At 40.0% G+C, this 72,089-nt stretch overlaps 2 protein-coding genes and 1 long non-coding RNA gene across 7 annotated transcripts; all 3 read left to right on the top strand.

Annotated features, from left to right (window-relative positions):
* The first annotated feature begins 37,662 nt into the window (after positions 1-37,662).
* Positions 37,663-44,748, top strand: LOC144898316 (uncharacterized). The gene is made up of 3 exons (XR_013627215.1): positions 37,663-37,786; positions 37,861-38,010; positions 44,471-44,748. It is a non-coding gene; the product is annotated as an uncharacterized LOC144898316 (long non-coding RNA).
* Positions 44,749-57,552: 12,804 nt separating this feature from the next.
* On the top strand, positions 57,553-59,858 carry LOC131129867 (regulator of G-protein signaling 21-like). 2 transcript variants are annotated; one of them, XM_058073792.2, is made up of 5 exons: positions 57,553-57,723; positions 58,044-58,127; positions 58,196-58,251; positions 58,887-59,053; positions 59,590-59,858. In XM_058073792.2, the coding sequence occupies exons 1-5, from the start codon at positions 57,647-57,649 to the stop codon at positions 59,764-59,766; spliced, it is 561 nt and encodes a 186-aa protein (XP_057929775.2). In that variant the 5' UTR covers positions 57,553-57,646; the 3' UTR covers positions 59,767-59,858. The 2 variants fall into 2 exon arrangements, with proteins under 2 accessions (XP_057929775.2, XP_078646001.1); XM_078789875.1 differs by having other exon boundaries at positions 57,571-57,949.
* Positions 59,859-64,416: 4,558 nt separating this feature from the next.
* On the top strand, positions 64,417-68,727 carry LOC131129476 (regulator of G-protein signaling 21-like). Of its 4 annotated transcripts, none has more exons than XM_058073092.2 (5): positions 64,417-64,548; positions 64,817-64,876; positions 65,174-65,235; positions 65,354-65,520; positions 66,885-68,727. In XM_058073092.2, the coding sequence occupies exons 1-5, from the start codon at positions 64,472-64,474 to the stop codon at positions 67,071-67,073; spliced, it is 555 nt and encodes a 184-aa protein (XP_057929075.1). In that variant the 5' UTR covers positions 64,417-64,471; the 3' UTR covers positions 67,074-68,727. The 4 variants fall into 4 exon arrangements, with proteins under 4 accessions (XP_057929075.1, XP_057929074.1, XP_057929076.1 ...); XM_058073091.2 differs by having other exon boundaries at positions 65,171-65,235; positions 66,885-68,726; XM_058073093.2 differs by lacking the exon at positions 64,817-64,876 and having other exon boundaries at positions 64,424-64,548; positions 65,171-65,235; positions 66,885-68,726.
* The last annotated feature ends 3,362 nt before the right edge of the window (positions 68,728-72,089 follow it).

The following is a 72,089-nucleotide window of genomic DNA, read 5'->3' as shown; positions in this document are numbered from 1 at the left end:
CGAGAAGACCTTGAGCATCTCTGTGTGGAGTTTGCATGTCCTCCCCATGCGTGCGTGTTTTTTTTCCAGGTACTCCGGCTTCCTCCCACATTCCAAAAACATGCTAGGTTAATTGGTGACTCCAAATCGTCCATAGGTATGAATGTGAGTGGGAATGGTTGTTTGTCTATACAGTGCATCCGGAAAGTATTCACAGCGCTTCACTTTTTCTACATTTTGTCATGTTACAGCCTCATTCCAAACTGAATTAAATTAATCTCTTACCTGTCTGGCCTTGGTCACCTCCCTGACTAAGGCCCTTCTTCCCCGATCGCTCAGTTTAGAAGGCCGGCCAGCTCTAGGAAGAGTCCTGGTGGTTCCAAACGTCTTCCATTTACGAATAATGGAGGCCACTGTGCTCATTGGGACCTTCAAAGCAGCAGAAATTTTTCTGTATCCTTCCCCAGATTTGTGCCTCAAGACAATCCTGTCTCGCAGGTCTACAGACAGTTCTTTTGACTCCATGCTTGGTGTTTGTGCTCTGACATGCACAGTCAACTGTGGGACCTTATATAGACAGTTATTATATTTCCAAATCATGTCCAATCAACTGAATTTACTGCAGGTGGACTCCAATTAAGCTGTAGAAAGATCTCAAGGATGATCAGTGGAAAAAAGATGCACCTGAGCTCAATTTTGAGCTTCATGGCAAAGGCTGTGAATACTTATGTAAATGGGATTTTTTTGTTTTCTATTTTTAATAAATTCAAAACATGTAAAAAAAAAAACCTTTTTCACATTGTCATAATGGAGTGTTTTGTGTAGACTTTTGAGGTAAGAGATTAATTTAATTCAGTTTGGAATGAGGCTGTAACATGACAAAATGTAGAAAAAGTGAAGCGCTGTGAATACTTTCCGGATGCACTGTATGTGCATGTACGACATGTATGACATTGGGGCATGGCCTCACTGTGGCCTCTTGATTTGCATATACGGTATAACCATCTAGACATGTTGTTTTCTCAAAAAAATGTGCAGAATATTAGTGTCAATATGGTAATTTATTTGTACATTATCCCATGGAGCTAGGTTAAAACAAGAGATCATTGATCATTTTGATCAGTGACTTGCATGAAAAGCATATTTTGCTGTCAAATAAAACTGTCATAATCTTTTTCATGTGTCATGCAGTGAGATAAACTATGTTTATTCCTTTCACCTACATTAAATTATGTCTGTGTTCCCCAGGTGTTTTCAAAATATAAATTGAAGTGAAAAACTAAAAGTGAATTATGAGACAGTCTTTCACAGTTTCATTTATGCATTATTAATGATGACACTGGAAGAAGCATCAAATTTAAGAAATTTATGTGTTAAAAGATACACATATTTTTTCTGAAGTTTATATGGGTAGGAGAGGAGAGCTGATTGGCTCCCTCCCCTTTGGTCTTGAGTGTGTGGAAGCTTTGGAGTATACATTTTCTTAACACTAACTCATTCATCCATGTATTTTCTATCGCTTAATTTTCTACTTTTTTTTGTCAAAATCAGGCGTTTTTGCTGAAAATGGCTGGCAGTTAATGAGTTAATTGCTAATAGTCATTCATTCATTTTCTACCGCTTATCCTCACGAGGGTCGCGGGGGTGCTGGAGCCTATCCCAGCTGTCTTCGGGCGAGAGGCGGGGTACACCCTGGACTCACAGGGCACATATAGACAAACAACCATTCACACTCACATTCATACCTATGGACAATTTGGAGTCGCAAATTAACATCAGTCACCATTTTGTTTGAATTTGCTTCTCTGCAAAAAAGCTAATTTTCTAGGGTTTTTTTGGTCAAAATCGGGCGTTTTGCTGAAAATGGCTGGCAGTTAATGAGTTAATTGCTAATACTAAATAACAATATTTAGTACAATGGCATTCCTTACCTCTCTCACAAGTAATGGTTCCATTTTGGATAGTTCATTCATTTTTTCCAAAAGAAATGACATGTTCAAGTTAGTTCCAATGTTTCACCATTTTACAACAGTGGAACCTCAGTTTGTGTGTGTCTTTGACCTGCAGTTTGAGCATCGGGTCAATTGACTATTCCGCGTGGACCTCTTACCTGCTAGCTTTGTCTGATGTCCTCTATGAGTCTCCCGGCAAATGCTAGTTCCATCGCTTTTCTGCCAGTGGAGTAGCTCATCTGTCAGGTTGCCATAGTTACCCTTTAGCTATTCTTTTAGCGCCTTACCCGCGGTGCCTCCTGAGTTCTTTTTGTCAGCAAGGTAGATTTTTGTTCTCATTACGATTGTGTTGAACTAATGTAGCTCCCCTCTTGTGGTCTACATTAGAAGAGTTTATTGTTCAGTGCGTCTGCATCACTGGATAATGGGATACACCCTAGCAGTATTAAACTAAACCGTAACAACAAATTGGCTGCTAATGAGGTCCTCCTCTTCTCATGAAAAACACTTCTGACTTCAGGAGCCTAACCTTTGCTTAAAAGTGAAGCAATGACATGCAAATTTTAAATAGCCACTTCTAGGATCATTACCAAAATGGAACAATTGGTTGGCCTATTTTGACATGTTCAAGCCATGTTCATGCTGGTTTGTGTTGAGATGCATTATTTGATTATAAATATGCTTAAAAACATTTTAGAGTTTGGGAAACTGGTGTTTAAAACAACCAGTGTTCCCTCTGTTTAGCCTGCTATTTTGCTAATGTGATGTTTGCTAACGCTGTAGTATAGCAAAAGTAACAAGCAAAGTATGGCAAAGTAACAAGCTAGTTTTCAGAGTTAAAAGTGTGGCGTAACTGTGTATGCTTTTACTTTAATGCCCGGATGTACTGGGTACAGGAAGTGTTACACAGAATTTGTGTTGCTGAAGGGACGGGAAGGTTGGTTGAGAGTTCATTTGATTGTTTTTTTTTTTTTTTTTTTAATGAGATGAAATACATCTCTGTGTGGAGTTTGCATGTTCTCCCCGTGCATGCGTGGTTTTTCTCCGGGTACTCCGGTTTCCTCCCACATTCCAAAAACATGCTAGGTTAATTGGTGACTCCAAATTGTCCATAGGTATTAATGTGAGTGTGAATGGTTGTTTGTCTATATGTGCCCTGTGATTGGCTGGCGACCAGTCCAGGGTGTACCCCGCCTCTCGCCGAAGACAGCTGGGATAGGCTCCAGCACCCCCGCAACCCTTGTGAGGATAAGCGGTAGAAAATGAATGAATTAGATGAAATATATGGCAAAAAACAAATTTGGCATGAGTGCACTGAGCTGGTTCTACTTCTTGTTGATACAGCAATTGGAATCCAAGGATCCTTGGACGAAATTGGAGCACCCCGCATGCACAAGGAGAACATGCATGTGTGGCCAACATGGTAACTACTTGGCCACCGTGCCCCCCCACTGAATATGGTCCTCAGCAAACTACTACTACTCCTTACCATTCCATTTTCCAAAGGTTTGAATAAATAATTGTATGCACCTATTGCATGCAGCATATGCCATTTGCCATTAAAATCAATATTGGCCTTGGGTCTCTGGTGGTGAAACTAATAGGCTTGCACCAAACACACATTAAAAACTCATTTGTGTTTGTTTTATTGTATTTTTTTAATACAAAATTAATTAACTTACACACATGGCGAAGGATTTGGAGTTGTTCCACACGACCAAGCTCTGTTTCTGTTAATTCTACGTGTGTACTGTATGTTGGTGGACCTTTCGTCCTTCTAGAGGTCTGCCAAAAAGAGGTTGACTTTCATTTATCAAGCAGCTGTCCACACAGGCTGCATAGACTTTGTAAAAGAGCCTTGTTGTAACACAAATATGCCCCTGTCGTCACTACATAATGGCTTGAATTTTATGCCTTATATTAATAAGTGAATCAAGTTGCTTTGTAGTTGAATACAGCCTATTATTAGTCCAAATTATATTATATTTAAGTACATTTTATGTATTATTATTATTATTGTTATACTACAAGTGTGTGTAGTGTCAATAATGTTATTATAACGGTCTCAATTTACAATAAGATTTGCGGTGTCAATTGATTAAATTAGTTCATCTTGATTAATAGGTTTTTGTCCACAATTAACTCGGAATTAATCACATTTAATCTCAGATAGAAATAAGGTTTTACAATCAGTGTGAGCCCTGGGTCAATTCAGTTAGCCGATTTGGTTAGCATTCCTGATTCTATTTTTGCCAACAATCAAACAATGCATAGTTAAGCATACAGTTGTGACTCAGTTGGGCCACATCTAACGCCTCAATGTCTCGCAGTACTTCAAACAGAAAGTAGTACTGCTATTTGTGGTGAGTGATCTGACTTTTACAGTCGGCCCTTAGAAGTGACAGCTCTTTTTTTGCCATTTGTTTTTCTCTTAAATTACTCAAAATGTGTGGGGCTGTATTGAGTCAACACTGAGCTGAAGATGGGAGGGATGCGTTATGGACACATCACAGCCATGAACGCATGAAACGGGGGTGAGGAGTTGGTGCGGTGCAGAGGCGGGGGGTTAAGGGACAAGAGCGAAAGTGACAGAATTTGAGATTACACGCTGGAAAGGTGAGCAACAGGAAACAAAAGTTGATTCCCTATGTGTTTCTGAATGCTAATCTTAGCTAAATACCAGCAAAAACTGGATGCTGCTTTTTCAATTAGTTTTGCACATTTTAATTTACATTTTGTTGTGTAATATTTGGTTGATGTTGTGTTGTTCCGAATACTACACACATTCAGGCTGGACCTTTTTGTCTAATTACATTACAAATTACTGTAATTTTACTAACTCAATTTAAGTGACAAAAACATATTAGGAGCCTTTGGGATACTGAAAGAGAGCAGAGCCAGTTGAAATTCCCACCACTACTTTCTATGGTGGAATTTTGATGACATTAATATGTGGTCAGAGATACTATATTTAACTGAGGCTGCATGGAGAGGAGTGGTTAGAGCGCAGACCACACAGCTAGGAGACCCGGGTTCAATTTCCCCCTCGGGCATCATGTGTGTAGTTTGCATGCTCTCCCCGTGCATGTGTGGATTTTCTCCGGTTTCCTCCGACATTCCATAAACATGCATGTTAGGTTACCATGCATGTGCCCTGTGATTGGCTGGCGACCAGTTCTCTGGGATAATATTTAAAATTAATATTTTTTTGAAAAAGAGAATGGCCTGTTTTATTTTAGCGGCTATTTTATAATATGCATCTTGCATGAAGTTCCTCAATTTATTTCAGTGAAAAAAGTTGACACACATATTTGGCTTTGACATTGTCTAAACTCACTTTGCAGAGAAAATATCAGGATAATCGTCATATATCAATATTCAGACAAAATATATTGGGATGAGTTTTGTTCACATCGTCCAGCCACAATACAGCTTCATACACACACAAAAAAAAGCAAAGCTTGAGTTCTCTGGCTGGATGCTGTCCAAATATGAATCTGTACCCCTGGAGCAATTATCGTGATCTATAAAAGGTGATATGACTGCAAGGAAATGAACTCAAGATCAATCTGAGCATTTATCAGGCTATAAGGGAGTCAGCCCAGGTTCAAGGAGACTTCACTCATCTGTTTGTCACTGAATGCAAAGCAGCTTCAGGAAGTAGAAGCAGTCCATCACATGCCGACCAGTAGGGATGAGTGAATACACCAATATTTCTATCTGTATCTGTTCACCCATCTAAAATACACCTGTAATCGGAGTGGGAGGGGTATAAACCGGAAGTGGGGGTGGTTTAACCAAAAATGGGCAGGGCTTAAATCTGTACATTATTTTAAATAATGAAATTGACATGGATTGATCAGAAGTTGCGATATGTATGTCACGCTCTGTGTGGGTTTGCACGTGACAGTTTATGTTTGAGTTCCCCGTTTGGGCTTTGGTTTCCATTTTGAACTTTTTGTATTGGACTTCCTCTTTTGCCTCCTTTTCCTTAGTTGCCATGGTTACCCACACCTGTGCCTAATTTGTCCCATTATTTAGTTCAGGTGTGCGCTTCTCCCTTCGTGGGATTATTATCGTTTGTCCGCCAGCAAGTCAAGTTGCCTTTTCTGCCGCTGCTATTACAGCAAGAATAAATATTATTTACCTGCTATTTGGTCCTGCTCTCTGCATCCTGGGGTCGCACCGCAACATAGACATGCACAGCCGTGACAGAATAATCCCACCATTTGACGACGACCCCGCGGAGAGCGATTACTGGACCTGGCAGCTCCTCAAGGCCATGGAGGACGAGGAGATGGCGATACCGCCATGGGAGATGGAGGACTTGGTGTGCGGTCCGGACGACACGTTTGTCTCAACGGCGTGGCTGTATCCCGGACCCGCCGAGGACACTCCACACCCTCCGCGACGCCGACGCAAGCCGCGGCGCCAAAGAGCGACGCCACGCTCGTTCTCCGCTCCGCGCCGAGCTAAGGTGGACCAGCCCTCACGCCCGGCCGGCCTCGACGAACCCGATGACGATCTCGCGGAGCTCGACGAGTGGACCCGACAGTTCTTCGAGGCTATGGAGCAGGAATGTGCCAGGTACACGCCGGAGGAACTGGATACCATGGTGTGGGGGCCGGACGGCATCCTAGTGCCCATGGCGTCGGTGTTCCCGGTACCCGCTGCACACCCTCCGACGCGGCGGCGGCGCCGACGCACGGCACGTCGCCAAGAGGTGTGGCCGCCCTCTTCCGCCTCGCCATGTCACGCCACTGCACAGCACTACCCTCTCGCTGTTGCCGAGTCACAGCCCGTCGGGCGCTCCCTGACGGCTCCCGTGGCAAGTGGCGAGGCTCCCCGGATTCCTCCAGTTCCTAAGCCACGCAGCCCCAGGTGTCCCCAAGACCCGGCTCCCGTGCCAAGCTGCGTGGCCTCACAGTTTCCTCCAGTTCCCAAGCCACGCAGCCCCAGATGTTCGCTAGACCCGGCTCCCGTGCCAAGCTGCGTGGCTTCACAGATTCCTCCAGTTCCCAAGCCACGCAGCCCCAGGGGGTTCCAAGACCCGGCTCCCGTGCCAAGCTGCGTGGCCTCACAGATTCTGCCAGTTCCCAAGCCACGCAGCCCCAGGGGTGTCCAAGACCCGGCTCCCGTGCCAAGCTGCGTGGCCTCTTGGATTCCTCCAGTTCCTAAGCCACGCAGTCCCAGGTGTCCCCAAGACCTGGCGCCCGTGCCCAAGCCGCGCAGCCCGAGGGGTTCTCAAGACCCGGCTCCCATGCCAAGCTGCGTGGCGTCCCTGATCCCGCCCAAGCCGCGCAGCTTCAGGACCAAACAAGTGGCTGTGGCCGGGACTGCTGACCTGGAGGAGCCAGTGACCCTCCTCCAAGCCTCCCTCCTCCCTGCCCTGGGTTCGGCCCCCTCGGATTACGGCGTCTGGGATCCGCCTTCGAGAGGGGGGGCTGGTACCACCTGCTGGGCTACGGTGGAAGCACAGCCCATCCCGCCGATGGAAGGGGAGGATGGCGCCACCGGCTGGGGGAGTGAGGAGGCACAGCCCTCTCCACCTGCAGGACGAGCAGCAGGGCTTGCGGGAGCAGATGGACAGGCTCTGGCAGGGACCACGCCTGCTGCTTCGCCGTCGCCGCGTCAGGGTCGGACGCCTGCTTCTTCGCGTCGGGATCGGACGCCTGCTTCTTCGCGTCGGGATCGGACGCCTGCTTCTTCGCGTCGGGATCGGACGCCTGCTTCTTCGCGTCGGGATCGGACGCCTGCTTCTTCGCGTCGGGATCGGACGCCTGCTTCTTCGCGTCGGGATCGGACGCCTGCTTCTTCGCGTCGGGATCGGACGCCTGCTTCTTCGCGTCGGGATCGGACGCCTGCTTCTTCGCGTCGGGACCGGACGCCTGCTTCTTCGCGTCGGGACCGGACGCCTGCTTCTTCGCGTCGGGACCGGACGCCTGCTTCTTCGCGTCGGGACCGGACGCCTGCTTCTTCGCGTCGGGACCGGACGCCTGCTTCTTCGCGTCGGACGCCTGCTTCATCGCCTGCTTCTTCGCGTCGGACGCCTGCTTCATCGCCTGCTTCTTCGCGTCGGACGCCTGCTTCATCGCCTGCTTCTTCGCGTCGGACGCCTGCTTCATCGCCTGCTTCTTCGCGTCGGACGCCTGCTTCATCGCCTGCTTCTTCGCGTCGGACGCCTGCTTCATCGCCTGCTTCTTCGCGTCGGACGCCTGCTTCTTTGCCGTCTCCGCGTCGGGGCCGGATGGCCTCTAGACTTTCGGCCGGAGCCCTGGTTTTGCACCCAGGGCGCCCCCCTGAGGACACCTACCTTGCGTTTGGTCGAGGGCGCCCCCCGGAGGGTGTTTACCGTCCCAACCATTCCCTCCATCACGTGGAGGGGTCTTGTTGGCTCCGCCGGGCCTGCCGCCCCGGCCGGCCCCCTGAAGGGTCCCGTCGGCGACCCACCTCCGGTCCCCCCACCACCCTTCCCTCTGAACTGTTTCGGACGTCTGGGATCCGTCCTTGAGGGGGGTGTACTGTCACGCTCTGTGTGGGTTTGCACGTGACAGTTTATGTTTGAGTTCCCCGTTTGGGCTTTGGTTTCCATTTTGAACTTTTTGTATTGGACTTCCTCTTTTGCCTCCTTTTCCTTAGTTGCCATGGTTACCCACACCTGTGCCTAATTTGTCCCATTATTTAGTTCAGGTGTGCGCTTCTCCCTTCGTGGGATTATTATCGTTTGTCCGCCAGCAAGTCAAGTTGCCTTTTCTGCCGCTGCTATTACAGCAAGAATAAATATTATTTACCTGCTATTTGGTCCTGCTCTCTGCATCCTGGGGTCGCACCGCAACATAGACATGCACAGCCGTGACAATGTATTGTTTATTATTCAGCTATATGTGTACTGTGTGTGTAAGTGCTAATATTAATATTAGTGCTGCTACCTCTGTAGAAATGTTCAAGTGCCCACTGGGACTAGGAACTGGACTATTATATGAGGCTACGTATGTGATTTTTGTGTTTATACTTAATTGTGTCATATGTTGCCCTCTCGACATTCATTGCAGCCTGGTCATCCTAGAAGGGGGATGGGATCCTAGAATGGGTTTTGACTTTTTCCTTGGGAGTTCGGATCAGGGGATGTCGTCTATCATCTACTGTTGTCTGCTTTTTAAGCCCTTTGAGGCTCCTTTGTGATTAAGGGCTATATAAATAAACCTGACTTGACTTTACTTGACAAGTGATTCTTAAGACTTTATCTTTTAGTTATGTTTAATGAGCTATGTGAAGTTGGTGATTCATGCAAACATGGTAAAAAGAGAAATAATCTGTCAGCCTTGTCGACTGTATTTTTCTCAAAAAAAGCACCATGTTCAGTACTACAAGTTTTCCGACTGACATTATATCACAAGCAAGCAAGCAGATGAAGAAAAAAAAACACACACACACTGATGTACGATCGTGCCTGCTGTCATGTTAAAAATATTGTGTATTTTATGAAAAAGGTTTAAGACTGCAAGGTGCATACCGCAACATATTGAGAGGAGTGTAATATTTTATGCCAGCCATAAATGCAGAATGCAAGTGTACCTAATGTGGCCAGTCAATGCAGACACCACTGAGGTCCTCTGTACAAAATGGGTACTGGATGGGTTGTCTTGCTGGGATAATGAGTAAATTATTTTAAGCAGATAAACAAGCCTACAACACAGCTTCTCTGTCATTTCACTATTTAACAAATCAAGACACACTTTAACAAGCTGACACATGTACATGTTATTATGTCATACATAATATCGTGGTTAAAGTAAGGTGAGCATGATACCAAAATACTTGTTTGTAAAACTGCAGGTGTATATTATGCATATTTTTAATACATAAATTGCAAAACATCTAAACTTCATGATGGAATTCTGAGCTCAGCTCATGATTTAACAAGTGGACATTTGGAAGTTTAAGTCGGTTTAACAAAACATAGACCTTTTTTCATGCTTTCATTGGCCCAAGCTGAAGAAAGGAATTTAGGCCTCTATAAAAAGTCACAATAGCTGTCAACGAATGTTTCCCATTCCTCTCGCAGCTTAACCATTTGAACACTTGCTCAATAAAGGGTTTTGTTAACAGTAATGTGTTACATGACTAGAGTCTCTGCCTTTTAGCCCGAGCAAAAAAGCAAATCATTATCATTCCACGTAACATGTGGCACTTTAAATAATTCTATGTATGCCACAAATGAATATGAATTGTGTCAATGCTTGTAAAGCTCAGTGTTCAGCTAATCATCCTGAGAGTCATGGTGGTTTTGAGCAGTTTCACCAACCGCTCAAGTCATTATTGCACACTTGTTGGGTCATGATTACGCTAATGGCCAATGTTATCACCTGATGAGTTAACAAGAGAAAGTATGGGGTTTTATTGTGATCTTGTTTTCTCATGATGTCCCATTTGCTGTATTGCATGCCGATTATATATAAAACGATTGCACATGTGGTGTATGAATACTTTAAAAACACATTTGCATGAGGCATACAAAACAACCAAAGCAAATGGCGCTACATCAAGTTAAATGTAAGACCAGAAGGCAAATTACTTGTTGTCAAAGACATCAAGGAAGTGGACGAATATTATAGACCACATCTCCTCAACCACAAGGAATATAAAAGGCAAGACAGACAAACAAAGAGTGATGCAGTCTGATGGAATAAACTCATTAACATTCGAGAATAACAACAACAGCATACAAAGGATAAAAAGAAAGATGATGGAATTGAAATTGGAAACATTTCATCACACTGACCACAAAAGACTGGATATGAAGGAGTAATAGAGACAAGCTACGTTCACACCGCAGGGTATTTGTTAACATGTTTTGTCGTTCATATTACCAAAAAAATGTGACATATATTATAACGCAATACATTTGGGAAGTGACACACATGCAGATGAAGCACAGACGTCATATAAATGTGCTTTGCTGGGAATTTGCTGAGACGTCTTTTCCGAGGAGCATGTGGATGAATGTTGGAGGAAGGTGTGGTTGGACATTGACGAATAGTTTACAGATGTCAAGAACAAACTTTGCCCGCATCTTTTAGTATCTTTCACACATGAAAACACGCTTTTCAATGATGTATAGGTCGGATACAGGAGACCCAAATGTTCAGACTAGAAGTCGCATTGGATACATATTGGGTTTATACCTACATGATGAAGGGAAAAAATAAACACACCCACACTTGATAAAATGAATATATTGATTTTTACTACCATATTTCTGTATGCTAACTATACAACATTTTACATTGCCTAACTTATATAACTTACATTATAAAAAGGATATGACTGTCAATGGTCAGGTGTGAAGTATCACACCCAATACAGTCAATGTCACCTCGGATGTTATGAGGTATTTATGAGAATGGAACCAGGATTAACCAGAACAGGATGTGTTGCCATGGCAACCCCAAACCAAATGGATATATCAAAGAACCCTTCTTCTCCTTCTGGGATCACAGTATAGCTACATTTGGTTGCAGGAAAAGGTCCAGAATTGTATTGGTGTTGCTTCAATCAATAACTATAAGATGGTGAATGTAAAAATGACAGCCACTTGGTGAGTTATTTATTTTTTTTTTTTAGATGATGAAAGGTCTGGTGCATTAACTAATTATTCATTTCAGCAGAAGAATCATGTATGCCAGTTTCAACAATGATGTATGAGTGATGTACGATGAAGAGGTCCATATTTCACTTCCTCAATTAGTCATAGTGATAACAACTGATAACACAAACATCAAAAGGATTTTATTGAATTAGTTTCACATTTATAGCGGACAATGTGAAGCATGGGTTTTCATCACATTACATTTCATCACAAAGACTGCCCTTAATCAATCAAATTCTTGTAACTTCAGTGCTGATGATCAGGAACCCGATCTCCTAGTGATAGATAGATGTGAGTGCTGCTGTAACTGCAGTCCAGATGCTCCCATCCTCCAAATTGTTATGGTCATCTGGGTCACCACCCAGTATCATTGACTCCTACTATACAACATGACCACTTTGACCCCAGTGTTCTCCCCCTATTGGTGCAAAATTGTAAAAAAAAAACACCCTCAAGATGCTCCAATCTGTTTCTTGCTGCCATTGTATGTACACTCCAATTTCCTTCTATCCTGAGACACTCTGCATAGCAGGCACCTTTAAATCTTTAATTGATTCTTAGAATGTTTTTTCTCAACAGGCACTGGACTCTGTGCAATGGATTTCCTGCATGGTTCCACAATACATGTACACCAACATTTAACTACCTTCCTTCTGGGGTTGTTTATACGAAATTGATGCAGAGTTACCAGTTTAGGTCAGTGCTGTGCTACTTGAAATCATTCTTTAGATCTGTCTGTTCGAGACATCGGTGATTACATGTTCGATTCTGTGTCCTGAAGTAGGATTAATTAATCAGTGACCTGCTGTGAAGTTCATGGCTGGTGAGGCACTGGCTCCTTTGGATTTTTTTTTTTTTATGTTAATACAAGTAAAAGGATGGCAAGAAAAATAAGAGAATACTTCACCTGAGTTGAAAAATGTTTTCAAAATGAAATACTCATCTTTATTTATTTATTTTTACAAACTGAAAACCATTTGTGGGCTGAATAGCAGCCAAGTGGTTGGCTCACAGGCCTTACAGTTAGGAGACCCGAGTTCAATTCCACCCTCGGCCATCTCTGTGAGGAGTTTGCATGTTCTCTCCGTGCATGTGTGGGTTTTCTCCGGGTACTCCGCCTTCCTCCCACATTCCAAAAACATGCTAGGTTAATTGGCAACTCCAAATTGTCCAAAGGTATGAATGTGAGTGTGAATGGTTGTTTGTCTATATGTGCCCTGTGATTGGCTGGCGACCAGTCCAGGGTGTACCCCGCCTCTCGGCCCAAAATCAGCTGGGATGGCTCCAACATCCCCTGCGACCCTCATGAGGATAAGTGGTAGAAAATAAATTAATGAATGATGAAAACCATTTTTGACCTTACCGTTTATTATTTATCGTTTATATTTATATTTATTTATATGATACTTAGTTGTGAAAGTCTAATTCCCGTCTGTGCTGCGGTATATAATCCTCTATCTTGGCAGTCCAATTCATTCATTCAATCAAAACAGCTAAACAGCTGGTGTTGCTGTAAAAAAAAAAAAAAAAAAAAAACCTCTGGCTTTTCGTCTATGTGGAAAGATGGCAATGGCAAGCACATTCTAGCTCATGCCTGCCCCCACCCTTTCAGGATGAAGCAGGTACTGCAAGCACCTCCCATATTTTAATGTCCATCCATCCATTTTCTACCGCTTATCCTGACAAGGGCTGCAGGGATGCTGGAGCCTATCCCAGCTGTTTTCGGGCGAGAGGCGTGGTACACCCTGGACTGGTCGCCAGCCAATCACAGGGCACATATAGACAAACAACCATTCACACTCACACGCACTACATCAATAAAGTGTATAGTGTGGTGCCTTGCTGTGATATGGCTCTCAGCCAATCACGACTTGGTTTCACCCTAAAAGGAAGCAGTCCTAGTTTATTTTTTTTCTTGCTCATCTGTGCTGAGGTAGGCCTATTTTCTGGTCACTGTCGTCCTTCTCTTGGGGCTGTCTGGAAGCTGTCTAGCAGTACTTGCTTCAGTCGTGTGTGTCAAAGTAGACGTGCAATGTCTTGTAGATGGGTCCTTCTCTTGTGTTTTGATGTAGAGGTCTGCTTGCTTTAGGGTCATCTCACACCATCCCCTTGTTGCTGTCTGGTACATAGCAGTGCCTGTTTGTTCGTGTGTGGCCAAGCCAACGTCTTAAGTCTTTGTTATGTCTGTTTGTTTCCCCATCCGCACCCTGTGCCTGAATCCTCCCCATTTTCCACTGGTTCAACTGACAGATTTGGTCAGTGATTGTGTGCTGCTAAGATGCGTCCCTCTCCCACTGGTGTTTATATGCACTGCACCGCCATTAACACTTAGAAGTAACCCTCTACTGCTGGCCTGGAGGCTCTGGCTTTGCCACAGTGGTTTTCAGAGCCGCGGAAGTCCCCTTTGTTTTGGTTTTGCCCCTAGCCCTATAGGCCCTGTTTGCTGTGTGGAAATATTGGTGTGTGTTTGGTTATTTTGAGTTTATTTCTGTGTGTTTACACTAATTGTCTTCTGTTATTGAATTTACTGCTTATTGGGATTCTGATTTATTTTGACTTCCTCTTGTGGGAGCTTTAATGTTGTAATGTGAGTGTCTTAAAATAAAGTGGTTTTGTACATTTGAAACTATGGTGGTATTCTGGGAAGCGAGTTTAGTGGATTCACAAGATATGTTGACTTGCGTGTTCAGGAAAAGTCGCTCTCTTTTAAAGCAGCTGTATCACCATGGTAACTTAGGTTACGCTCATAGCCTGGTCGTGACCAGGTTATGTCCAGGCTTTCAGCTTAAAGTTGGCTTTGAAAGTGCCACTATTTCAATAATTCAGAGATGGCGTCACCTTTTATTGACAACCTATGAGGTACCTGAGGGCACATGGAGAAAATAAATGGAAAAAAGAGCATTCTCTGATGATATCATCCATCTTTAGGTGAAATAGATTTTCAGGCAAGGGAATACGCTGCACGTGCACATATGAACATCCGGAATAAAATGCAATAAGAAATATGAATAATTATGCTAATGTTATCAGATGTAAATGTCACAGGAGTCCTCGCGTGAGTACTCAGCCTGTTAGTCCTCATATCACAATACTGTATTTATTGGAGGAATACGCATTCTGAGGCATCAATCAACTGCAATAATGTTTTAATACAACAAGGAAAAAAATAAACAACGGTCTCCACTAGAGGCGTCACACATAAAACACTGTCACCCAGTGGTCACAACGAGACACAGCAATAATTGTTTATTATTCAGCTACAGATCTATGTGTGTAAGTGATCCTTGAGACCTTATTCTCTAAATATTTATATACATATAAATTAGAATTATTTCATATATATGAGATGTGTGAAATTGGTGAATAAACAAAACAACATTGTTGATTGTATTTTTCTCAGTTCAGTACGACAAGCAGTTTTCCAACTGACTTTATATTACGATGTCGGTAACAAGTTACTAAGTAGCGCGTTACTCTTGCATAATCTTTTTTCCCATTAACGAGTAATCTAACTTGATACTATTTCAAAACAAGTAATCTGATTAAAGTTACTTATCCACAGTCACTCTGTGTTGCTATTGTAGCGGTGGCTGAGTAATGGTTGTCAGGATGGCGGTATTCAGTTGGCCGTTTATTTTCAAAAACAACATAAGGAACTCACTGTCCTGCCGGCGGACCTAGCTACCCGTGTGAACACACAGCAGTACTTCCTTAGAACTCTTATTCTACTCCCTTTTCTTCCAAATGCCCGCTCCAACCCGCAAGCTGAACCTGACTGCCCTCCAGTGTCCACACACGAAACAGCAGCTTGGACAACACACCCAACGCTACACTATTTTTCAGCAAATAGAAAGCCAATTTTCAACTTCAACTTTAAAAAATTACTGATGTTGCACCAATAAAATAGTTTATTTAATATAAAATATTTTATATAATAGACTGGTTGTTGTTCTGTGGTGAAAGGATGTTCCAGACAGCCGCTGTTCAGTAACTGAAAAAGTAGCTAGTAATGTAACTTTGTTACTTTCAAAATAAAGTAAAGTAACTATGTTACTTTTTCATTCAGTAATCAGATTACTTTTTCTTAGTAACTGTGACATCACTGCTGATGCACGATCGTGCCTGGTGTCCGTGCAGTAATAAGTCTACTCTCTACTGTGTATTACCCACTGCAATATGATTTCATGTACCTCCACTGTGTGTTGCCACATTATAGAGACATTGTATCATATTGCTTTTTGATTGCTTACATACATTTCACAGTCAGTTTACAATACCTATGAAGCCAATTAGTCATCTTAACATGTTTGTACAATGCACAAAGTAATTATGAACCACGTACATAAATAACAAGTTGTTGACAAAAACACAGATAAATATTTCAGATCGGTCCTCTAATCTGGTGGGTATGTCACTTCATTCTCCGGAGGTTAACAAGACTGAAGGAGAGACATATTGGATCCCAGATTAAAAAGAGTGCAATCTCAAATGGTATTTAAAAGATAATGGTGAGGCAAAAACCAATTAGCTTTGTGCTCTGTGTTGTCATTGCAATTACAGGGTCAGTCCTGGAGTCAGGTATAAGACTGTATCACCACATCAGCCAAGGTAATTTTTCTTGCAAGCTAATTATTGAGATGATTACTGTTTGGATGTGAAGAACGTCATTCCACATTTGTCACATTTCAAAAAGGAGCCTGGTAAATTATGATTTTTAAAATATAGCTTTCACCAAGTCCATGAGTCATTTTAATAGAAAGAGAGGCAGTTGGCTGCAGTACTGACACGGCTGACTTTCATTCTTTCTCATGTCATCTAAACAATCTAAAACACTTGGAAGTTGGAACCTACATTTTTGTGTGCCCACTAAGGCAAAACCCACTTTTATTATTATTATTATTTTATTTGTCATCCTTTTCAATTACAAGATGCCGCTCGCTACATCGTGGTGCGAATATAGCTCCCTGCCTCTCTCGCGTGGTCTACATTAATTATTAAATTATGCTCTTTTGTGGTTGATTACGGCCTTTTGTTGGTAAAAAAAAAGCATAATTAAGCAAATTGCTCATATTTTTTTCCCAAAATTAAACTTTTCCAAGCATAAAAATGGCTAAATGAACCACTGTGATTGGATCAGGGCGAAATGAGGCAAAAACTAAAAAGAAAACGGTCTGATATTAAGGCACGCATTTCCATTTGTAGTGAGCATGTTTCTATATTTTTCCAAATTGATACCAAATTTTAGATAAATATAAGCTTAGTAACATATGTTTATTTTTAAGGTGGACACATGAAGTTATGTCAAAAATAAGGTTTTCTAAATTTCCCTTTCCATCATCCTCAAATGTTCTCAATAAGATTTAGATCAGGGGAACACACCAAATGGTCCAAAAGATGGACGTTATTCGTCTGGAAAAAAAAATCCTTTGTCATGTGGTCATTGTGAACTGCAGCATTGTCTTGTTGAAAAAAAAACAGTCATTACCACACAGTCGATGGTCTTCTGTTATGAGGGATGCTCCCTGGAACACCTCCACATAGCTCGCTGCCATTCAACGCCCCTGCACAACTTGAAGTTCCATTGTTCCATTGAAGGAAAAAGCACCTCAGATTATGGCACTGCCTCCACTGTGCCGTATGGAAACTATCTCAGGACGGATCTCTTTGTCATGCCAGTAACATTAGAAGCTATCAGAACTGCCAAGGTTTCATTTTTCTTTCTTCCATCTTTCAATGCCCCATGTATGGTGCTTTTCCTGCAAATTACAAGCAGGCAATTGAGACAAAGCCTTTAAAGACGTTTTTTCTTTGTAAACGCTTCTCTCACAGAGGCTGTGTGATGGTTATTGGGATGCACTCAGCACCAGCAACAACCTTCATTTGGGCCGTTGATTGTCCTGTGTCTTGAAGAAATTTAATATAACTGTCTACTGTGTCCATCCTCTGCAGCAATGTCGCTCTGCAAGTTTATGCAGCTAAACAAAGCCCTACTTAGAACTTCCTTAACATCCAACAGTGTAAATTCTTTCAGAGTCTCCATCAGACTGACAGATGCCAATATTGTGCCATTAAGTAGAGCTGGACTGTCGAGGCATTTCACCTGTTAAGTGCACCCCCTGTTGTGAGGCACTGCTTCTACAACGTATACAAACAATAATAACCAGGCAATCTTGTTATTTAATCCATCACTCAGTAGTTTGACCACACCCACTGAGCTTTTTGAACAATTGCATGCTTCCACATTTGTTGGAACAGTTTTGTCACAACATTACTGTCGTACTGCTAGGCGTGTAAAGACTTGTTGATTAAATGATACATCAATTAATATTCTTCGGGTCCAACTGCCTCGACATAACCTCTATAAGTTATTCCACACAGGGAGACATATATTGACATATTTTAAGTACAAGGTGATTAATCATGCATTAATTGTACAGTATTGGTATTCATAATTTCTGAACTATTAAGCACAGCAATACACATTTAAATGTACTTTTTAGGTTGTTTTATAGTGAACAGCTACCATCAAACAGCAACAAAGTGCTTAGAAGATTGGCGGTTCAGTGGTTAGCATACTATGTGTGTCAAAATCAGTTTTGGAACGTCTGTGTGGAGTATGAATCTACTCCTTATTCTTGTGTGGATTTTCTAAATGCTCGCTTCCACTAGTTCCACCTGTTTCAGGGAGGACCGGTGTCTGCAGAAGACAAACACAAGATAAGTGGGAACTTCAAAACATAACAAAATGATGATGAACAAGACACAAGTTGTAACAACAACAATAACAAAGACCAACAGGTGTCACAGCAGAACGTGACAATTTCAAGCATGGCAAGGACATGACCAAATACTTTTGTGTATATATTGCAGCAGCATTGCGACCGTGAGTTTCTGAAAAATTGCCAAAACAGGCAGTGGATCAGCAGACTCCAGGGCAGACTGAGTTATTGCACTGTTAGCAGACTTCATCACAGCCACTAGGCTTGTCTACAAGCTGGTGAGCTCTTTGAGTTTTCCTGTCAACGTCTCACTGCATTTTATTAACTGGCTGGTCTGTTTCGGTTAGTTTAACATGTAATTCTGACGCCAAATGTAAACATGAAACTGTACATGTACATTTAAATTAATATAACATAATTCCTTCACTAAACACTTCCTAAATTAAAAAAGGAAACCAGTTAACATCTCACTAATTGAGCAACTGTTACTCTGACTATACAAATATCTTAGTTGCTTCATGGAAAAAGCAACAGATCTGGTCCTTGTTTCAAATCAACTCTCCTATCCTCTTCCTGACTGACCAGCATCCCAGACTTGACAAAACAAACGATTCACTCGATCAGCCAGTGAGTTCAGAGACTCACAGGTTGACAAAGACTCTATTATCACTGACTCAGGAGCGCTGAACGAAGACTGTGATAATAACTTAACTGAGATCCATTGAGATCTACCAGTCTGGAAAAAAGTTATAAATCAATTTGTAGAGCTTTGAAATTCCTGCTAACCACAGTGAGAGCCATTATCCACAAATGGCAAAAACATGGACACTAGTGAACCTTCCCAGGAGTGACCCCAAGAGTGCAGCGACAACTTTCAAAAGACCCCACAATAACGTCCAAAAAAAATGCCGGATTCACTTGACTCAGTTAAGGTCAGTGTTCATGACTCCACCATAGGAAAGATGGCACGGCAGTTCCAAGACCAAAACCACTACTGAACAAAAAGAACATTAAGGCTCATCTCAATTTTGCCAGAAAGCATCTTGATGATCCCAAGACCTTTGGGAAAATATTCTGTGGCCTGTTTTGCTGCTTCAGGACCTGGAAGACTTGCTGTGATAAACTGAACCATGAATTCTCTTATCTAAAAGAAAAATCCCAAAGGAGAATGTCTGGCCATCAATTTTGTGACCTCAAGCTGAAACCAACTTGGGTTCTGTAAGCACCTTTATCCTGGAAAACCCTCCATTGTGGCGGAATTACAACAATTCTGCAAAGATGAGTGTGCCAAAATTCCTCCCTCGTGTAACACTCGTGAGACCCATTGCAAGTTAGCGCAAACATGATAACAGTCGTGACAACAATCTCTTCGTGTTCAAGAGTAGTGGTCTTACATAAATTTATTTGGGGCCAGCTTATGTGGAATCAACTTTTTGATCAAATTTCATGTTCATAAAATGGACTATAAATCTGTGTATAGTAGTGGTACTTATTCCTTTCATCTTATACTGTTTACTTGGTCACTGGAATGAAAAGCTCTTATTGCATCCTCTCAGACAGCTATACTTCAGAGGTTTATGAGTTTCTAATACTATTGCAATAACCCTCACCTATTATAGTAATGTTACAGATTTTCTGAGTAATCCACCTGACCTGCATGTTGGAGGACACTGCCTCATTACAAATCCTCATTTCTCCAACGACCCACCATGCTGCCTATCAATAAGTCATTACCTCATTAATTTTAAGACACTCTAATCATTACCTTAGACAAGCGAGTCATTTGCCAAGGAGATTAGCTGCCTCACCTAGCTTGTACATTTTGGCAGCAATCTCATTTCTCACATAATTCACAACTAAGTCGAGTCATCGTTCATGTAATATGTAGGCATATGCACATTTGCAGCTCAAGCCTCATACCAGTTCAAAGAAAGTGCACCTTTCCAAAAATCAGCCAAGTAAGTCCAAAACAAGTAATCTGACACTAATGCAGTTGATTTTAAAAGAATTGGAACAATTGGAAGCACTGAAGAAGAGGAAATTTCATTTTTTAAACCTGTTGAAAAATGACAAGAAATAGGCTGTTCATCAGGTGAACAAAAGTTACGACCACAGCTTTCAAAAGCTAAAATATTGGCAAAAATGTGAATTAAATGTCATTATTGTGGTATTGTTGGTGTTTTCCCTATTTGTTTCATTGATACAGTGTCATCTGGTAAAATATGGATAATTCCTTTCTGATAGTGTTTGTGATTGGCTGGTGACCAGTCCAGGGTGTGCCCCGCCTCTCGCCCGAAGACAGCTGGGATAGGTTCCAGCTTGCCTGCGATACGCCTGAGTATAAGCGGTATGGATGGATAGATAGCGTTTGTGTTGTTGACAATGGTAACGGTTTAATTTATTTCGAAGAGGCATAGATTTGGTAAATATTAGGGATGCTTCAATCAGGGTTTCATGCTGCTGATTCCGATACCTACGTATAATCCATAACTCCAAATCAGACGATATCGATCACATAGATGATCGGTATCATCAAACATGCTTTTTCACAGAAATCGCACAGTTTTGATCGATTGGAGCATCCCTCGTAAATACAACAGGCAGATATTCCTGTTCCCCACAGAAGAAATAACTGATATTCGTTGTTGTTCTGAATGAGGCCCACAACTATTGTGTCGTCCGTGTACTTCAGGATGTGGTTGCTGCTGTATCTGGGGCGACAGTCATGGGTCATCAGGGTAAACAACAGGGGGCTGAGAACACATCCCTGGGGTGAGCCGGTGTTCAGGGAGATGACACTGGATGTGTTGTTGCCCACTCTGACATACTGGGTTCTATTTGTGAGGAAGTCAAGCAGCCAGTTGCACAGGGAGGTCTTGAGGCCCAGCGGCTCCAACTTGCATACCAGGTCGGGGGGGGTGATCGTGTTGAATGCTGAGCTGAAGTCCAACACATGCAAATCTAAAGTCAAAACAGAAAATGACAATAGCGAACGTCATGCCAATGTACAAAACTCACCACAAACTACAGACCAATTTCCTTACTTCCACAAAGTTCTAAAATTATTAAGAAATAATGTTATTAATAATTTGTAGAGACACAAATATCTTATTGCCTAGCAGTTCATTACCGATACTGTAACCTAATATTTCTACTCTGACCAGTCTCGGAGGTTGTGGGTTGTACACCACTTGTGGCCTACAACAGTGTACCATACTGTTAATGTGAACATCTGCAATTCACATAAAAATCAATAAATGAAATGAATGCAAATAAACAGTATTATGTACAACACAAAATAACAAGCACACAATATTCAAAGTGTAAATTAAAAACCTCTGTACTTGAGTGGCCAACGGGAGGGGCTGGTAGAAGGAAAATGTCATTTCCAAGTGAAAATGTCTGTCTGTTACTGCGTGTACATGTTTTGCAAAGGGCCTTTGTAAGGGTTGAGTCTGTTATGGTGTATAGTGTCTGCAAAATTGCTCTTCTCAGTCCACCCTTTATCACATCCTTCAAACAAAAAATGGCCCTTTTCCATCTTGGAGCCAGTTTATTCATATTCTGATCTGGGTCATCCAGGAGAACAATACAATACAATATAGAATACAATGGCTTACCGCCCTAACTACAAACAGGAACAAAAGCACTTAAACTGGGGATTGACTGCTACATAATACTGTACACACGTGTTCACCAAACAGAATTTACATTGCAGCCAGAATATATGTTAAAGCCATTCCAAATTTGTTGGCACCTGTGTTTGATTAAATCAGGAAAGAAACAGCGAGAAGGCAGACATGGATCCTCTGAAAAGTGTTTTTGTTCACAATCATTTTCAATCTGCTTTCTGGTGCTTATCACTGAAACAGTTGTTACTGTTAACATCCACACAATATCACGATAAGTGGGCTGACACGGGCTGACACTACAGTTTTTTTTTACTGTATGTGTAACATAGTTTATAGGTGACAAAAAAGTGTATAAATGTTCAATAAAAATTGCATGCTTTTGGAATCATCCACAATTGTGATGTGAAACATGAACACATGTCTCTTCTGTGCATTCTAAAGATATACAAACAGATAAAAAAAGAGACAGCTCATTACTTCAGTTGCTGTATTCGCTGAAAAAGATAATCATTGGTTCTTCGAGATGGTGACTTGAAACAAGCAAGTCTGTGGAAGAACAGCTGACAAGTTGGAAGTTGTGAATATAAAAGTTTAAGCTCGGTAGCTTGCGTGACATATTACATGTAGAAATGTACACGAACGTTTTTGCAGTTTGGCAAAAATTCGAACCGAAAACCATTACCATTATTATCCATATGCAATATACTGTATATTTTTTTTCAGTGAAAGATAAAATGTGCTGGCATGAAAGCTTGTGGATTTACATCTTGTGATAATATGAATTATTTATATAATATTCATATTAATTGTTTGATATATTTTTAATTTTCATTAATCATTTTATACAATGCAATTGCAACAATTCTATGTAAAAATATGTTTTTTGTAATATCCTATTCAATTTCCTATTTCCTATTCAATATGTTCTCATCAAACTGCTGACTTTTCCCTGATGAGACTGTGACCTTTTCTCATAGCTTCAACATGTATTTTTTCTTGTAGACCTTTTTGTCATATTCAAAAAAAAAAAAAAGAAATGTACACAAAAATGCTGTCTTCTGAGTTGAATAAGTATTTTTATATTGTTAGGGTTGTGTTATTTTTACTGGCTCAACTGTCACAAAAAGCTTGTTTAATATACTTTGTGTACCCAATCTATACTGATAATGAAGCCCAAACTTGTTCCAAACTGTGGTGGTCTTCAGTGGTGGTCTTCAGTTTCAGTATATTGAAGGAATAAAAATTATCGACACAATAAGATTTAAGTATTTGTTTCGTGAAAGTCCCAGTTTCCCAAATAAATTGGTAAAAGAAAAATTGCAAAAATATATCTTTTGGTGCCAAAAATGAATCATTAATATCATATCAAAGTGTTCCATAGACACTTAAATCAAACCTCTCATAGTTTTTTCCCCATTCTCACAAGCTGTCAGAATTGAAGTGGATGCATTTACACACAAATCTTCAAAGAGGCTACAGCCCACACACAGCTATCTGTACGCACAGCATTTTGAAAGATTGTTGGCACGAACAGGTCCTGCTGTGGCTTCTATATTTCAAGCAACTGATGGCCTTAAGCTACCGTACCAAAGTAATCAGATGGTGTGTATAATGTACAGTGGGTGTAAAAAAGTGTTAGAACCTTGGTGACTCCTAATACTTGTACATTTGAACATTTACACCACATGGATGTGATCAGTATTGGTATCGATATTGGTGATTTCACTCATGGATTATCGTATCGGAGGCATAAAATCCTGATTGGACCCTAATAAATACTCAGATTTATGAATGTAGTAAATATATACAAATATTTTTTTCTTTTTCTATATTTATAGTAGAAGGTAGATCTTGGGACTTGGTCATTTTAAAAAAGCTAATTGGCCAAAAAAGTGTGAGCACCCCAAAGATCTTGGGGATCATCATGATGTTTTCAGGCAAAGCTGAGAGAAGCCTTAATGTTCTTTTTGTTCAGCAGTGGTTTTGGTCCTGGAACTCTGCCATGCAGGCCATTTTTGCCCAGTGTCTTTCTTATGGTGGAGTCATGAACACTGACCTGAATGTTGATGTGGGGTCTTTTGTGAACTCTTTGATGAGTCGTCGCTTTGTTTGGGTCATTTTGGTTGGCTGGTCACTCCTGGGAAGGTTCACTACTGTTCCATATTTTCATGATTTGTGGTAATTGCTCTCACTGTGGTTTGCCGGAGTCCCAAAACTTGTTCTAACATGGGGGGCAGTCACTTTTTTTGCACAAAGCATTTTTTCTCCCTTAATAATAAATTGTTTCAATGAAAAACTACATTCTATACTCAGTTGTGTTGTTATTGACTAATATTTAAATTTGTTTGATGGTCTGAAACATTTAAGTGTGACAAACTAATATCCGAAAAAAAACCTCTTTTTAACACCATTATGTGTAAACCTATAAACAAAACTGGATTGCCCCCTACTGAGCGGGTTCGAGTCCTGCTTACTGCTGTGCATCACAGTCACAAAAAGTAAACATTTATGTTCAATTGCATCTTATAAAGAATCAGGTCCTTTTCTATTATCTGATGATCTTTCTGTGTGATGAATCATTTCTGTATTTTTAAAAATTTGTAAAATATTATCAGAATCAAAAATGTACTGTACATGTTCAGCATAAAGTTTATTTCTTTTGTTCAGCGGTGGCGCTGGCGTTGATTTGATGGGCTTCTTTCCTGTTGACATTTCCAGCCCACGTTTTCTTGCATACGTGCAATTAGAAGACAGCTATAATTTCATTTAAAAATGATTATTTGAAATGACAGTTGAAGGCAAAACCATGGGCAACAATGATAACACAGTGAGTGCTCACATTATAAATGTCAAGCTATCTGAAGAACCATAACAAAGTTGTGGCCAAAAGTTTTGAGAATAACAGAAGTGTTGGATTTGACAAAGTTTGCTGCTTCCGTATTTTTATGTTACGAAAGCCACTTAGTTATCACTTTTCCCTTTGGAAAAGGCATTGTTTGTCCTTGGATGGTTGGGAGACATTGCTTTCGGAGGTTATTTTGGTATGACCATTCTTTATTCAAGGCTGTGTTATTCGGCAACATTGTTTGTGAGCCCACTCTCTTGCCTGAGAAGCAACCCCACATATGAATGATTTCAGGTTGGTTCACAGACACAGGACTCTGACTCAGTCTCCAGGACTCCAAAACTCGTATCTTTTGCAGAATACCAGTCAGTCCGTGATGCCCATCACTGTGTGTGATGATGCACTCACGCCTGCCTGCTGATATTTCTGAGCAAGCGCTGCACACCGAATCCTGCAGCCAAATCAGTCCTGACAGTCCAGATGCATGCTGGTCTTTCTTGGGTACCCTGAAGCCTTCTTCACTGCAATTGGACCTCTCTCCTTGAGGTTCTTAATGATTTGATCACGGTTGGTTTTGGTGCCATCCTACTAGCAGCTTGTGAAGCTCTTTCTGTGCTTAGCAATGATACTGCATGTATGTATTTCATTGCATTTAACTAAGGTTAACAGAGGAAAGACAAAGGTTTATGGTAATATGATTATATAAACTGAATGAACCGACACATTACAAACTTGTTTAAGCCTACAAGTTATCTGTGGAGCCATATTTGCAAAGCCAAGAACTTGTCATGGCCTGCATCTTATCCATTGTCTACACTGCTTGGCTGTGTCTGAACTCGGGATCTGTAGCCTTTGAGTCTGCATTTGTGGGCTGTTTTGAGAATTGAGAATTCCACGAAGGCTGTGGCTGACAAATGTGTTCTCCATCTATATTGGATGGAAGTCTGCATTCAGACCATCCTTTGTGGCCCTCATATTAACAAGTACGCTGTAAAGTGTGATCATTTATTGCAGGCTTAACATTTGGGAGGAAGTACTAAATTTTAGATATCGATGTAAATACAAGTTTGTGCATTAAGGGCCTATTATCCCATTTGTGCTTAAGTGATTTTTATGCGTTTGGAGTTAAGCATGTTTCTCCCTTTTTTTCTATTCTCTCATCCAGACTCCTGATCCACCCACTGAATGTACCACACGCCTCGTATACATATAACATGTTCTACTGCTGAATTATAAAGACCCAAAAAGGCTAAAAACATTTTTTTTTCTTATAAAAGAAGAGGGTTTAAAGTTTCTTTAAATTGTTTCAACGTTTATGTAGCCCTAAAAGTCAATATGTAGTGGGTCTTGAGCAAAAATGCCCCCCAAACTTTCTTCTCTGAAAAGGGCTGGCAGTGAATGAGAAATTGAATGAGACAATGTGACTGAGTGAAATGTGATTTGAACCACTAGGTGGCAACAGATGAATGTAAAGCCAAAGAGCCATGATGGTTTAAAGGAGCTACCCAATACTTAGCAGCTACTACATATCCTGATCGGGCAGGTCCCTCAGTGAGAACTCTTTCCAGATCTCTCAACGCTTACATCAATTATGCATGTTGTGTTACATAAATAAATGTTGCTTGCTTGGTTCGGAAGTCAAAGACATAAATCACAAACAAGACGTTTGGAGTTCCAACTTGACATTACCATTTGCATAATGTAGCCCAGTGGGCAAAACAAGGCATACACTATATATTCTTATGAATAAGGCCACTAAACGGCACTGACCCTTTTGGAGGCTCTTGGGGACTTACACAAAGATGGTTATAAAGGGAAACTTGTGACATTGAGTATTACATTTAAATACTATAGGTCATTTGGTAATTTTCTAGCATTGTCCTGCTTCCTATACCAGCTGACTTTGGGCAAACCATTGCTTTACTGATCATTAGATCATTACGGCTATGAACTGAGACACTGGCTGAAGGGTAGGTGCTATAATGCTTTGGGTCATAAGGGTTTGCTATACCAGATATTATACTAGATATACTACTAACACAAACTGTAAGAATTACTGCAAAATGGAGGACAGATGAATACAAATATACAAAAGACAGCATCTCGGACCACACTTTTACAACAATTCATTTTTCATGTAAAGGAATGTATGCAAATTAGGATGTTTTAACGTACCTCCAACTTCATTACCACTTTCAGCAAATGCTTATTCATGGAAATTGTTCAGTCTTTTAAGGGTTATACTTAGCTTAGACCAAGGGTGTCCAAAGTGGCCATTTGCGACCCATTGCACATTCTATAAATATATTAACAAGAAAACAACAACAACAACAAAAAAAAAACAGTAGCAGCAAAAGTGGAAAAATCAACATTAACTTTAAAAAGAAACAAAGTCAAAACATATTAAGAGTAAAAAGTTGTAAGATACGAAAATGTCTGAAATTTTGCAGTAATAATATTGAAATATTGTGTCACTTTAATAGCATAGAGTTAAAAATACTAACAAAAAAATAACATTTTTTAAATTGTAATATGAAAAGACTAGGACATTTACGATGATTATTTTAAAAGGCAACACCTTCAGTGACTAATCCTTCATGGCTTCTATGGCAATATAAACATAGAACCTACCAAAAGAAGATTGTACTCATGTCTTTCATCAGAAAAAAATTGTTTGTCTTTTTCCGTTGTTTAGTAATCAGCAGTAGAACATGGTTCAGTTTCAGGAAAACGTTTTGTGAAAAGATACATTTCAAGCATAACATCATGTGTCTCCTTTCTCAGCTCTTATCAAATCCATCCAAATTCTGCCATCTAGTGGCTAATTTTATGGCATCAAACTTGCTCTCAAGTGTAATCCTTTGTTGAGGAGTTGCACCATCACGTCCATCAGACACTCGCGGACAACAAAAAAACGTAAAAGACATATTAATATGTTGTTGTGATGCGGTGTTTGGGTTTATAAATACATATAACTACATCTTTGGTATTGAATGAGTTAAGAAGAAAGTTTAAATTTTGGGAAATTAAAAATATTTGTCATTCACAGAAGCAGAAAATACTGGCCTCTAGTAATTGGCTTATATAGTGTATGAATGAATCATGGTGCTTTTGGTTTTCCACTTCTTCTGTTTACCTAGTTTATTTATGGAAGTGAAAGCCCAACATTAAAATTCATGTATTTGAAATAGGTTGAAAAAAAATGAAGTCATTTCACTTACGGATGGTATCCAGTGGCTTTTCCATTGATAGAATGAGTAAAATAAGATCGGTGCAAGTAGAAGTGTATTTTCTAATTGTGTGCATTAAAGGCTTCAGCGGAACAGCAGTTCTTCAATGCAATTTAGATAAAGCCACTATCAAAGCCTTACTGACAAGATGTGGGCACATGTCAGGAGACAACCTCTATCAGCAGTGGCTTATCAACGCTGGATCTGTTAGGTCCTTGTGAAAAGATGTATCAGGGGAAAAGGAGGTGCAGAGAGAATCACATGAAAGTCTGTCGTTAAAGAAAGGTGTGTAATTGCCTTTCTCATACCGCAGTTGATACAATGTACAGACCTGTTTTGGAGAGATCATTCACCCCCTGGATGGAGAGTATTACTGATGAATTATGATAAGTAATAGCACAGCTTTCAGTTGCATTTTTTCCCGTATTTTCTTTTTTTTTTTACATTTTGATATGACACATTTTTTATTTGATATTAAAAGTGCTGTCTCGCAACACAACTTCTGGCTAGCTAGCATTTGTAACTAATAATATATAATAAAGAACATACTACACAAATGTCTATATTTCAAAGTTTGTAAAAATATTGTTTGACTCACTGGCAACCAGTCCGGGTTGTACCCCAAATTCAGCTGGGATAGACTCCAGCATACCCCCACAACTAGTGAATGAATTGCAATTCCAATGGACACTGGAATAAGTTTTACATACTGGTAATATCCACTACACCGTGGGAGAAAAATGAGCTCCAAATTACTTATTTAAATATAAAAATAAAATATCACTGCAGTGGCAGAGGGGCGGCACGGTGGTCGAGTGTTTAGTGCCCTGACCTCACAGCTAGGAGACCAGGATTCAATTCCATCCTCGGCCATCTCTGTGTGGAGTTTGCATGTTCTCCCCGTGGGTTTTCTCCAGGTACTCCGGTTTCCTCCCACATTCCGAAAACATGCTAGGTTAATTGGTGACTCCAAATTGTCCATAGGTATGAATGTGAGTGTGAATGGTTGTTTGTCTATATGTGCCCTGTGATTGGCTGGCGACCAGTCCAGGGTGTACCCCGCCTCTCGCCCAAAGACAGCTAGGATAGGCTCCAGCACCCTCCGCGACCCTCGTGAGGAAAAAGCGGTAGAAAATGAATGAATGAATGATTTAAAAGTGCTGTCTCGCAACACCACTTGTGGCTAGCTAGCATTTGTAACTAATAATACATAATAAAGAACATACTACACAAATGCCGATATTTCAAAGTTTGTAAAAATATTATTTGACTGGCAACCAGTCCTGGTTGTACCCCAAAGTCAGCTGGCATAGGCTCCAGCATACCCCCACAACTAGTGAGGACTAGCGCCATAGAAAAGAATGAATTGTTTGACTTTAATGAATTTCAATTCCAATGGACACTGGAATAAGTTTTACATACTGGTAATATGAGTTCCATATTGAAAAAAAAGGAGCTCCAAATTACTTGTTTTAAATATAAAATAAAGAGTAAAGAGTCACAATTGGAGTCCAAAGACGCAAAGCTAGGCGGATAATTCTATCAGCTAGAAGAGCCAGGCAAAGTGCGTATTGAAAAATTCAATGAAATTCAAAGAATGATCATACAGACTGGCATCGATTGGCGTAGCCTGTGTGGGATGGAAACCATTGGAAGTTTAGACTAGACAAGCCAAATTGTGTTCCTTGTCAATACATATGTGACTCTCTCAATTCCAGACATGAATAGAATTTAAATGATAAAACTCTAAACTATGGAAACAATAAGATATGTCAATCCAAAACTCAACATAGCTACTTTCCCTGTTATTATAGTTTGCTATTTACCACCCAATACCTGCAGACGTCTATCATTTCCCAACCCTGAACATTCATTCATTCATTTTCTACCGCTTTTTCCTCACGAGGGTCGCGGGGGGTGCTGGAGCCTATCCCAGCTGTCTTCGGACGAGAGGCGGGGTACACCCTGGACTGGTCGCCAGCCAATCACAGGGCACATATAGACAAACAACCATTCACACTCACATTCATACCTATGGACAATTTGGAGTGGCCAATTAACCTAGCATGTTTTTGGAATGTGGGAGGAAACCGGAGTACCCGGAGAAAACCCACGCATGCACGGGGAACTCCACACAGAGATGCCCGAGGGTGGAATTGAACTGTGAGGTCTGCGCGCTAACCACTAGACTACCGTGCCGCCCACCCTGAACATGCATCCAGTTAATCTGAAGTGATGAAGGGATACACCCTGAGGTATTACTTATGTGGTTTCTACTGGTTAGTCTGTTTTTCACACGTTCAATGATGATTCAATAAGAATGTGCTTTATCCTTCATCAATTGGCTATTTAAATACCAGCATGAAACCTTGTTTACAACTATTCTGGTATTCTGCTAGACAGGTAGCATATGTGGTGTTATATGCTAAATAAATAGTGAATTCTCACTGACAAGAGCCATCTGGTCTCATTTGCCAGCAGTTGTTCAGTTCACTGACTAAGTGAAATGAAAAACAACATCTCTATCTTCTGTTACCATGCTGTTGCCTACTGAAGTCATTCATTCACATTATCAACACTCCATACACACGCAAAAAAACAACCCCACAAATTTAAGCGCTGGGGGCCAAATGTGGCTTAAGAAAGCCTGGGAATAATATGTGTCAATAATGCACTTAGTTCTTCTAAATATTAATATTATTTGATCATGCAAGAAGACATATTTTTATCTATATGTGCCCTGCGATTGGCTGGCCACCAATCCAGGGTGTACACCGTCTCTAGCCTGAAGACAGCTGGGATAGGCTCCACTTCTCACTTTTAATAAATCAGTTATCTATCAGTTTGTTAAAATATAATAAAATGCATCGGCAATTGTGTATTAATCTCATGAGGTTATAGTCATATAATATATAAAATTGGCCACCTGAGAGCAGCCTGTATAGTTCTAGTTCGTCAAAGTCATAAGGAGAGTTCAGTCTGTGGGCCGAGAAGAAGTAGGCCAGGTTTTTCTAATCGGTGAGGATGACAAAGAGGTGTGTGTTGCCCTTCAGACTGTAGCAACACCAACACAAAAGACAGCAGCAACAGTACGTATGTCCTACCTGTGTCAACGCTGCGTTTGGCTGGTCTGAGGTGACATGAGAAGTTGCAGGGGTGCAGCTTCTGGTCAACCATAGATCTCTGCAGGAAGACAGCCCCCACTCCGGAGTGAGCGATATCGACCCTGAAAAAGAAAAAGAACTGGGTTATTGTATGACATTTTGGAGTAATAAGTTATTTTATTTTTGTACATCTGACTGAATCAACACCACGTCACTGCCAAGCTATGTTCGAGGAACCAGATTTAAAAACATGCAGCCATGAATTCACAGCAAAGCCAGGAAAATGACACATTCACAACAATAATAATAGTCACTGTTACTGTGCTTTGCAGATCCAATGCAAGATAGGCGACAAAGACGAGTGATAACAATTGATGTTTCTCTAGCAATTCACGTTGACAACACTGGCAACATGTGAAGAATATATATTACAGCATATTCACAGCAATAACATTCACTAATATTGCATTGTAACTGGCAGTGATAGACAACGAGAGACAACGATTGTTTTGGCGATTTCACAACCCTTTGGATTTATTTTTGATTTTTGCCACATTCCCAGCGAGTGAGCACGTCATAACAAGCAAGGTAGGAATTAGCATTGCATTAGCTGCCAGCACTCATTGGCTGGCAGCCAGTCCAGGGTGTACCCCGCCTTTCATCCAAAGTCAGCTGGGATAGGCTCCAGCATACCCCATACAACCCTAATAAAGATAAGCGGCATTGATAATAGATGGATGGATAGCCACCAGTGCTAGGCTGATGGATGGATGGAGGGATGGGATGGATGGATGGAGGGATGGGATGGATGGATAGAAATGGCGTTGCCTGGCTCCCGTATAATACCAGAGACAAAAGAAGATAAATAATAATAAATTATAATTATAATAATATAGAGAATAAATATATGACACCAAATATGAACAACATAATGTGCAGCGTAAACAGTAAATTGCACAAATAATCTAAATAATTGAAAAAAAAATAATATTAATTTAAAGTTTTGCATGAGAGCAGGTAGAGGGGCGTATTTGGCATTCAGCAGTCTGATGGCCTTGGCACGCTTTTCCACGGTCAAACGTCTTGTGAGTTTTTGACTTTTTATTTCCATTTGCAGGGTAGTAGTAGAACATTTGTCCGTCAAACTTCGGGGAAAGTTCCAGGTGGGACTGTCTGGTTTAGATGCCACTTGCTCCTCCTCCTCCAGCCCTGGAAGAAGTAACGAACATTTTAAAAAATATATAAATATTTCAACATTGGAACACATGTCTAATACAGGAAATATTCCTGTCAATGTTGTTTTTCACTGTGAAATAAGATTCATATGTTTTTTTCATGTCGTGACCACTTTAACTGGTGCAGAAGTGAAATGGAGTTTTTGTTTACAGAACACTGACTCACCCAGGCTTCCACTCTTGTGTACCTCATACATTAGGACTAGACAGGGGTCAGGAACCTTTACAATCAAAAGAGCCACTTTGCCTCCACTTCCAGTAAAAAAAAAAGTCTGTAGCCACAAAACTTTACACGTATTATGAACTTTTACAAGTTTAGCAACAGAACCAACCGACAAAAGTGCAGAGCTGCTTGAACATAATGTAAACATTGAAAGATGTAGGCCTTTTTTAAAGTAATTTCTGTATTTGTAAATTAAATTCAAACATCAATCAATCTCTTCTCAATATTTTTTACCTCACTCGATTCATCACAGTCAATTGACTATGCTTGCGTTGAATTCATGTCATCAATGTGCCTACTGGTGATGTTTGTTGCCATTCTATTGGCTCTGTCCTTGACTGTCTTTGCAGAGAGAGGTTTTTCTTTTCCTGTTTATTTTTTTATTTCTGATCATAGATGTACTTTGATTCTATGTATTCCCCATCTGTGAAAGGCTTCCACCTCCTTACATGTGCAGTCACAACACTAGCAGCTGTAGTCGAATTTGGACCATTCATCCACTTAGTATGTTTGCTCTGCTCAACCGTCTGTAGTAGTTCCAAAATCGCTGTCTTACACCCATCAGTAGATCAGTAGATAGTCTGAGTCCAAGATAGGGGATGTGTGCCATCTCCAAGAGATATGCGGCATATTTACTTCATGTTCCATTAGACCCTAACAGGGGCATACAGCCCAAAGTTTTCAGTAAACACATGCCATTGATCTACAAAGTTCACAAGCAAGCCTGGTGATGTCATAATATGCTAATTAGATGAGTGAATTCACTCACATCACAAACCTTGGGCCATACTGATGAGTTTTCTCCTTTCCAGTATGCTTTATCTAAGCTACAACCTTTTGAAATTGTAATATAATATAATATATTTGTCTAAAGGGTTAATATGAACATAAGAAAATACTGTCTCAAGCTGTATTTACATTGTGTGGTATCGCTCCGGGGGTATGATGAAACTGTTTGTTATTGAGAGGAAGAAACTAACCTTTCCTGCCTCCCACTAGAACTCTATTGCAGTCCTATGGTGACAATATTGCACCCTATTAACCAGAATGACCCAGAAAATAGGTGGGCGAGTGCTTATTCATGTCAATATTTTCACTTTCCAGCTTGGATGAAAACGCTGCAAAAAAAAACCTGTTATTAAAACACCACCTCAGGACACTCATTACCATATAGGCCATGAACGCGAAGAGGCTGATGCATTTAGAGTCCATTTTGTTTCACGGAAAGAAAATAAAAAGCAACTGTAATTCACAGGTAATTGCTACAAGAACCTTTGAACCTTTTTGATTTTTGTGCATGCTAAACCGATAACCGTACTGTTGTAAGTACAACATCAACACAGGGTATTACTCTCTGTGCAGGGGTTCGCTTTTGTCATTTAGGTAAACCTGTGTTGTTGCTGGCCCTCGATCATGCAAACATAGACCCCTGGGAATTGGCTAGAACAGAGCCAAATGCAGGATATGTCTTGGATGAAATATGATCTGAATGCATACGCTGAAATGGGAAATATACAGTACACCCCTAATGTGATATTTCTCCATGCCCTGAAGACACAGAGTTCATTACTTGCCAGCTTTGATGTATCTGAAAGAATTTCGATGTTTATCGTGCATTCTCTCCCTTTCTCATGACGTGCATTAATATTCCGGAATGTTGTTATTCCCACTCTGAACATGCCTAGCTATATCTTTCTGCTTTGGCTATATTACAGAGGGTTTTAGTGTTGTTGCCGACGTTATTAGAAGGTAGTGACAAGGACATAAGGGTGTAATATGTCCAATCAGAGCACCTTAAGGATGATGACACTCTTGAGACCTCATGAGTACTCCTACACTGATGAGAAGATCAGCATGAAGATGACACAACAACCTGTTAAGAGCCTTTAATGGCAAGTGTCAACGCATACTGAGCAGATATTAAGGATAAAATATGGCATTCAACTATTTGGTCACATCCTGAGTTTGGAACGTCAACACACCCCATTCTGCTACACAATTCAAACAAACACACAGCTCTTGAGGTTTTTTTTTTAATGATTGTTGTCAATGGATGATTTGCTAGGACTGAAATTTCATTGTATGTAAAATACACTAGTATGTTTTTATAATCAGTGGACCCTGTGGGCCTCTCAACAGCAATGTTATACATGTTATTGTGTATTTTTATGTACATATCAAATGTGTGTGTACAAGGTGCACAGGCTGTGGAGTAATGAAACATTCTATGGATTACTGTAACTAGTCAGAAGCTGTCCACTCTCAAGCATAAAAAAATATCAACCTCCTCCAGGGCCACCATGTTATTTCTCATGGCCTTGCACAGAAGTTAAAAAAAAGTGACACGAGAGAACATTGAACATAACTAGAGGAGGCAATTTATGTAGAAATTGAGTGTGAATTCTAAAGACCTGAAGCTTTATGCCACATACACAAAATGTGGAATTACAGGAAAAGTAGTAATTAAGATTTTTAATTAAAAAAAATTAGCTTGAATTGTCTCATGCTGTAATGGTTTGATAGCGCATAGGCCACACAGTTAGGAGACCCGGTTTCAATTCCCCGCTCCGCTATTTCTGTAAGGAGTTTGCATGTTCTCCCCGTGCATGCGTGGGTGGGTTTATTCCGGGTACCCCCACATAAGTGGGGGTATGAATGTAGGTATGAATGTGAGTGTGAATAGTGGTTTGTCTATATGTGCCCTGTGATTGGCTGGCGACCAGTCCAGGGTGTACCCCGCCTTTTGCCCGAAGACAGCTGGGATAAGCTCGATTGCGGGATATACCCGCAACCCTCATGGGGATAAGCGGTATAAAAGATGGAAAGATGGATGGAATGGTTTGAATTAGCTGAGCAATATTGGAAAATGCCATTAAATGTTGTCAGAAAATGTAGAATTCCGGTAAAACCTGGAATTTGGGGGACATGATAAATTGATAGTCTGAATGAACTGAAGGTTTGGACGTGGGAATGGTTTGAGTCGTTTGAGAAATGTGCAAGAATTGTATTTTCCGCGCCTTTTTTCATGGTTTGGCTGGTCCTGTGACTTATATATATTATATATATGACAGCCGCGAGAGTCTTCTTCTGGAGTTGGCAGAAATGTTCAGAAGTAACACAGAGGATGAGTAAGATCCAGAGTTTGGTAAATGTGGAAATATGTGAGCCACATCTGTCAACATTTACATAAGAAAATAAGTGAAAAATAGTCAATCCGTCTACAGAAAATAAGTGATCCAAACAACCGTTCATTTTCTGTAGAATCACTACTCCTGCTGATTTTGAGAGGCAGAGACAGAACCAGTCACACTCCAAGAGCGGGTAATATATTTGAAGGTGGCACAAGGGTTAAGCCCGGCATCGGTGTAACGGAGCTTTAGCTATATTGCTATCTTAATATCGTCAATATGTTAGTCAACAAACCCATGCTATGCATCCATGTAATCCAGAATATCTGACTCAAACTGAAATACACCCAAAGTGAATCAATATTTCCCATAAGAAATCCAATCCATCAGTTTGAAATATCAAATAAAAGTTTGTTTTTAACGTCACTTATAAGGTTATTGAAGACTTTTACTGACAGAGATGGCAATGACAAGCAGGGAGAGCGGAGGAGGAGAGATATCCACACGGATGACACTTTTTTTGTTGCTTGCCAGTTCCTGGAAACCAAGTAAGCCTATATATATTTAGGAACATAAGGCGTGTGGGCTATTTTCATTAATGAAGACAGCAAACTTATAGCCAATGTTTCCAGGGAGTTCAGCAAATCACTCTCCTACTATCAAAGGGTGATCTAGCTGCTGTGGCCAGATTACATGGGGGAGCCCATGAGGCCCATTTTTAATTACTTTGCTGATTGGAAAAATAAGAGCCCTTTAACAAGCTCTGTCAATCATGCATACACTGTTTTCCAAAGTGATTATGCATTGAAAACGGTGAGCCTTTTCTGTGGTATTATGAAAATTACAAATGTTCTTGAACACATCAGCATCGGCCAATATATTATCATTTCCACACACATGTAAAGAGCGCCTATTCATAAACATGAGTCCCAGCTTGTTAAGAGAACGTGTAATTTGGGTTCTCCATGTACGTATGTATGTATACTCAAAATGGAATTGGGCATTGTATTGAGTGTGTGTTCTGAAGTAAAGCCAGCCAATCCAGTTAAGGCCCACCAAATGGGTTTGTTTGTTTGTTTGTTCGGTTTTCCCTGCAAACATTCACCCTCACACCAATGCCTGTCCGGACAATTATTCTGGCCTGCTGTTTGAGGTGAGACTCCCTTGACTTGATAGCAAAACTTTGTCATCTGGTGTGTTCTTTGCTGTACACCATGGGTGTCCAAACTTTATCCTTCATCCAAAGGGCCAGTGTTAGAAAACCGAAGGTTCAGATCCATCCCTAACTTCCTTTATGACTCACTTCCAAATGTGCAAAACATCACTATATGAAATGTTTGCATCATTTAACACGAGAATACAACATTCTAACTAATTCTTACAACATTTAAACCTTTAAACCTGATTGGACATTAGCAGATGCATTCAATAAACAGATCCAGTGGGACAATGTTTTCTTGTTGGAAATGGCACAATAACCATCATGTTCGTTGAATACTTTGAATGGGGCAACATTTTAATCAACGTATTAGGGATAATTCCACAATACCATCCCATATGTGTGCTATTTATTGCAATATTCAGGGCCTAATGATGGAACTGGCCATGAAGCCTGTGGGCGATTCCAGCCCCGATCCTCTGCTTCAGATGCCAGGTTGGAATATGACAGTTTGTTTTCCTTTCTTTAGGTTCTTCGATTACCTCCTCCCATGGGACTGTCAACTCAATGATGAAGACCTATAGGCAGGATTTAGACCAAAGGACCAGGTCTGGGCCAGGTTAATTGAAGGTGAGCTTTTGACAGAGATTTCCCAACGTCAGGTTGCATTCAGTGGGCTTGGTTTTAAATGAGTTGGTTTCGTCCTCTGCTTCTCTCCATGCTGAATGAATTATATTGGTGGAATGTCGTGTGGGTTTTGGGAGGCAAAGCGTTGGTGATTACCCACTTCCTCGCTACTTCTGCTTTTTAGCACTTGAATGTGATGCCAGGTGTCGCTACTTTGGGAGAGTCTTGGAACCCACCAAGATGTGCTCAAGTGTTGCTGGTGCAGGACACTGGGAACAAGCTGAATCCTCTCCAAACCAGAAATGTAGGTTGGTTGCAGAAGGTAGGGCGTTGTATGTGGCTCTGATGATAAAACTGATCCTATTGGACTCACTCCAGGTGATTTCCCTCTGCTTCGCGCCTTCCCATTACATCCAACGACCTTGCTTGACTTGAGACACTGCAGTGGCACATCTGGCAGCTTCATCCTGGCCGCGCACCTCCTCCACCACCAGATGCCGGCGTTCAGTTGCAGTAGCCTTCTGCCATGTGGGTGCTGTTACATGAAGTGTAGTAAAAAGTCTATGAAGTGGCTTGTTCTAAACAGTACTGGTTACTGTATAGCCAGTCAGTAATTCCTCGCCTTATTGCGGTTCGAATATCACTCCCTCACTATATCTCATTTTTCAAACAGTAATTAATTAATTAATTAACGTTCTTTCATTGTTGGCTATGGTCTATTATTATTTCTGCATGACAAGTTATACGTAGTATTCCGGTCGCTAGGCATTGGTAATGTTATGACGACACAACGTTACATTAACGTACATTACCTGACTATTGAGCTACCAAAGCCAAGCCATGGTTCAGATCAAGTCAAAAAAAGGCTCTCGATCCTCTCATTCCGTCTGGAAGTGGTTTTGGAAGTTTTTTTTCTCATTTGTTCTCATTTGACTCCGATATCACAGATATTTATTTAACAAGGTCGAGTCTACAACCAATGAAATGCGATAAACCAGCGATTGCTGTACAATGGAATGATACAGCTTGCAAACTGCCAAACTTTTATCTTTTGTGTCACCCTCATCTTTAAAGACACACAGCAGAGGTGCAAGTCTTTGATATTTGTGTGTAAAGTTTGTGGCTTACACAATATTGTAAATCTTGAAAAAGTTTTATTGAATGCAAAGTTCTGACAGTCATGGCATGGATCGTTCAACCAAGATCAGGGTTCACATGCTGAAGTTTCAGGTTAGATTTGGGGCACCCTATAGAAGGCGTGGATCATTTTAAAGCCTTGTTGTATTTACTGTGCGCTGTACGGACTGGTTCGCATTCAGTGATGCAACCGTGGTTTCCTTTTCTAATATAACCTCACTCCCATCCTAAACATTCCAGCTGGTAGCTCAATGATGAAAAGCACAGCATGTGATCTTTTGGCCTCTCTTTTGTAAAGCAGAAATAGTCCCAAACAACATCCTACCCTACCGGATATTCCAGGGGAATCCTTTTGTGAGAGGAAGTAAACATTGTTTATATTCTCACGTGGTAATCATCCAAAGCTTGTTGAAAATGGGTTTCCCTTTCACGTCAAGTCCTTAAACACTTACTGTACAACCTTTGCTTTGAAAAATAAGCAACGTTCCTGAAGAATTCATCTATTATTCATGAGAGTAAATGTAATGAGTTTCCTTCATGCAGACTCAGCTTTTCTATCATTCCATGAAGATGATGAGTAAGATATATGGTTGTACGTGCATTAACTATATTCCACATGAAGGTAGATGCCTACAATACAGAACATATTTTAATAATATACAATAATAATATATCCGTTAAACAATTTGAAGTAATGCATAACGTAATTTTTAATAATAAAAATAACTACAGAAAAAATATCATCTATTTTAAATACTTAATCAGGGGATAATTACACAAACTTTATCTACTTTTGGGTGGCAGGGGGATACTTAATACATTCATAAAATGAAATGTGAGAGTAGCAACATTTTTTCTTCAGCTCTTGAATTTTAATCAACCTTAAAATTTAGGTTGTCCTCTCAGTTTTTTCTGTTAGTTTGCATGCTGGGAGAAAATGAACAACAAACTTTTGTGTTATGGCCTGAAACACTGTGTATGCAGAATAATATTCTTTGTGGAGTGTGTAAAGAGGGGATCATTAGCTGCTGAGAAGACATAATGAGGAGAGCTCCAAAAAAGACTTGTGTGGGATGTGTAGGAATATTATATGAGTATGTGTTACTGCCTCTTAAATATATACATATGTCAGTCTATGTAATGATGTGTATTGTATTTCATTGATGTATACTGTATATATTTGAGATTGCGAGTTACTGTATGCATTTCAATTCTAAATTGTTTGAATATTAGTAGGTTTAATCATCCACTCAACAACCATTTATTAGTCAATAATTGTTTTACTTTATTGGAAAATACTCACATGGCTTTTTTGTTTTATGCTGTTGTTATTGGATTTTTTTTCACTTAATCCAAGAGATATAGCCATCCTTACCCACAGATATGAGTGAACATAAGCGCAACTGCATGTCCACCTCCTTTTCATAACACCCACACCTTCCCCTTCACACACACACTCCAACATCTCACACTACCACAGATGGGTAGTCCAAGCCACTGTGCTGTAAAACACTAAGGTCACAGAGCACGAGTAAGCTTTTAACATTAGCAATCACAGCCGCAGCATGTGAGAGAAAGAAAGGAAAATAAAGACATGGAAAAAAATAAGACTAGATGGACAGAGAATGAAAGCTAAGTGTAAAAATAAAAAGAGAGCAGGGGACACACACATACAGAGACACAGCTCCCCACAGTGGAGCTGCAATGCACAGCCCACACAAGGCTAGAAACATGTACTATAAATTAAACACAATCTTATATTCTGATTAAACTGCAGCACTCTTGTGCAGCTCAGTTGTGACTTCTCATTGTGTTAAGTATTGTATTCACTTAGCATTCAGCTAAATAAAATAATGATGGCTCCTGGTGTTATGATCCTTAGTATAAAACCCTATCTCAAATACGAACATGAATTCAGCATTGCAAAGTGCATGCCATACACGTGTTGACACATCTAATGTAATTAGAGAGTAGGCGTGAACAGTAGGGTGACAAAGGCTATATAACAACTGTCTGACTTGATCTCCATCAGTAAGCAGGGGGAAGCAAAGAGCGAGAGAGAGTGAAATTGATTAGAGATAAAGATCCAAAATCAATCATTGTATCAGTTCTAATCCAAGTTGATTACAGTCTTCCTGTTAGTCATTATATTGAAATGTACAATTGATTTCTCAAGCTGCTCCCTTATTGACTCCCAAAGTTAGCACATTACTATAAATCACATGGGAATGGCTATTTTTTCCGACGACGCACTAAAAACAATCTGCATCAATAACATTATCATAACATCCCAGTCAAATGAAAATACATTTCCAAGCTGTCAATCACATCGTGCCAAACGCTATAATAATGGTCAAATCCTACAAAACAAAAGCCACCAGATGTTGCATTAATGTTATTTTCAATAGAAAGGAGCCCAACTATAACAATTATAACACCTTTATTAACTGTGCAGGCAACTTACTGTATTTAAACTGCTTTGTCTGTGATTGATGTACTTCATTTAACATCCAATGTATATTCTTCTTATTATATTCTTACATAGTTCTTGTGACATCAACAACCTGAGATTTGACTTTGGAAATGCTTGTGTATACATTAGAACCGACATTACATACATTGCTTATACACCTTTTACTAAATAAAAGAGGATTAAAGCTAGGAAAATAGAGGTAACTTCCATCAGGGAATGCACAGTATGAAAGAGAACTTGATAGGAAAGGAACTACAGACACACAACTTCTTATCTTTGGCCAGCTTCTTATCTTTGATATCTCTGTAGTTGTTATCCCTTTCTACCAAAGCATTTAGGTAGTAAGGGTGATCATTAACCAGAACACTGGGGGCTTATAGCTGAAGGGGACATGCAAGTCATGTGGAGAATCCATAAAGAGCTGGTTCAACAGCCAGAGGAGGTTTAGTGTTTTCAACTGGTGAGCAACATGGTAATACTATGGCAACAAGGATATCATCACATGACACCATCACCTATTTTATACAGAGTCTGGGTCACATTCCACACATGTTAGGGTCGTTGGGGATGAGGCGGGTTACAGCATGGATGGGCACACAGAAGGTTGTTTCCTGACTCACCACACTTGACAGGTCCATTTCCAAATGCCTCTTCATGCGAAATTGCCGCAGGGTGAAACGTTGTGACTTTATGTAATAGGTTGGATCTCAGATGCAGGGTCAGTGACACAGACAGAAAACACAGATAAACATCCAGCCATCCATTTTCTGTACCGCTTATCCTCACAAGGGTCACGGGCGTGTTGGAGCCTATCCCAGCTGTCATCGGGTGGGATAGGCGGGGTACACCCTGGACTCGTTGCCAGCCAATCACAAGGCACATATAGACAAACAACCATTTACACCAGGGGTCACAAACACGCGGCCCACGGGCCAAATGTGGCCCACAGGACACTAGTTTGAGGCCCCCGCCTTGATATGAAAGTTTAATGTTAGTGCGGCCCGTGCAAGTTTGATATGGATGCTGTATGGTATCATGTACCCAGAAAAAAATATTACGTTTGATTAATGTTCATGTTAAAGGTTAAATAACTGTCAATAGTTATCCTCCCTATCCGTGTGGAAGTGGTAAGTTTTTGGCTATTTAAGTTTAAAGGAAATAACTTGAAGGCTACCGTTTAGGTCGCTCGCTCTCTAGTTTGCGAGTTAGCATGTGTCTCAAGACTCTGCAGTTGCGCAATATGTTGTAAATAAAAAAAGTATAAATGTGACTATAGTCGTGTTTTGTCATGTCTACAGGGCTCTAATAATGCTTTGTTAATTTTAATCTGAAACAAATAATTTGTCTACCCACCAACTATATGTGGTTTCTTAAGTTTTTATTATTTGCAGTTTTATTATTTTTATTATATTCATTTATTACTGATTGATTGATTTTCTTCATTCTTGATTTGTTTATTTATTTTTCATCTTATTTTGTGCAGAAAAATAAAAATTCAGATATTTGAGAACAGTGGAATGTTTTATCAGAGTTTTTCTTGTAGAAAATCGAAACCAAAGCAAAGTTTATTCATTTTTCTGTTTTTAATAAATGTGTTTTTGGGGTTTTTTTTTCGAAAACCTGATGCGGCCCAGTCTCGCCCAGACCCAACTCCAGTGGCCCTCAAGTAAATTGAGTTCGAGACCCCTGATTTACACTCACATTCATACCTATGGACAATTTGGAGTGGCCAATTAACCTAGCATGTTTTTGGAATGTGGGAGGAAACCGAAGTACTCGGAGAAAACAGATGTTTTTTTCATGTTCTCCCCCCCGCAGCACGGAATCAAATCCGGGTTTCCTAACTGCGTGGCCAACCACTTTCCCCCACCATGCAGCCACCGATCAACATAAAGAAAAGAGAAAAGAAAAAAGTTGGGACAGGGCAAACGGAGCAGCAGGTTACTAAGGAGGACAAGATAGGTAGAAAACAAACGATATCAGAGGAAGGATGGAAATTAGCTTACTGCTGGAATGGACGGACACTCAATGCCTACAGAATTCAATGGTATGGTAGTTACGAGATGAAAATCTGATTTGGAAAGTACAATTCACTGTCGTCTTGCTGCAGTTGCTGAGCTTATGAATGTCACTGTGTTAAGCGGCTACACGTGTGCCTCATTGTTGTCAGGTGATCTGGGGAAGAGTCCCAAGAACAACTAGTTGATGCAATATCAGCAGACATTGAAAGGGTGAAAAGGTGAGAAAATCGAAATTTAGAATGAATTCATGTTTATTTTCCCAATTCTACCCCTTCTGCTTGACATGTGATTAGCAAACACTTCAGTACTCCTGTTAGCATCTGTTAGCACCAGCAAAACTCGCCCACCATGCATCCATAATATAAATGTGAGTATTTTTTTTTCTTCTTTATTTCGAACATCATCCAAAACACAACAAAACCAAACATAAATCAACACAAATAAAACTACTATGTACATATAAACATACACATGTTCGAAAGGGAATGGGAAGAAGTCAGAATGGAACCACTCCAACTATACAGTCACTACACCAGTCACAAGCTAACATGGATATAAAAAACATCAATATTATGGTATTGTTTCAGTGAGATTGAAAAATAAAAGTGAGAGAAAAAAGAAAACTATTCTTTAAAATACCTCAAATTAAATAATCACACTTGAGTCTTACGTATGATTGGTTGTTTGTCTATATGTGCCTGAAATCTGGGCATATTGAAAATGGTTCAGCAATGGGCACACTAATTACTCATGAAATGTAATAGTTTACCAACAAAAACTGTATAAAACACATATGTCATATGATATCAAAGTGACATTTATGATGTAGGTAACTCGATCAACATAATGAGCACCCCTGCCTTACAGCATGATGGCGTCTTCTCCAGTCAGTCACGTCCACAAAAAACTGCTAGATCTCAAGCAATGAGAAATGGTGCTTATTAGGAACCATAAAAATCATCTTAGTATTTTATACTTTAACTATCATCTACCTTAACCTCAGGAAAGGATGTGGTCTGATGGACCCACTCTTGAAAGGGGGTGGAACACTTCAAAACCAAAGTGCAGGAAAAAGTGTGAAAAGATTCAAAGGTTTATGCACAAAAATGTGTTTATGGACTTCAGAATGTCTGAGGGTTACCCAAGTAGGGCAGCCTGCTTCTGCTTTGAGGGGATACATGGTCTGTGTTATGAAACTTGGCAGAGATTCAGCATCTGAGTTTAATGAATAGCACTCAAAAGCTTGCATTTGTCAGCTATTTGTTGTAAGATCAAACTATGAGCATCCCAGTAAGGTCATTACAGATGCAAATCCCAGTTACAGCTGCGTTTTATGACACCTTGTCTTGTTTTCCAGGCATCCTGGACAAGTGTCCCGCTGAGAACTTGCAAATCAAGACAGAAAACGAGAGACAGGTGGACAGGTAGGCGAGCTAAGCTGTCAGCATTGTCCCTCGACTCCATTTCCTCTCCTCCCTTCTCCTTCCCTGCCATTGCAGCGCTGCCATTTGTGCTCCCATCAGTCATTTTCATAGCCTCATCCCTCTTCCCCTTTTCTCTGTATGTTGGCTGACTACACAGCACACCCCACCTATAACTGATAATTGAGCATCTGCTTCCTTATGTTACGGGTTAGCCACGGAATGTGAAGCTACAGTTATGTTTGAACTGGGTCGCATAGCCTTCTTATTCCTATCCTAGTGCATGAAATTCTTAAAAGTATATAAGTAGATATACATACAGTATATACAGTATGACGGAACACCTTACAAGAAGCATTTGGCTTGAAAATACGATAAAAAAACACCCGTGTTCTGGGACTGGAGGTCGTCATGGCTACGGCCATGAACAATAAATGTCGTTTTTCTGAGTATACCGTTTGCCTTCATAAAACGAACAACGTAAAACATAAACAATATTTAACAAAGTTTATAAGTCATGTCAGTGACTCTTGCTAAACTTAAGCATGGAATGCTTCATGTCACCATTGTTTGTCGGGATCCATTGTTCATCGTGATTTTGATAGTGATGAACTGATTTGTCGTCTTATATGGCCCTTGCCAAATTCCCAGTGGCTGAGAAGTACAGTGTACAAGCGAGGAGTGGCGAGTCGGCCTTGAACAGGTGTAAAATGATCAGTTGTCATTTTGAACAGTTAGAAACACTGTTACGAATGGTTTATCCCAATTTCCAAGTCTTTTCCCCTCACTTTTGCTGTGTAAAAACGGCTCAACAGCTGGACAAAATCTAGTTGTGATTAGCATACATAGCATACAGAATATAAGACAAGGTATTCATGTAATCATAACTAAAAATCTTCATTCATTTTCTGCCACTTATCCTCACAAAGGTCGCAGGGGGTGTTGGAGCCTATCCCAGTTGTCTTCGGGTGAGAGGCGAGGTACACCCTGGACTGGTGGCCAGCCAATCACAGGGCACATATAGACAAACAACCATTCACACTCACATTCATACCTATGGACAATTTGGAGTCGCCAATTCACCTAGCATGTTTTTGGAATGTGAAACCCACACATGCACGGGGAGAACATGCAAACTCCACACAGAGATGCCCGAGGGTGGAATCGAACCCGGATCTCCTAGCTGTGAGGCCTGCATGCTGAAGGTATTTGCTCAATTGTGCTAGCTAAAGCTATAAGCTAAAACAATCACAAATACAGACACAAGATATATGACATATGACAGCTTGCTTTGCAACAAAGGAAAAGCAGAATGTTCCAGACACCTTGATGCCCCTGCGAACAAACAACAGAAGAAACACCATGAAAGAAGCGGTTCAAGCGAGGGCAGTGACGAAAGCTGATTGGTCCAGGACACCAGCCTCTTACACAATCTTGAGTGTATAAAAGACCAGGCAGGGAAACGAAGGGTGCTTTTTTTGCAGCTGCGCTGTAATAAGACCCGCTTACTTTTAGGCATACAGGGACTGCAGATAAGCCCGGACGTCTGTATTAGGTATTGTTGTCAGGAATAAACAATCTGGTTCTCATTCTATAATTTGGTTCTTTAAGATTCCCTTATCCTCTATTCGATACCCACGTAGAGTCCTCAGGGGGAGGATTTCTACAACTTTAACCATTCTACCGCTGTGCACCCCTTATCCATTACAATAAATGATTCATTATTAATAACCACAACAAGAATTAAAACTGTATTCACAATTTCACTCAATTTATGATTGGTTATTCTTTCAATAGACAAATCCTTCAGGCAAACATTACCTCAAATCGATTTTAGAGCATTAAGAACTTATATCGAAACTATCAATGTTTTGGTATCAATCCGCACATCACTATTCTAGCAATGTGATTAAGGTTAGCATTCCAAGTCAGTCAGTCCGTACAGTGTCAGCACTCACCATCATCAGTTTTGACTTTCCATCACAGATGTTGCACTCATAAGAGTGAGCTGGTGTGTAAAAAGCAACATTTTTTATTGTGTGCGGTGCTTAGAGCTACAGTACTGTAAAAATGCATCCTCCTAACCTCCTAACATTTTTCGAGATCTTAGCTATTTGGTACAAAGACTCTTGACACACTCGACCATTTCAAATGTTTTTCTTCCCCTGCATTTTTCTCTGTTGTTTAGAAAAAAAAACTGCCTCTCAGATCTTGCCCAACTACAATGCATGCCACTGAAACAAAAGTGGGATGTGTTTTGTGGATGCTTGTCTCTTTGTGGGGAGTCTGTTAGGCAGTGCTTCTGCTGTGATCTGTGATGTTGTTATTGAAAGTTTCTCCCTCTGTTTCTGTTTGCCTCCAGCTCTCTTCCCCCATTCTTTATTCCTCCCTATGACAATACCAAAAAGATGAAAAAGATATGTGAGGCGTCTTTGAGCTGTATGTTTTCTCTGTTGCACATGATGCAATACAAAAGAGGAGTGCCTAAATTAGAACATAGACTCATGTGTCTCATTGTCTCTGGTTCGAAGAGAGGTCTCACAAACACAGTTCAAAGCAAGTTTGAACTTTAAAGCATCATCTTTTTACTGCAACTAGATCTTTTTTTGAAATTATAAACATCAAAACGACTTAAAGGGAACCTATTATGGTAATTTTTCGTCCATTTCTACTGAGTAGTGGACTCCTATAGAGAAGCTACACACAATAACCAGCACAGAAAGCTTTCTAGATCTTCCAGAATCTGCACCCATTCTGTATTCTGTATATTCTGTAAAGCTGTATTTCTTTCAATTTCAAGCTTCCTGCAAAAACTGTCTGTTTTGTAATCCACTCAGTCAAACCCAACGTTATAGGAGTTGATACTTTCAGTGATGATCTAATACATCTTGCCTTGACAAATCGCAGACAAAACATATCTGAAATCAAAATAATATAAACAGTGAAAACTGTGACTACAAAATTTTTTTAATTGGCTGTTTTTTAAAAGTTTGTGCATTTTGAAAATAAATGTAATTAGATTTCTAATGAGGGGGAGAGTGAAATAATTTCATGTAATAATTTCAACTGAAGAGCAAGTTCACTTGTTCAACTGTCAAATCAAATGCTGCGCTAAAAAAAAAAAATCTGTCCTCACTCCAGCGCTTAATATCATTTTGAATTACCTTCTTGAGGAGGAGGTTTCTCAAATCCATTTGGGGATATATTTAAGGAGGTTGACACTGGCAGAGATTAGAGTTTTAATCTGAGCTGCTGGCGTAGATATTCACTTCTAAAGCCGGCACATACTGATGGCTTTCACCTGACCATATTCCAGGTCCTTGATTTGACAATGACTGAGTCCTATCGGTCCTTTTTCACTGCAGTCTTGCCCATTTTTCATCGCAACCCGAAAATGAATTTTCTGATCTGTAATATTTTAGCCTGTTGTCCCCTCACCGAGATGAACTGTCTCTTAAGTGATGAACCGGCTTGCTTTGTGGCAATCTGATGACATTTAAAATACACCTTGACATTTTATATAATTTCAAAGTGTCAACTTTGCTCAGACTGATCAGTCAGATATGGACCGCGAGTCCACAAGGCTGCTTTTTTTCTCCCCATCAACAATCTGAGCTTGCTATGGGGTTCAAACATTAGTCTGTGAGTCATTGACTCTAAAATACATCAATCCCAGCTCCTCTTAGTCAGGTTATGGCATATGTAGACCATTGGAGAGTGCCTAAAAATCACCTGCCCTATTTCTAAATTGTTATGTAAAACTATTAGTGAAGAAACTCTGGATCCCACCATATACAGTTGGTTCAATTGTTTACAATTGTTCAGACATGCATTCAAAGTGATACTTCAGACTCAAAGTAGTCAAAAAATATTCCACTGTCTGGAAGAGATTTTAAATGAAATTGTCCATGTAAGATTCCAATACCTTTCTCCATGTTTTCTCTCCCTGCTGGCTCTTCTTCCTGAAATTCTGTCAAACTCTGGTGAAGCTTTGTACTGCTCTTTGTCCCTACCAGTATGTGGACGGCAGGGGTGTCTAAACTATTTACACCTAAGGCCATACTAAAAAATGAAAGGATGCAAGGGTCACTTTGATATTTTGTAAATTAACGTAAATATAACGTATATAATATATAACGTATATATATATATATATATATATATATATATATATATATATATATATAAAGCATTTATATATTTATATATATATATAAAGCACTGCATTTCAGCCTTATGATGTGGTTCCATTTATTTTGAACATAGTCATAGTTCCAGAAAGAAGCAATGCTTATATAATCTTACCTGTCATGTTTCACACCAATTACAATAGATTTGTTCCCTACCTGTATTTTGAATGTACTCTTTGACAATTTAAAATACATGGGAAAAGTATAATGCAGTATAACGATGTGGTACAATAGGAGTCAATGTTCATAATGACTGTAAATAAATTATAAAATAAATATAAAATAACTGATGAAAAGTTACAATAGTTATAAGAGAATACTATGTTCACAGAAACATAGTTGGATGATGAGTGAGTCTAGGCGATGTCAGTGCAAAGAAATTAAGAGTTATTATTAGCACAAACGTTGGTCTTTTTCCCTCCATTTTTGCATTGAAATAATTCCAACTATTTCAACTTTTTCCTTAAATAATCTTTGGAAATTCCCTTCTCATAATATTATGACTTCTTCCCCATAATATTTTTAATTTATTCGCATATTATAACTTTTTCATTAATCTAATTGTGCAAAAATTGCTACTCTCTTTTGTTTTGTTTCTCCTAATATTAAGAAATCATATTTCTTCTTCAATATTTCAACTCTATACTACTAAAATTATAAATATTTTTTAAAGTTTATTCTTGTAAAATTACTACTTTTCTTGTTTTCTTTTCACTGTTTTAAATGATGTTTTTTCCATCTTTACTGTTGCTGGTTTTGTTTTTTTGCTAAATTACATTTTTAGAATGTGCTGCATGCCAATAAAAAAAAGCTGCAGCTGCAATTGACAATGAAAAACAGTGAATGCACAGCAAAGTATTTTCTAATTATTTAATGAGTTGTTGAGAATGGTTCATGAATAGGAATGTGTTTAAGTTTTTGTAAAAAAAAAAAAAAAAAAGTATAATTATATAGTTTATCAAATTCAGCCCAAGTACTTGAACAGTGTCTAAAGTCTATACTCCAAAAAGGTGAGGAAAAACAACAACTGCAAAAAAGAAAGGAACAGATGAACAAAAACAAAACACATCAGTACACAAGAAAACAAATTAAAGGGCTCCAAGGGAAATTAAATGGCACAAACAATTAACAAAAAACGAGCTGGCATTAGTATAGCAGAGCCAGCTAGAAACTGGGGAAGAAGAAAGGAGCAATGAGTCTAACCGGGGGAACCAACAAACAAAAAAAATCCAGAAAAGTACAGCGAGGAAAACACAGGAAAAGCACGACGCTAATAAACACAAGGACAAAGATTCAGCACGCAAGCTGTGTTGACGAATGAGATGAACACCAGGAGTCATGAAACAGAGCTGAGGGAACAATCTGGCTTCTTCTGGTTTGAATGCAGAGCAGCTGGAGAATGCGTCCACTTGCCTTGTTTGCCTCCAAACTGGCTACATGAAAACACTAAGAAAATGAAACCAGACAGACAGGAAAGGAAATAAGGAAAATAAAATCACAATGAGAGCTCCAGACCATGACAGAGGTCAAAGTTGACTGGTGGTGATGGGCTCCATTGGGAAGATGTGGACTATCGGGTGGATCTTCAGTGGCTCTCTGAGTTTGAGTCTGACAGCACAGGGGTTTATGATGCACTCCACGTCAAATGAGTTTCTTGGAGTCGGGTGCAGGTAAATCACATCAAGACAGCCAAACCCTTTAGATCAGTGGTTCTCAGATGGTTCCCACACATGTACAGGGGACTTTCTAAGCACTGATGGTGTCATTTTGAGCCGACTGCAAATAGTCCGTGTAATGAAAAGACATTCAAGTACAGTTTGGGTACATCTTTAATCAGAGCATTTGAACATGGACCTGGATGAGCTGTGAAACAAGAAGTGAAACATCAAGCCAGTTGCTCTGATTCAACACCTAGTATAGAGGTTTAATGATAATAGGAGTACCATTTATTCTGTAGGCCACCCCTCAAAGAATTACGTATGAAACCATCATACAGTACCTGTATTGTGCAAAGAATTCCTTCACACTGTACAATATGAACTTTGTTTATGCCGTAGTCTTCTCTTAATGGCTATCTCGCTGCGTGTTGGACGGACAGCGCATTAGGTCAACACTTGTTTTGTGGAAAGACCCTGCAATCCATTGAAACCTGTTGTGTGACCCACTTTTGGGTTGTGACCCACCAGTTGAGAATGACTGTTACTGAACTGTTACTCCCCGTGATGGGAACAAAGGTGGCTGTAAACCAAAAGCAATATTGAACAGGGACGTACAGTACCTGTTACTGAGGATCTTGGTGAATGTAGGGTGGGGAGGAGGTTAGTTTCTTCAAATATGCAACCTTAATGGCTACTGGAGCCACTATAGGGTCCCCGAAACACTGGCCTCACGAGTCAACTACCAATTGATATTGCGATGATTGGATATTGACACAAATTGCTTTGTTTACATTTGTACATTTTGACTTTTTTGTGTGGTGTTTTTGTTGTTTAGAAAACTACATGTGAAGATATTTATAGATTACAGTGCCTTATAAGAATACATGTTATAATACTATAATGTAAAGATACCTCAATGGACCAGCACGGTTAATACTAAGACTGCTGCCTGTGTATGTATGAAAGATATGCAAATTCGTTGTTAACTAGCGAGGGCCTCCAGGAAAAACCCTGCTGAGGGCCCGCAGATGTCCAGAACTGTCACTGCATGGGAGCTGAGACGCCCCGGAAGGCAGGAAGCTGATGGCACATGCAGCGGATGGATGCCTCCAAGGTCCTGATTGGCCCAACCCATCCGGTTATCCTTTCAGCATGAATATAAAGTCATTATAAAAAATATTTGTGTGAAATTAATTGCACAAATGGGACTGTATCATCATCTCACTATAGGAACCTACTGGAGAATGTGTTTGTGGTCTTAGAGAAAGACGTCCTGCAGAGAATGAAGTCCAGTTCTGTCTGATTGCATTTGTGACCCTGCTGGAAGTCAGCTCAGGCTTACGGGGATGAGATAGGATAGGAAGTTTAGGATCGGACGGGATAAAAAGAATTTAGCGGAGAAGGTCGAAAAATAGGACGGAAAGTATAATATGCGTAGAAATGCCTTCTAGACAGTCTGGGTAGGACAGAACCAGGGAACAAATGCAAAACAAATGAAACAGGTATATTGTGATAACAAGAGTGAAGGGGGGTTGCCAGTAATGAGGAAAAAATGGGGATTTGTACGGAGGGACAATGAGATGGAAACAGCTGAAGGGTGAGGAAGGTGACAGTATTACAAGAGACAGCGACAGGGGAGGTAAGTAAGGAGGAAAGAAGAAAATTAAGTTAGTGCGAGGTAAGAAAGGACAGAAGGAGGGCAGGGGATGGAGAAGTGATTGACAAAACCGGCAATGCAGCAAAGTGAGGGGACGGAGAAAGGATAGATGGACAGGGTGGCGCCAAGGGAGGTACTTGGAGGCAGCAAATCCCCAGCGGGCTGCCGTAATGTGAGCAGCAGAAGCAGAGATAATGCCACAGGACTGTGGGCTTGGCCAGCACAAGTGCCACAACCGCCGGTGGGTGTGGAGATAAGGCAGTTGGGTTTCCGCTGACTGTGACCGACTGATCTTTCTTTCCCGACACGTAGAAGGAAACCTAACCCCAAACTCCTAGAGATTATGTCAGTCTGTGGATAATTTTCATATAATTTTAATTTAACAACATGACTTTGGGCCCTGTGATTGGCTGGCGACCAGTCCAGGGTGTACACCGCCTCTCGCCCGAAGACAGCTGGGATAGGCTCCAGCACCCCCCACGACCCTTGTGAGGACATAAATGAATGAACATGACTTTGGTATGAGATGAGCATATTTCATTTGTATCAATGTACAAAATGTAAAAATGTAGTATATTTAAGGTCAGGTCAGCTTTAAGCACAGACGTTTGATTTTATTTATTGTCTTTTTCTTTCATGTAAAGCTGTTTTTTTTTTTTGCTGCATTCATGCATTTATCTAACCAGATGTTTTTTTTTAAATGCCTCATCAAGTTTCACATCACTTTTCATGCACAAAGATGTCACTGTGCAATGGAGCCCACTAGATGGAGACAAACATCCACTGTTAATAAATACCGACAGCTTCAAAAAGTGATCATAACGTCAAACAATGTACATTATACATTAAAAAAAACACCTTTACTCTTAATTAATTAATAAATAAATAAAACTTTAAACTGATAGAATTATCCCCTTCAGATATGTTAAAAAGTTATATAGATTTAAAGCCTGCACACCAGTTATTACATGTTTTAGGTTACAATTCATATTATTATGGTTATGCTGTTGTGTTTTCTTGTTTATTTTTATTTTTAGACAGGTAGTTAATCTTTGTAAAAAGGACTATTTCCCCACTGGACACTAGTTCAGTCTCCGCACATCACGATTTGAATTTCGCAGCTTCACACTATTCTACTGGAGTTGTTCAAAATATATCAATAGTCACACAGTTTAGTTTAGTCAAAAATATGCCACTCGATGGAGACAAACATCTTATTGTGGCTATTCAGAAAACACATCGAAAAACACGTTTATACGTACGTATGTTGTATTCAAAACTGGTTTGAAGATGCTAGCAATGTTACCGTAACGCTCTGTTAGTGATGTAATGTTGATGGTCTAAATTCAGATGTTCCTGAATGCACCTCGCTGATAATGTTATTGGTGGATAAGGAGGACGTTTTGTTGTGGGAACTGTGTTCTGTGTTACAATTGAGCACTCCCATTGCATTTAAAGTTGTCAGACTCCGTGTGACTTGATAAGAATACTCCATTACATTAGCCTGAGAGGGGACAACAAGTATTGCCACCCGTGCCAATGGGAACACCAGAGTGGAAGAGAGTCCAATTCCCCCCAAGAGAACTGGTTCCAGAGCAGTGAGGTGAACCCGACTCTATCTAGCTGGAACATCTAAACCTCATGCATCAGCAGAGCCTCCTTCCCAGCTCACATTGCAGCACACCCCAAAAGGTTGTGGAAATGCTGCCATTAATATGCGTCTGATTAAGGGAATCCCTGTGTGAGCCACACATCCTTTATGTGAATGAGTCAGAAGCAACTGAGAAGAAACACCATCAACAGATGGTGCTCAGTCCCGATATTTCTTGGCCGTACAGACAGTATTTGTTCTTGTGTCCAACATTAGATGCTACATTATCAAATATGATTTGGAAATATCTTTAAAATATACTGACGTTGAGGAATTTTGAGGAACATGTAACACAACATCTTGTTACTGTATAGGTTATTGTTTTTGATGTACATATATTTACACTTATTTTGAACAGCACCTGCAACTTTTATATTTATATTGTTATTCCTTGTTTTATTTTTATCCTTTCCCTTACTCTTATTTGGAGACCGTGGAGTCGCAGTCAAATTTTGTTGTATGCAATTCAATGACAAAAAAGGCGATTCTGATTCTGAACTAGGGCTGCACGGTGGTCGAGTGATTAGCACGGAGGCCACACAGCCCGGGCATCTCTGTGTGGACTTTGCATGTTCTTCCCGTGGGGTTTTCTCCGAGTACTCCGGTTTCCTCCCACATTCCAAAAACAGGCTAGGTTAATTGGCGACTCCAAATTGTCCATAGGTATGAATGTGAGTGTGAATGGTTGTTTGTCTATATGTGCCCTGTGATTGGCTGGCAACCAGTCCAGGGTGTACTCCACCTCTCGCCTGAAGACAGCTGGGATAGGTTCCAGCATGCCGACCCTTGTGAGGATAAATAGTGCAGAAAATGAATGGATGGATAAGACAACTACAAAGGTGAACTAAAGTACCTGTGCAACCTGGTCAAAATGTATGGAGCACAACCAGCTAGTGTGTTTCGTGCACACTGATGTGTATTAATAGCACATAGCAGTGGAGAAAACTCAGTGAAAGCCCACAGCAAAATGACTTGTATACATTGGGTAAATGCAAGTTGGACAATTTTCAGCTCCAGAACATGCAATTTAATGCATGGTTGAAGCCAGTAAATGGATGCACGGATGTGAAATGGGTCTTAAATTGTATTCATTACGGCCTTTAAAATTGTTGAATTGTTGAAACTTGCAGAGTAATTAAATGTGTTCAACGTAAGAAATGTGTGTCTGTGTTATCATGAGCCTACCTCGGTTTGTATTGTTTGGGTTAAGCGAGTCATATTACTCGAGTCAAATAATCTGCTCATCACAGAATGTTACCTGGATCTGCTGCTTCATTAGAGTGAGGTTCCTGTCACTTCCTCGTATGTTTTATTTTATTTTATTTTATTATTTTTTATTTTATTCTTGTGCAGATATCTCAGCATCTTTTTATTTCATCGCATGGAGTTTGAAGCCATGGAATTGGTGGCCTTTGTGGAGGAGGCAAATAAACACACTGGTGAACCCCAGCAGAGTTGTCTCAGCGTTGCCAGAAGAAATGCAATTTGGGAGGCCATCTGTGAAGAGGTGAATGCTGTGAGCAAAAACCGAAGAAGACTCCTCCAACAAGTTCAGCTCAGTTCAAATTAATAGGTGATTCAGCAACTCCATTACCTTAAGTTACCTCACGGTGTGAGCGCCGCACTGTGTCACCACGCCAGAAAGGTTCTTTAGTGTCAGATCCCACAATAACAATGTCACTGTAGCTTGGTTAATATGCAGGTCATGTTATGGAAATGGGACATTGTTGGTGTTTTTTTGGAGTTTTTGTTTGGGCGGAATAGGTGTGTCCCATACTGTGCATTGTTACCTGCCCTGTACTAACTGTTTTTACTCTCTTTGGAACGCACAGAAAAGTGAAAGACGTGTGTTCAACTCTCACATAAAGACTGTGGATGATGGGTAAAGTTCCAAAAAGTCTAAATTCACTTATGTTTAGGGTCCACTGCACAAAATGTACTGTGTAGACACATTAGCCACGTATACATGGACCCAAATATTCCAATTGAATTTGGTTTATTTGCTCAAACAGAAAGAATTGAACCTTTGTCTATACCTCATTCGAAAAAAAAGTGCCATTCCGAATGAACACATAATCGGATTCACAGGGGTGGAATATTCCCCAATCCGATTAAGGTATATTGTACCCGCACAAACAGAAAGTTGTCAGGGTGCGTTCTGCTTTGTCTGTTGTTTATCAGCGGTTGGCAAGCAGCTTTCGGTGTGCATTACCGCCATCTGTGGAACAGAATCTTAACCCTTCTATATTCCATTCATACGTCTAGTTTATCTTTAAAAAGAAAATATACAGTAAAGTCTCGTTATATCGATATTCTCGGGAGTCTGAAAAAATACTGATATAACCGGACTATCCATATATCCGATCCTGCGCCGAACTGCATTAAAAGTGGGCAATAATGCACTCGACATTGTTCTATAGTATAGAAGAATGTTAATGTTAATGCTTAAGGATTTCAATACCAAAAAAGAACACGGCGAACGGCTGCTTCCAGTCAACTTTATTTTTCACACTTCCACCACCAGAGCACAGCACACACACCGATTCCCGCACTTCCTGGTTCACAGGTCATGCTCAACCCGCCCCACATAGCTGGCCAAACACATGCCTGCAACAGAAACCACGAACGCCAGCATGTACATATGAAAAACAGTGATTATTGCAAGCGATAAAAAGATATCTGTGTTCTTTTTTGGTATTGAAATCCTGAAGCAAAGATTGATTTAAGCTGCTTTTGTATCGATATAAGCAGACCAAATTGGCTGGCGGGAGATGAAAAGGGCATCGTAGTAACCGGATTATCATAATAACTGGGTATCGTACTAACGGAACTAATTATATCATAAAAGACTAGAAATTTGCCGGGAAATGAAAATAGTATCGTAATAAGTAGTAATTCGTTATAACCGATATCGATATAACGAGACTTTACTGTATATATATATAAAACATGTCCATAGTTTAATTATAAAATATTAGCAAGATTGAATTCTTTTCCTGTTTAAATTAATCCCGGATGCGTTCTCTCAGCACATGCTGAGATATGACGTAACACAAGCAATCGGCACTGGACTGCTGTGGAAAGTTTGTTTTTGATCTAAACTAAATTTCAAAAAAAGAAAAACTCGCAATATGGAGTTATTCCAACAATTGAAAGAAAAACTTGTGATGTTGATGTTTACGCTTTACTGCCCTATTGACGCATTATAGCGGCGCATGTAGACAAGAGATTGGAATATTCATTCATTCATTTTCTACCGCTTTTCCTCACGAGGGTTGCAGGGGGTGCTGGAGCCTATCCCAGCTGTCTTCGGGTACACCCTGGACTGGTCGCCAGCCAATCACAGGGCACATTTAGACAAACAACCATTCACACTCACATTCATACCTATGGACAATTTGGAGTCGCCAATTAACCTAGCATGTTTTTGGAATGTGGGAGGAAACCGGAGTACCCAGAGAAAACCCACGCATTCATGCAAACTCCACACAGAGATGGCCGAGGGTGGAATTGAACCCTGGTCTCCTAGCTGTGAGGTCTGCGCGCTAACCACTCGACCGCTGTGCCACCATGAGATTGGAATATTCCTTTCAATATATACCATTGTTTTCGGAAAAAAACATGATATATTCTATATACACATGTACTGTATATAGTACTTAAAAAAGAGCATTTCATTTATATTAAGAATCAGAAGCTGTGCTATACATGTACTATATTACATTGGAATTTTACAGCTGTGAGTCAAAGACAGCAAGTGTCAGAAGTAGACAGGTGCTTATCTAAAAGGCATGTATAAACCTGCGCTAGGACGCCCTTCACGTCACCGCTGTCACACCTTCCTGTGGGCGTAATAGCACTGACGCAAGGTTAAAGGCAAGCATTAGAGTTGTCTGCGTTGTGTTGAAGACGCAATCCAATAGTGGAATTCCTCACACTAAACCAAGGATGTTAATATGACCAAATATTTGTTTTCCAAGATTGGTCTTGTTGAGATAAAGGATCTTTTAAGAGATATAAAGCGGTCGAGAAGGTAAGTCAGCATATTTAACAAATGTGAGTAGATACAGGTACATTTTGGAATGTTTTAGAACATTTCATCTTTGACCCAACAGTTGAACTTCTTTCCACAAATTGAAATAAAAAATAATCATATAGTCAATAGTATCACACATTAATCGTGTAGAATTTGCTTGGATAGTAACACCGTGGCAGCCGCCACACATCACGAGCAATCGAGTGATGCTGGCAACACCAAGGTCAGGTTAGATTGCAAGGTTTACTGTGTGTGCAAAGTATTTAAGGTGCAGTTCCAATCCTGCCTTTCACACTTCCATATAATTTGTTTTACAGGATCCATGTTGTTCTCAATCATAAATGGCGTAAGTACATCCGGTTCATCAAGGGAAACCATGGAAAATACACAGTAAAACTCAGGTACTGTAAGTATAGCTGACTCAACATAATTTGAGTGAATGTTTGTTTCAAGTTATTCTTTATTGTAGCTCAAAGACTGACCGTAAACATCAGCCAACACTTGAAAATTTGCTCCAGGATAAAGGTAAAATCTTTGGCATTTTTTCCAAATATTAATTAATAAATGATCGCTGTTTTTTGGTTGCCCAAGGCCCGTTTTTTGTCAAAAATTGCATATTTAAGCAACTGTTATGTATTTTTGGCCAATATTAAGCACAGACAGAGGAGTGAAAGATATAAAATGACAATGGATTCGGGCCAACATGTATTGTTTCTGTGTTTGTGTATTCACAGTTTTTTTTTATCATTTCTTCTTGTAAAGATATGCCCTAATGCTGTGTGTTTACTACTGTATCAATGTATCACTAGTATTGCAATCTATGGGGGGAATAGCAGCCGAAAGACTTTTATTGAAACACACGTAAAGATGAGCTTTATTTCTGATTATGATTATTGAGTAATATGAGCTTAAATGTGACTGTGGGGTTGTTATATAATGTCTAGAGAGCTCTCATAATGGTAAAAAAAAACCTATTTAGACGATTATAAACATGTTTTGTATGCTCTAACTATGAAAATATTTTTATTAATATTGATTCATACTTGGTGGAAATTCACTTATCGCGGTCAGGTCTGGAACCAATAAGCCACGATAAACGAGGGATTACTGTATTACTGTATGAGTGTATTGATTCATTTTCTTTCTAACTTTTGGTCCAGTGTATTTAGCAGCCTTCCACTCATATCTGCAGTCTGAGTTTAGTGATGAAAACATTGACTTTTGGCTCGCTTGTGAGAACTTCAGGGCAACTGCCTCATCGGATAACCTGCAGCAGAAAGTTCAGGAGATCTATGAGGAGTTCATTCAGCCTACAGCCTCCAAAGAGGTCAGTTTGCCTTGTTGACTGTAACGATGCTGCGCTGTTTCCACTATGCATTCACTATCAAGCAGTTGGGAAAATCAACTGGAGGAAAAAAAACACTGTATACTGTAGAACAGCTACCAGTTTTCTGGGAAGGCTTTTTTTCCAGACGGTCTTTCTGTGGTCAGAGTTTATTGATGTTGGAGAAGGGGGCCTGGCTCACAATCTCTCTGTTCAAAGATGTTTGATTGGGTTGAGGTTAGGGCTTTGTGTAGGTCAGTCATGTAAACAGAGAAGAGCCTTCTCTAAACCGCTCCAACAAAATCAGAAGTATAGAATTGACCACAATGTCTTGGTATGGTGACCATAAGGAACTATATTTTCATTTACGTAGTTTGTCAGTTTGACTTGATGATATCATTCTGTTACCCGCTCTCCACAAAATGTCATTCTTTCCAGCTTCAGAATACCGTAATTGGAGGTGATTGTATACAGTATGTATGCAGTTTTGCCATCAATATAAGCAAAAAATATATAATGTATATTGTTTCCTCACACAGATCAATGTTGACCACTCCGTTAGAGAGAAGATCAAGAAATCCTTGGATTATCCAAGCCTAACATGCTTCAATGAGGCCCAAAAACATGTTTACCTCCTTATGGAAAGAGACTCTCGTCCGAGGTTTCTGCAGTCCAGTGCTTACCTAGGACTAAAGCACAAATCCAGGACTCTGTGATCAGCATCCAGTCCTTCATTTGTTGACTCAATCATGTTCAAAAACACAATCTGCCAAAATGTACAATGTCAATTGGTTATTTGAATTAAAATGAATGCATTAAAGTAACGGTTTCTATTTATCATCCTAACAAACTGAAGGTGTTCATCATCAAGTTTCCACAGCTCACCCAGCAAGGAGATTCTCTTTTTAGTCACATGTCTGATTTATCCTCTAATTAGGCACAGAGATTACTCTACTCACCAGCAATAGGGTTTACCAAAGTGGAAAAAAGTAACCCCACCGTAACCCTTGATCCTACTCTGCTCTGTAAATGGCCTTATTCCTAAAAAATGTGCCTTAAAAAGGAGTACTGAGGCAGCTAATAATAACTCAGCGGCTTAAACGACAGCACCGGAGTCATCAGACAACCTGATGCGGAACAGATCAGCCTGAATGTGCTGCCTTGTTAGGGGAATAATCTCATCACCCTCTGATGAGAGAGAAATACAAGTGTTTGACTTCGCAAAAAGTGGTACGTTCCACAGAAAAACAATGATTGAACAAATGTTTCAAGAACAAACACCGGAAAATATGCATTCTACGTACAAGAACACATATAGGAATATTCAAGAATGATGTCACACACTTACATTACCGTGCTCATAACACCAAAAAGCACATTTCCTGTGTTAGATGTGTGCAAATATTCCCCTATTTACCCTTTTTTACATTTTTTGGCACAATCTGGTCGGAGACTTGCAAAGAAGGAAGAAGTGTTGTCATTTTGAGAACCCTCCCTCCCTGAACTAGCCATGATATACATATGTACATATACATATACATATACATATACATATACATATACATATACATATACATATACATATTGTTACAGTGTATTTTTTCCTGTTCACATTTCCAGTAGATGCCAATCACTACAAGGAGGAAGTAGAAGAGGCAGGAGAACTACAGTATAAGACGACTATGCCGCTTACTTAATACTGTCGCTTTCATAGGAGCAGATGCTTTATCCTGCTGAAAGATACGATCTTTATCCTTAATGATGTTTGTGATAGCTGAACGTTTAATATCAAAATGCTGCCAATATTGGTGATATCACTTCCATGATGATAGCTCTTCCTGTACTTCGCATATTTCCACCAGACCTAATGAAGTGCAAAAAGTTTATTAATAAAGAGCGTTATTAACTCTGTGTAGCTGTAGCACACTCAGACATGTTTACTAGAAGAGTAACATATTACATCTCTACACGTGCTGAAACTAGCTCTCCAGCAAGTTGTTTCAGAATCAAAATAAAATTTTAAAATTAATTTACAGGAGCTACTTTTCCTTAACCGACCACAACACTTCCATCAATGGTTCATGTCTGTACATGTGAGAACACTGAGGGTGTCAAGGGGTTGTTCCTGATAAACGGCACGTCTCCCACATCACGTTGCACACGTTCCAACTTTCTTCACACGCAGTCTGTCTGTTTTCACACAACGCAGCAGTTACCATGGTACCAAAAAGGAAGTGGTTCTGTCAATGCGATGGTCAGAAGGGTGATGGGTGTATTTAGGGAACTTCTTCATTCTCATGGCGTGAGTATGTTCCTATATAAATCATGTATATCCATGTAGGAACTGTACGCATAGAAACATACAGAAATAAGCCCTGAAGAAACAAGCACAGGCTGCTTTGTCTGTGAGGGACAGCTTTCAGTTACATGTGTTTGGTGTCTCTCCGTAGCGCTTGAGTTGTTATAACCGTCTTTGGGCAAAGAAGGGAAACCCTAATGAATAAGGCGGATCCATGGGCCAGGTTTTGGACTAGGGAGAACAGCAGCTGTCCTTGAGATAGAATTTCAACATGTTTTCCACTGAATTCTCTACCTTTCAATTGCATTAAGTCCATGTACATTCACTCCACTTGTGATATGCCCTAAAAAATATGGCATTAATTCTACTTGAGCCACATTATGTGTTAAATCTGCACTTTACTCACATTCTGACCAAATACGTGTGTAACTTTAAGATTTAACAACTTGAAGGTTTTTTGCTTAAAGGGTGCCTGCAGACTAGCATATCTCAAACAGTCCCAATTTTTATATCTCATTTGAATATGCAGTCCCCAATACAAGGATACAACTTGAGCACCCCAAAATTACAATAACACATAATATTCTTCTCCTCTTATACTATATAAGTATTCTATGATCAAGACGGCTTGAGATTTAGTGCCACGGTGACTCGGTAACTGTCGTCTACCAGCCAGATGGCCCAGGGTTCAAGGAGCAGTTTTATAGCTACATGTTGGAGGATTATGAAAGGGGATCTATTATGCTCATTTTTTGGCCCTTTCTATTGAGTTATGGAATCCTATAGAGCAGCTACATATAATAATCAGCACAGGAAGCTTTCTAGATCTTCCAGAATCTTCACCTATTCCAGCTGTATTTCTTTGGATTTCGTGCCTCCCGCGACAACAGTCTGTTATAATTCATTCCCTCCAGGCACACCCACTCGGCTGTGATTGGTCACACTCCCGAGTGCTTAGGAGGACTTTTGGTGTTGTGAACCCAATTTTTTACCAGTTGATAAACGGATAAACGGTTATCATTTTTAAATATTCACAAAACAGCGCAGTGTGAAATGCCATTGACAGATTAAAATATTTTTCTTTTGCTGGTAAGGAATGAGGAACTCCAAACACTTGTGCCTAATGGTGGAATTTCGGAATTTTACACATATGTAGCTTTCCCTTGCACCTGAGAAACACTTTTTTGAGTCATTGATAGGGAACATAAACACAAAATTATAGTTTGGGGAAGAGCAAAGAGCGTATCTCGCCTATATTGTGCATGCACATATAAGGAAGCCTGCCCATCTGTGACATCACAAACCTCCAGTTTTACAACACCCTCTGAAACAGAGCGTTTAGAGCCATCACAAACTTCTTTCAGGTCTCACTTCCAAATGTGTTAACCTCATTATTGGCATCGTCTAACACAAGAATACAATATTCTAACTGCATTTATAGGTCAGAAAAGTGGAAAATGCATAATAGGTAATTGGTAAAACACCAAACATCAAGCCAAGTATTCCTCACAGCCATCATGATAAAGCAAGTTGCAAAACACACCACAAGCAATCGCGGTTATGTGTCAGAGTCTATTGTCTACTACACATCATCATAACCAACAGACCATACAAGTTTCTTCACTCCCTTTCTTTGTGTCAATATATATACTGATTGTGTCAATATAAACAATAAAATACAACAAACCTGAGGTGTCGATTTGAGTCATGCTACTTGGACTCAAGTCAGACTTGAAGCACAATTTTGATGACTTTGGACTGAACTTGATAATATCACCATAGACTTGACTCGACTTGGACTTCTGATGTCATGTCACATTGTGTCATTTTCAGCAAGACAACATATTTTCCCGTTGACTCTTCCTCATTGAATATATCTATTAATGACAAACAAGGAATGTGTGGATTGTATTTCTGTGCACTGACTAAATCCTGAATGCTATGTCAGCACTCTTTCGATGACTAAATCGTGCCACACTGGTCTATGTTATTAAAAAAAGAACATTGTGTTTGTCATATTTAATAGATTGTTGCATTGTTAAAATGGCATTTTATTTGAGAAACACTAACCTGTTCTTTATTTAATAGCGAGGAGTGGTTAGCACGCAGGCCACACAGCTAGGAGACCCGAGTTCGATTCCACCCACGGCCATCTCTGTGTGGAGTTTGCATGTTCTCCCCGTGCATGCGTGGGTTTTCTCCGGGTACTCCGGTTTCCTCCCACATTCCAAAAACATGCTAGGTTAATTGGCGACTCCAAATTGTCCATAGGTATGAATGTGAGTGTGAATGGTTGTTTGTCTATATGTGCCCTGTGATTGGCTGGCAACCAGTCCAGAGTGTACCCCGCCTCTCGCCCGAAGACAGCTGGGATAGGCTCCAGCACCCCCGCGACCCTTGTGAGGATAAACGGTAGAAAATGAATGAATGAATGAATAAGCTGGGCTTATGACTTGCAAGGAATAGAAAATGCGAAGCCTATGACTTCAGACTCGATCTGTCTTGGCTTGACTTGGGCTTGCACATCTGTACTTTAGACTTGGGATTAACGACTCAAGGCTTACTTTAGACATGCACTTGCACTTTGAAGAGGAAAAGGCAAACTATAGGAGTAACTAACCATACTCCTTCAAAGAGCAAGAATACCAAAACCCACGTGAAGCATGCAAAGGTCATGATTTGCCTATCACAGTCACAGTTTCTGTCATTGGCATCTGTGGTGCTGACTAAAAATAATGCCATTGGCCACAGAGAGTACTGTCTGCTTAGCCTGCCTAGTGAAAAGAGAACAAGGAAGTCAGGATTTGCAAAAAGAAGACAGAAATGACAAAAAGATATTGAAGAGAGCAAGGCATCAAGGGAAGGACCACAAAACTGTACATTGTGACTTGATGTTGTTTGCAATGGTGAGGTAGCAGGAGAGGAGAAACAGGAGTAGGAGGAGGAAGGGATGCTTCCTCTTCAGTCTGGGGCTGAGCTGATGATGTATCCCAGCAGCCTTGGCCTATAGCAACAGGAGACCTCGGTATAAAAAGAAGCAGTGCTCAGGGAAGCCTCCAAAGTATCTCTCAGCTGCAGCATGACCAGGACCGAGAGCCTGAGAGTGCGGACTTAACAAAACAATGCCCAGCCTAATTGTCGAACCACTCGCACACCACTTCATCATGGACAGAGATGACAGGAAGAAAAACAAGAATATGTGAGTGAAACTTGTATTTTAGACATGTATTCCATACAATTAAGACTTGTTTACTTGACGTGTTTTACTTTTTATAACTAAGCGTCAGACACATTAGTTCATCATGGATTGTCCTAAAAATACTCAAAGCTAATCATGTTTTCTGTTTTTTACAATGGAGGCATGCTTTTAATAACATGCCAACCATTCTTAGACTGATTCGCTTAAATTAATTTTACTACAGTAAATCCAGACGGAATATATTCATGTTTTTCTTATCTCTGCACAGTGGAAAGAACTTTATGTGCCGTCTCCAGTGCATGTTCTCACACTCATCAAGCTCTGAGAGGTAAGGAGATTTATGGAGTGTGCATAGATTTTTAGTTTTAAAAAGCCGGCCTGCTCCTTTCATTTCCATCTATGGCAGTCTGAGGGGATCCAAAGCAACTACACACTGTGTTTGCTTTGGCAGAGCATGCTCGCCAACATGTCCCATGGTTTGATATTTTTGTATGAATTCAATAAGGTCATGCGTTGTTTTTCGAGGAACCCCCAAATGTATTTTGCAGTCAGCTGATGTTGCTTCATTATATACCCAAATATGTTTCTGGCTGAGTAATAGAACTTGTTCTCTCTCTCTCAGCAGGCTAACTTTAGAAGATACCCAACAATGGTCACAGTCTTTGGAAAGGCTTCTAGACTCTAAATGTAGGTTGGCATTCTGTCAAAATTATGTTTGTAAGAATATGTATCTACAGAGAATAACTGTTGAGGGGGAATTGAGCAAAGTAAACTAATCATTTTTTTTCTGTCTTGTTCACTTTAGATGGATTAGCGGCATTTCGCAACTTTCTGAAATCTGAATACAGCGATGAGAATATTGAATTTTGGCTTGTCTGTGAGGACTACAAAAAGATCAAGTCTTCATTCCGAATGTCATCCAAAGCCAAGAAGATTTATGAACAGTTTATCAAAGCCGAATCTCCAAAAGAGGTAAGAACACATCTTGGGCAATATTCACATAGCAGGTCAATTGTCAGCCGTAGTTAGCGGTGGAAGACACCTGGATTGCCGACTGGTACTTCACTTGGAGTACCTGGAAATCCTGCTAGGGCTCCACCATAAAAGGCCACTCCAAAATGATACTCCATTGTATCCCAAACATGCTTGCCATCTTAAAACGAGGCCCTATAATAACCCCACTGCCACCACAGGCCACTCCATCCACACCACAGGTGCATTTCATTGTATTGATTGCAATTTGAATGTACAGAGATCCTTTGACGAGAGCCTGAGGTCCATTGTTGAGTCATTTATCCATAAGCATCATCTCATGTTGCAGCATGATAATACACCTGGAAGCTGAAACATCCCAGTATTACATCATAGTACTCACCAAACATGGCACCCATTGAGCATGTTTAGGATGCTGTGGATTGGTGTACACAGTATTTGAGGTAAATGGTGGTCAATACACATTTTGGAGTGGCCTTTTACTGTAGCCAACCTAATCGGGATCTTGATACGCTACACCTGTAAGGTGGATAGACTATGAATGATGAATACTCACTAACTGATTTAGACAGGGCGGCACGGAGGTCTAGTGGTTAACGTGCAGACCTCACAGCTAGGAGACCAGGGTTCAATTCCACCCTCGGCCATGGGTGGAATTTGGGTGGCCATGCATGGGTTTTCTCCGGGTATTCCGGTTACCTCCCACATTCCAAAAACAGGCTTGGTCCAAATTGTCCATAGGTATGAATGTGAGTGTGAATGGTTGTTTGTCTATATGTGCCCTGTGATTGGCTGGCGACCAGTCCAAGGTGTACCCCGCCTCTCCCCCGAAGACAGCTGGGATAGGCTCCAGCACCCCATGTGACCCTCGTGAGGAAAAAGCGGTAGAAAATGAATGAATGAATGATTTAGACAGATAGGCCTTTTGGAAAATAGAAAATGTTCCAATATGTATCCCATCTACTGCAGTCTGAACGGTCAAGTAGCATACATCCATGACGTGCAATAAATAAATGTATTTGTTCTTGAGATCCAACAATTATTTTTAAAAATGTTAGGTAAATGTCAATTAGGTCAATGTCTCACCACACCTGACTCCGACGTCCACTCATATGCTCCTCAGAACAGACATTGCAGCAAGTTCTCCATGAACTTCCCATCGCCAAAATTCTTAATTTCCTACATGGAAAAAGAAGAAAATGTTGATATACTTGAAATGACCACTAATGTGCCAAGGAGAACCCCACCTGGGGCAATGTGAACATGGGCTTAGTACTCAAAGTCATTTAAACTGTGTCTCTGTTGCTCCTTTAAGTAAACAATAAATGTATGCTTAATTCCAGATCAACATTGACTACCACACCCGAGAGCAAATCAAAAGAAACGTCAAGACCCCCACCATCTATTGCTTTGACGACGCACAGAAGATTGTTTATGGGCTGATGGAAAGAGACTCATACCCACGGTTTCTACGATCGGACATTTATAGAACGCTCCTAGAAAACCTTTCTGCCGATGCTACAAAGGGATGAAAGCAAAAGGATGCAAATGGAGATCAAACTGGAATGTTTCAGCCGATTCAGCAGGGAGGACTAATAAAGAGGGTCAACAAGTACGCCTCATGGACAGAAACCCAAGTCTTGGAGTCGTCATGACACGGAAGGATCCCCACAATAAGTACTGCGTAAGGAGACGACAATGCGGCCCCACTGATATTGACAATGTAGTATTTGATTTTGCTGGCTCACATCTGACCCCGCCGTCCATTTGACAGAAGAAGGAAGCCCTGGGTGACTGACGCCCGCTCCGATCAGTGTGCTAAGATCCCACACACGGCACACCGGAGTGGGTGCACAGGATCTAACACAAATTGTTCAGAAGGCATTTATTTTGTGAGATGAGGATAGGTTAATATACGATAGAAATTCACCAACAATTTTTCAGACCCTGCTCATAAATCCCCATGAATCACCGTCATTGTTTGTTGCTGCATGAAATGAGATTCATTCATGCGGTTTGCCAGACCTCACCAAACAATGCAAGTTAATCCATACAATTAAGGCTGCTGTTTGTGTGTTCTGTGAAACGTGTTCTTAGGAAAGTACAAGACTTTATAACGGGAGACCTGTGAGTCACCCTCATTAATACTCATATACTGTATATGTGTGACATGTCATCATTTTCAGGTCAGACTTTGGGAACTTAGTTTCATCAACGTCTGCATACAGTTCATTTTGCACATAATGACAACATTTAAAACAAAAAATATACTACTGCTATATTTCACTATTTATGACAACAGTTTTGCTGAGTGGAAACTGAATGAAATGTTGCAAAACAGCAACAATGAACTTTCATGTATGCTGACTGGCCGTAATAGAGGTCTACGGTGACTTTTTGCAGCGCTGAAATGTCAACGCTTTTAATGTACGAAATCATTTGAGTGGAAATATTTATTACAGGAAAAACAACAACTGAACTTGCATGATAACACTGTTAAAACTCTTTGTATACACACGTTGAGGCATACTGTTGAAATGATATCTGAAGCACTATATGCTATATGTTATTTATTCTAGGTCACACAATAACTTAACTTGTTGCTATTACTGTAGTACTTGTAATAATGGTAAACAATTATTATTTATTTTTCACGTTTGGCTTTTCCCTGTCTGGGGTCACCACAGTTTAACCGCTTGGTTTTCACCCAACCCTGGCCAGGAAGTATGTACCTTACAAAGATATGAACAGTGCAAAATGTTTATGGTATGTTTATGACAACTGAAAGAAATATTCGTACATTTGCATTGAAGAAAACATCTTTATTTGAATCCCAAAAGAGGGCATTAAAGATATTTGTTTTATGTGTATAAAGCTATATTTGTAATTGAGTAAATTATTTATTTCCATTTCAGGTCATTTTCTATATACATACCAAATGTTTCAAGGAAGATCACTACAGATGAGCACTGTTTTGGACAGTAATAAATCACTTACTGATACCACAGCAATGTGTTTTACATCTTTTTTCAAACTTGAGAGCCGTTGCTACGAGGGTTGAATGAGTACTCGAGGTGAGCCGGATACTCGTTAGGAATGTAATTGTATTAGAGCCCTCTAGACATGACATAATACCCCTATAGTCAGCTTTATATTCATATTACCCAATATAGAACACATTATCAGACAAAATACGTCATAAATAAGACTTTTGCTCATGAGTGTTCGAATAAATTTGTTCACAGCAGCAACAGTACCCCGTGTTATTATTATTTAATGTTGTCTGGCGCTTGTATTATTATGGTAATGGTAATGGTAATGGTTTTATTTCATTTGAACATGCATCAGATTTCAATTGAGTGCATCACATAATCAGTTCACAGTTCCACATGTCCAAAAGGAGTAGGAAGAAGCAAAGCTTATTAAATCCTACCCCTCCATCTGGTACTTTTACAATCAGTAACTGTTACATTTGTTCACTTCCTGCTTTCCTAATATAATTTCACTTTTTTTTTTGGGGGGGGGGGGTTGTCACATACCGAAGTACGAGGTGATATGACCATTAAGCGAACATGACAGCTACAGATCAGTGTAAAATACCACCATTCACTACATTCATTAAAATGCCTTGTGTTTGTGTTTCAGTTTATTCAGGCATTTTATGCTTAAAATGATTAATTTAGGCAAAAATACCTAAAATTGCCTAAATATGCATTTGGAACGCAATGTAGCAAGGGACAACTGTATATGAATTTTTATTATTATTATTCATGCACATAATTGAATTCTTGGATGTTCAACTGTCAGGTCTGTGTCAAACAAAAACACAAATGCTCTTATAACGTAAGAATATCCTTGAAAGGTGACAAATGTATTACCCCTATTAAGTATTGCTTCACATTCGTGATTGTGCATTGTTCAAGATAAACCAGTCCCAGGATGCTTCAGTCAAAATGTTGTTCTTTGGAATGTGCTGGCTTTACACACACACACACACACACACACACACCCTGACACTCGCACACCTTTGCAGTACATACTGTACAAACAGGTGTATCAATCATGAGAATGTCTTTTGCTTGTTTTCAATATTTTTCTACTGGAATTAGACTATGGCAGAGAGGCAGACCCTGGACTGGTTGTCAGTCATGGAAGACACAAAGTAGAGAAAAATTTTCATTCAATGTCGGAAATTATAGTCTCAAATGAATGTAACATTATCATCATCATCAGTTATCTATTATTTTCTGTCATTCCCTTCTAGGGGGCAGAATTACTTTACAAGTAATTGGGTGGTCAGGGAGGACGTTCTGCAGCCTCATAGCTGCAGAGGAAAAGGCCTAATTACATCGAGTTTAGTGTAGAGCTGGGTTCTGAGGCTTGGAGGGTGTTTTTGGTTGCAGAACGGAGGATCAGGAGATCTGGGTGGTGATGAGTTTTCTCACTATGTTGCCAGTACAACTCTGAGATATGTAAGTGTCCAAGGATAGTTTAACAGGACAATTCCACATGCTTTGCAAACATTGTGGTGTCTCTGGTGAAGTCCTTAGAAGCTGTCAAGTAAAGTTTTTACAAAAAACCCTGGACTGATTTCAACAATTGTTTGAGGAATGTATTAAGAGCACATATACGAGTAAAGTCGGGCATGCCCTCCGACTCACATGAGTCACTTTGTAGTACTGAGATGAATGCAGGAATTGACCAATGCATACCTTCATGATGTTCTGAACTTATGCAATTGAGTTACTAAAGTTTACGGTTAAATGATTGATCATCGTTTGTTACCATGCCCTGACCACATCTTACGGAACTTTCTAAAATCATTATGAATATTACCTCATTTGGTGAAAGTGACTTGGACTAGGTAGTTAAAATACAACTCCTGGTTTCCAGCCAAACTTCTTGAATGTTTTAAAATATGATTTAATTTTGCGGGGGCGCTACTGAGTGAGTTTTGGGGGTTTTGTGTTTGAGACCCCTGAAATATAAAGTTTTTGGTGAAATATGAAATTAAAATGAAAATTACTAAAAAGACAGTTAACAGTTCAATAACTTTATATGCTACTTAACATCCCACCTAGAGTATTTACATTATGGTAACAGACGCCTATTTCACCTTTTCTTCACTTTATTGTTATTACTATAACTCCCCTTTCAAGATTAAATGTCTTAATAAAAAAATAAATTTGCCCAAAAAAATGCAACTTACAGTCCAGTGTGGCTTGTATAGGTTGTTTTCACCTTCATTGTGCATTTTTGGCTGGTGTGAAAATACAGTAATGCAAAATAATGATAAACAGCATTTTCAAGAAGCCCTTAGCACAACCCTGCTTCGGCCCGAACAATGACTACAATGACACCGAGGGTGGATCAGTAGTGGCAGATGTATATTTATAGGTGTGGGAAGACACCTGATGTTTGCTGGCAGCCGCCAATAAATCAGTAAAAAATAAATGTGACAGAATATTTGTGATGGGTGGAGTCCAGGGTGTACCTGGGTGTTTTATGCAGAGTCAGCAGGGATAGGCTTCAGCTCACCTGTCACAACCTTAAAAGTCATTAGAAACCCATTAAGTAGTTCTAATGCTGTAATAGCACGTCTTATTTCTTCAATTAAGTGATTTAATGAATGAATGAAAATAAACTATAAAAATATACCTGTGAGCATCAGGCTCTTATCTTTGAAAGTTGGATGTAAAATGTTTTCCGCGTCCCCTTCTAATACTAGAGAAACTAATAATATCTATTCATTTCACTGTGCTCTACTGACTGAACTTGAAACTGAAATCAGGAAATTGCAACAAAATGGAGAGAATACAAGCGTATTCATGAGTTAAATTGCATTTTGAGTACTATAAATTAGTACATGTTGGTAGGTCTGCATTGAAATGAAAGCCTCTCGACATTTGATATTAATTAGTAGTATTTCAGAAAATAACACATTTTTCCTCTTGGTCTGTGGTATATCCCACCATAATTTGTTTATAAGCAACAATTTGAATTGAATGTTTTTTTGCAGTGTCTCCCTCAAAAAATGTTTATTCTCACCCTCATTTCTTATTTTTTCATCTTGAAGCTTTACTTAGAATCTCATTAAGATTCAAATAAGAGTTTTTTCAACTGGTGTGTGTATTAGGGTTATATATTTGCATATTTGTCAGACTTAAATGTTTTCAGATCATCAAACAAATTTAAATATTAGTCAATGACAACACAACTGAACACAGAATGCATTTTTTTTCCCGATCATGAAAACCAACATTTTAAAAAATGCTGTATACCACAGTCATGTTGAACATATTGGTATCGGCTGATATCTGCATGGAAATTGAGATATGGACAATATCGGCATATCGTTTTTTTGGCAAAAAAGCCAATATCGGATATCCCTACTTATAAAGTAAGTAGGGACAAGATCCTTGATTGGTATGAACTGTTGCTTGGTTCAAATGAGTTGAGGATAAACCAGTCAGATGATGCTTCAATCTATTAGTCAATTGCTTTTAAAGGTGATGTTTTTAATTGCCTTTCTTTGGAATGTGCTGGCT

Source organism: Doryrhamphus excisus, linkage group LG4, assembly GCF_037039965.1.
Source record: "Doryrhamphus excisus strain RoL-2023G ecotype Guam linkage group LG4, RoL_Dexc_Guam_v1.1, whole genome shotgun sequence".
In the NCBI taxonomy this organism is placed as follows: domain Eukaryota; kingdom Metazoa; phylum Chordata; class Actinopteri; order Syngnathiformes; family Syngnathidae; genus Doryrhamphus; species Doryrhamphus excisus.
Note: the sequence above shows the minus strand (reverse complement) of the source record. Positions and strands in the feature narration are given on the sequence as shown.

Bases quoted from the DNA above. Each gene is read 5' to 3' on its own strand.
- LOC131129867 (XM_058073792.2), top strand. From the start codon at position 57,647: ATGACCAAATATTTGTTTTCCAAGATTGGTCTTGTTGAGATAAAGGAT. The intron at 58,252-58,886 runs GTAAAATCTTTG...CTTTTGGTCCAG, and splicing joins AAATTTGCTCCAGGATAAAG to TGTATTTAGCAGCCTTCCAC. The intron at 59,054-59,589 runs GTCAGTTTGCCT...TTCCTCACACAG, and splicing joins AGCCTACAGCCTCCAAAGAG to ATCAATGTTGACCACTCCGT.
- LOC131129476 (XM_058073091.2), top strand. From the start codon at position 64,472: ATGCCCAGCCTAATTGTCGAACCACTCGCACACCACTTCATCATGGAC. The intron at 64,549-64,816 runs GTGAGTGAAACT...ATCTCTGCACAG, and splicing joins AGGAAGAAAAACAAGAATAT to TGGAAAGAACTTTATGTGCC. The intron at 65,236-65,353 runs GTAGGTTGGCAT...TGTTCACTTTAG, and splicing joins AAGGCTTCTAGACTCTAAAT to ATGGATTAGCGGCATTTCGC.